Genomic DNA, 70,732 nt, shown 5'->3' on the forward strand with positions numbered 1-70,732 from the left:
GTATTTTTGAACGTGGTTTGTCACAAATACCATTCCCAATAGATAAGAATGATTATATGGTAAAGAGCGTAATTTATATATCTCAAGCATTCTGCTTTTGTCACCGCCATCGTTAAGGAATTTGACACGTTTGCAGGAGAACAATATATGTCAACTGAAATATATACCAATTAGCCCTAAATGGGACACTGAAATGAACGATGCTTGTGCATGCTATACTTACAAGTAATAACATGTGGTTCAAAGTCGTTCGCGTTTCCAAACAAGAATTCTTTTTATGTTGCCATTTAAAAAAATCTAATATTTCAAAAGGTCAGGAATAAATAGCGCCATTAGCATTAAAAGCTAGCTAAAGGGAAAGTAATTTGTTGTTCATTTAACATTGCATTTTATGTAATAGCTTTGTAAAGTGTTCGGGGGGGGGGGAGAGAGATTTTTCTCTGCTAAAACAGGATGACGGCAGCTCCAGTTCATTATTAAAAGGAGATTTTTTTATTATGCTATTGTCAACTTTAACGTCTTGATTCTGTTGGGTGTTTGTTAAAATTACATGGGCTGCTGAAGTGGCTATGGCAAAGGATAATGCTGAGAATATCATAACTGTCAAAACAATTGTGTAGGCAAGAATCTGCTTATTCCAAGGTAATGGAACAAAAGACAAAGGAGAAACTCTTCTGTAGTGTTAGGAAGTTAATAACCCTGTTGAGGTTTCCTCAGCAGGAGGCACTGAGATCAGGACACCAAATCCTGGGAGAGACAAACAGAGAAGGCAGAAGGAAGCAGGGGATGCCAAGGGGATGGGGGGTACCTGAAAAGCCAGCATCAGACTGCAGCTCCCCTGTCTCTGGCTGTTCATAAACCCACAACTATTTCTCTTCCTGGAGAGGGTTTGTGTGTTCCTCCCAGGACCGGATGAAGTGTGAAAGCCTCTGTTCCTGTGGCCGCATCCTCTTCCTCCTGCCCAACTGTGGCCATGCAGCAGAGGAAAGCCAAGGAAGGCTTTGCAGGAGCTAACTAGAGCTGGGCTTAGCAGAGCCTGATGCAGGACGAAGAACTCAAAATCCTTGCATTTATTAGGCTTGACTTTATTATTACACCACTGTACCACTGACCACATTTGGGAAAAACTGGAGACAAAATAAGTGGCAGCTTTTAAGTGTCCTTCTGGACAGCATGGGCTGGGAGGAAAACACACAAAGAGAACTCTGCTGTGCGCTTGCTGCACTTGCTGCTGTCTGAGGAGCTGCACAGGGAGAGGAGGAATGTAACAGGGGGAATACTCCAGGAATTCAGCAAATTCAATCAGCCTGATGTCGAACATTTCCAGGGATGGGGCACCTACCACCTCTCAGGGCAACCTACTGCTACAATACAGAACTACTTCCGTACATCTAATCTCAGTCAAATAGTACCTTTTAATCTGGGCAAGAAGCAGACGTGCAATTTAGAAGGGTTTTAAACATAAAAGCAAGCCTGCATGTCTCTGACTAAAATTGAAACTGCTGGAGGATATTCTCTTCAGTTGTGTTAAAGCAAGGAACACTTTGGCTTTTATATAAAAACTTACTTCAGCCCAGAGCATGCCTATAGGTTACTAATCTTCAGTGCTGATGTTTCTTTGTCTATTATTTGCATCCCCTATCTCCTTCCCATCACCCTGTGAGAGCTGGCAGAATGCATTGAATTAAAAAAAAAAATAAAAAGCAACAACAACTCCTCTGCTTCTTTTTTTTTTCTTTTCTTTTTTTTTTTTTTTCTATACTAGAAAAGTAGTTTTCCAACACAAAATAAAATGGTTTCCACCTCCACCACCACACAGAATCTAAAACCTTGCTGGGGGGTTGATGTCCTTCAGGACAGGGTGTTCTGGGAGAGGAAAGGTCACCCAGAGAGACAGAAGGAGCAGAGTGCCCAAGTCTGGGGAACCTCAGGAGAAAGAGAGAAGGTCCCCAGGAGCAGTAGATGTGTGTAGCAGTAGATCCCAGAGGTTCTGTGAGGTTTTATCAGTGAGAATGAGCTTCCTCTGGCAGCAGAGGAGACACAGCCCCCTTGCCCAGCGGAATGCTGAGGGACACCAGGCAGGATTACATGGGGACAGAAATTAATTTGTTTTTGTTACCTGCCCCCTTTCCTATTGCTTGAAATTTATTTTGAAACAGGCTGAAAGCAGGGGAATTCTTCAACAGGTTTTGGCACATTCATTCCTGAAGCTGCTCTAAAAATTCTGTCTACAGAGACGTACCCACAGAATTAACCTCTGCCTCCCAAACCAGCAAAACCCCACCCCAAACAACACACACCACCAGTATTGCAGATGCAGATCCCAGTGTTTTATTGGTAGCAAAGATTTGGGGATTGGAACAGGCTGTGCTTAGCAAGCAGTCAGAGTCTGCAGAACATCCTCCCTCACGGTCTCAGAACCACAGAAACGGTACCTGAGGATAAAGTAAATGAAAGCACCTTGAGCTGTCAGCAGTTGTTGAAATGATACGAGTGGATTCATTTTGATGTTAACACAACCTGATTTGTCATTTGAGACAACTGAACGGAATAAACCCTGAGCTTCTAAATTTGAAATATTACTGCTGGGGAAAGCATTGGTAGGCTGTATTCATTCTGCTTCATTGCCCACCTTGCTTTAATGTTTCAGTTTCGGGGTTCTTCTCCAGATTTAACGCTATAATCTCTCTCTCTATATATATATATTTGCACGCTACTTGTGCAAAGGCCACAAGTCAGAAGACGGGTGAGTCCTATCCACAGAAATACACTTTGTGTGTTCGGCAATGTGCTTTGGTGACTGGAAACTACAACCAGACTTAGGACCTCTGCTTTAAGGTGAGTCCAAGTGCTGCTTGGCTGTAATAATTTCACTTTGTTTGAAACTGTTTCCACCTCCCATGTTGTCTTTTAAGTGATAGAATTTAAACTGTGCATTTGAAAATAGATCTAAAATTTAAACTGCACCTTCTGTTCTAGATACCAACTCACAATGTGGATAAAAATAACTGATCAAGAAAACCAAGGAATTCATGTTTATAAGTCCAGGAAAATTAGTAAAACTGGATAAGTAAATCATGTTTTTATAATCTGAACATCCAAGCCATACTTCACAAAGTCTAGAGGAATCAATTTCAGCCTCTTTCCCTCAGCTTTATATAGAGCCTTCCAGTGCAGGCTCCAAGTGTTTGTGTTCTTTCTTGGAAGGGTGGGTTTATTATCACCATCCTCTTTAGTCAATCATGACCTTGGGGGCCATCAATACCAATGCAACACTTGGCTGGTTCCAGCTGACAGTGAATCAGACCCACAAATAATTTGTTTTTGTGAACAGTGGGGGCTTGGCAAGAATGACGCTGACAATCCAAGCCGGCATTAATTTTTTTCACCCAAAGGGTTATACAGAAAGTTTGCTCTTCTACAGCTTGGAGAGATTTTCAGTTGTACTTTGAGGTTATTTAAGGCAAAGGGTTGAAGTAGTGGGGAATGGATGAACAGTGTCTTGAAAGGAAGGAAATAAAAGGTTTCCTGGAGAACCTTTTCATTTTAATGCCTTAAATAGCTTTTCTTGTGAAAAGGCTTCCACTCCACTTATAATTTTGTCACCTATCTTCTCCAGTAACTTTCAAGATTTTCACAATGGATATACTCACTCTTTTCTATTTTCTCCAACTTCTACTGTGATAGTTGCAGCTCCCAGTTTAGGAAGAGTTGGGTTTATCCAGTTGTTGTTCCAAAGAAATTTGACCTTGGTAATGTCTCCTACATTAGCGTCTGCATCAATATAGGCGGTGTAAGTGTTGTCTGGCTTGAGGGTACCCCTGTGAAAACAGCATTTTATGGATGTGAGGCACGGAAACATTTGCTGTTAATTACCAGTCTTGTCAAAGGCTCTGCTGTGGTGGCAAGAGGGTAGAAATTTAGCAGAGGGACAATGTTTATCCTATTATACGGTAGCAACATTATTGACAGATTTCTGATGTAATTCATCCCAAATCACTGTTTTTCAGAGGCAGCAAAGGCAGGTGGGCCTGATATGCTGTCTTTTTGTTTCTCTCTTCATAAGATCAGTTTAAACGGAATTATTAATTACAAATACAAATAAAGGGTTATAGATGAAGTTTCTGTTCTATTGAATTTTTAACTTACTTGGTGATCTGGTACTGCTTTGTGTTCCCATCACTGCCATACAGGGCAACATTTACATATCCATTTACTTTGCTCTTTCCAGAGAGGGTCACAGTTATCTTGTACCTCCAAACTACACAGAAGAAATACAGTGATTTAGACTGTACCCAGGGAGAAACAGTCCCCAAAATATCAAATTCTAGGGTTTTTTTGTTGTTGTTTTCCTGTATGTACAGTATAGTTGAGACCAGAAGATACAAAACACCAGTGAGTCAAATCTGTCATTATGTCCTAGTGAGATTAACATGAGAAATGGAAGACATTTGCGTAACTTTCTGGGAGAGAAAAACAAGAAAACTAGTCCATATCATCATAAATATGATACAGATCTCAGCATTTTGAAGGTTTTCATAAAGAGTGAAGCTGGAAATAAAGGGGTGTTAGGGATAAGTACAGACACAGAATCTAAGCAGCATGAAAAAATTCTGAAGCTCCAGGAAAATCATTTTTGTGGGTGGGAACTTCCTTTTAGTGTGCAATTAGTAAAAGGAGCTCAAGAAGATTCTGATTTGTGCTTACAGGGGCAAACTAAGCAGTGTGTTGTGAGAGCTGGCATTTAGGATAACTGAGCTTGTAAAAGAGGTTATCTTGTCCATCCAATTCTGAAAACAGCTGTGATCAGCTTGTTCTTGGCCTTTGTCCAATGGAGTTTTTGGCATCTCCAATGATGGAGATTTCCCAGCTTCCCTGGGCCCCTCTTCCTGCATTTAACTGCTGCCATCGTGACTGCAATTTTCATACTCTTTAATAAGACATTGCCTTCCTGCAGCTTCTGTGCATTGTCTCTTCTCCTTTCTCCTTGAACCTTGCAACCCACCAAACATCTCAGTAACCTCCACTAGACTCCAGAGCTTGTCAGCAACTTTCTTGTACTGTAGAGCCTCAAACTGACGTTAGCGGTGGAGCAAAAGAGGAAAAAGCATGAAGAACAGAAGACGCTTTGCACTGTGATGAGACCTGTTCATCTGCAAAAGTTAAGTGTCAAACAGGAAAATAATTTTTTTACAAAGAGTATGTAGCAATAGAGGCATTCAAAACTCACGAGGAAAATCCTTGGCCTCTGCAGTATTCAGGTAAAGTTTCACTAAATCACTTTCAAATTTGTCCTTGAATCTGTCTGCATAGTGACCCATATTCGGGCATCCCCCTGCTGGGCACGGGAAACAGTTTCCCTAGTGAAAACAAATATATCTATTAATAACATTATCCAGCCAACTAAGGAAAAGAAAATAAAATTAGTCAAAGGATTTATTTTTAACGATGTTTTCAATGGGAGTCCATCCCGAAGCTCTGAGAAATACTTACTTCTTGAAAAAGATCATATGAAGCACAAGGATAGCCTAAAAATCCGTCAGGGTAGATGATACTGTCCGAGTAATACTTGTAACTCCGCAAGTGATTGCAAGCCACGAAGTCCCGAGTCCCTACGAGAAGATGCCCCCAAGTTATTCTCCTTTTCTCTTACCACTCAAGGAAAGAAACCCGTGTCATTGACGTGCACCATTCCTCCTCAAAAGCCTCGTCGCGGTTCTTGGAGCATCAAACATCAGGTCGGAACCTTACTGATGCACTCACGCCCTAAGGAACGTCACTGGCTCAACAGGTATAAAATGCAAACTTGAAATGCTTTATGGAGACCGACAGTGCAGCTCAGCCCAGCCCCTGCCCCTCAAGAAACACTTATTCAAGCAATCTGACCGAGTTTAACAATAGAAACGAGAGCTGCCTGAAGCAGGTCTTTTGTAGGCAACATTTTCATTACCATAACAAAAGAAAACCAAATGAAAAGTATTTAACAGTGAACTTCCCAGGGCAGGGCTGATTTGCTCCAGCTGAGGGCTTCAAAACAAAATTATTATTATTTGGGGGGTGCTTAAGAAAGGGAGACTCTTAAAATTAAAATAATGAATATATTATTTTCCTTTGTGTTGCCTGTATTTTCCTGACTTTAGGTTTAAAAGAAGACCATGTACTACGCAGTTATTTCTTTGTGCCTTAATTCCCCATTATTGATAACAAGTTTTCTCTATTAAAAAAAAAAAAAAAAAAAAAAGGGGAGAATGAAAAAGTAATACCTCCAGCTGCATTGAATAAAATCTGGAGTAAAAAGCTAGCTATCACAAACCAGTTAATGGATTCCCAGAGTTTAAGGTGTTTGCAGTAGTGTAAGAAAGAGCTCAGATAATGTACAGAAAAATCTCCACAGCAGAAATCTTCGGGCTTTTTACTTTATTTTTTAAATTTATGTGCAATTTAAATTTAGAAAGATACACAGGAATCCTCTGATACTTAGGGATTTTATTATAACCACGTGAAACAACAAAGAACAGTGTGTTTGAGCAACTACGTGCCAATCTTTTTTTAGCTGCCTAAAAATAGACACAATGACATCACTTCAGTGCAACTCAGATTGTAATCTGTAATCTGTATTTAACAAGAAATCGAATTAATTGCTCTGTCTCCGAAGATTTCAGCTGGAGACACTCTCCCAGGAGTAGCTGTGAACATCTTTGCCCAATTCAGGGCTGTTGCTGGGCAATTAGACACAAAATGCAATGTGCTGTTAAAGATCCTTCAAAATTTTTGGCACAGCTCCAGCTACTTTTGTTTCTGATATTAGATCCTTTAGAGGAAACACATTTTCCAGGGGCAAACCCTTTGTCTTGTTTATTTTTTAATAAACTCTGGAAGAGTGGTGTGTTTTGAGCATTTTAACAGTTTCACCGCAGTCTGCAGCTGCCATTGCTGGTGCATACACCAAAAGCTAATGTAAAACACATGAATTAGGGAAAGATAAGTGGCTACACTTTGAGGGGTGGCCTTCCCCTGAATCTGTAATGCAAACAACTCACTTACCTTCCCAGATGCCATCGATGTCTACGATCTGTGAGACAGGGTTCTTGTCACACCCGGGCATCTGCACTCCTCCATTTGGATAAAAGTCAAGGTGTCCTATAGCTGTGCTCATCCCAAAACCTGGAGCATTTGAAACGCGGGTAAGCATGTTTTAAGCTAATGTTGTCTCATACCTGTAGCTGCTGGCTTCAAGTTTGCCTGCGCACAGTGTTTTAGGACAAGGAGCTGTTAGTGACTGAAGTGGTAAATTTGTTCTGTTCTGCCACAGCACAAAACCTTGGTGAATTATCAGAACACTTAAGTGCCACAGGGCATAAATAATTCAGTTCAGTAAGTAATAAATAATCAGTACAGGAGAGCTGCATACTCACCTAAGTTGGGGATTGTGGGAGCTGAGTCTGTGTGGATAACGTCAACAAAGTCTGCATCAGATTTGTCCAGTCTCACTTCAATTGGAGTGCCTTGAAAATAAGGCTGTGCAGGGTCCAGTCCTGAGAGAAAAAGAGTTGTGTTACGTATCAGTAAAGAGATGCAGGTGTAGAATCTTCTTGCGTATCATTGATTGGTTGTATATAATGAATATCACAAATATAGTTGCCTATGGTTCCTTATAGCTAAGTAATATAGGCATTAATAAAATGAGGATGTGTGCTCTCTCTTACCAAGTGGCTTTTCTGCCTGGAAGTCACCACTGGGAAGCCTATTAAATTTCACTGCTTTAGATACTTAGGGCAATATTAAATGCCAACACTTGGAATTAGCTTTTTTTTTTTTTTTTTTTTTTTAATTAGACTTCTCTTTAATAGCATTGCTCAAACTGAGGTTACTGTGTCTGCACCCCAAGTAACTGATCCATTTGTGTGGTTTCTAGAGTCCCTTGCTTGAGAATACTCAGAGGAATTTGTTCTGATAGCATCCCACCTGCTTGGAGGTGTTGAAACCTGTCAGCCTACGTCACACTCCAGTCAGACTTTGGGAAAAAACATCTAGTTTTGAAGCAATGAGCTTTGAACTTAGCCGAAAATTGAATCAATTTGCTTCCCAAATTGCTGCAGCAATTTCAGGTGCTTGTAAAGTCTTGCAAATTGCACAGTTTTCGCTGCCTTATACTTGCATCTCTTCTTGTCCCTAGGCAGCATGTTTTGGGTTTGCTTTTAAACTGAATTTTGTAGACTATTAGTCCAGGTTTCACCAAGCCTGAAATCCCCGAGGAAAAATAACAATTGGAAAGGGTTTTGTTAATAATGTCCAAAATTGTCTTTTATGCATGAAAGGCCACTCTGCTTAATGCACAATGCCCTTGGCATTGCCTACCTGATGAATAAGGAGATCAAACCCACAGCTTTAAACTCTGGAAGTGCTGAACATGTTAAAAAAACCCCCAAAAAACAAAAAAAACCCCCACCAAAAAACCTTTGCTGTGTAACATGTGTGCAAGCAAAATAATTATCACCCTCTTTCCCCCCATTTACCACAGCCCTGCTCCTTGGGGTACAGGGTGAAAGGGCTGAGTTCCGTGACATTCCAACTAGCCCTGACTACACTGCAGCCCACAGATGCAGTCATGAGGGAAGGTGAGGAGGGAAGGAGCAGCAGGGTTTTGTTTGGTGCCTGTGGCGTGGCTGTGGCTGCAGTCACTGACCCGTGATCCTGCCGATGCCTGGGCGCCGCCGGCCGGCCTCGCCCGCAGCGTGTGCTCCCAGGCTGTGCCCGATGATATGAACGTCAGATGGAGAGTATCCATAGTCATCCTGACAAAACAGCAACAAATAGACTCTGCTGTGCAAATGGAAGACTTAAAAGGCGCTGGAAAACGACTTTTAATTTGCCCGCTGACTCAGGAACTCAGTGTCTCTTTTGCCAGTTACTTCTGTCCAACACACAGGTTTTCCAAACCTCCTTGTTCAGCTGCTTGGAGGTTTGGAGGTTGTTAAAACTGCAGACAGCTCTGTCAAGAGTCCTGAGAGGTTCTGTATCTTTCCAGAGGGCCCTTAATGTTCACAGAATGCTTGTCTGGCTTGCAGGAGTCGGCCAGGCAGGAACTCTTGGTCACACCTGGCAGCACCATGCACAGTGGGGGAAGGGCATGAGAGGAGAGATGCCTCCAGCATTTTTGGGCAGGAAATTTCAATAGCTGCACTGCAGATGTGGAGAGTGAGAGGCAGGTCAGAGCACTGCCAGACCCAACACACTCTCTGGTTGTAGTTATTTATAGTTCTTTTATGGGAAATTTGTGTTGAAAGCAATTAGATTAAGAGAAGGCTTCAGACCAAGCTTCACTTCCCATGTGAAGCTGGCTGCAAAAGGGGGCACCTCCTGCGGGTTTGGGAACTGTCCACCACAGCTTTCCCTGGGCCAGCTGGTGGGTGCTGCTTGTCCCCAGCCAGTGCTGCCAGCTGATTTTCTGGTGTTGTTGTGAGCTCTTTGGTTCTGTCTCCAAGAAAAAGAAGTTTGCCATATCCATTATTTCTGCATGCTTAAAAGTTTTACACTGCGTTTGTTAATATCTACAGAGTGACTCTTTGGCCGTAGTATGAGAATTTCTTGTAGAAGTTATTTCTAGACATGTATTTCCTCTCCTGAAGCTGGCAGGCCCTGCTGCTATCACACAGTACTCTCCTTTAAAAAAAAAAAGTTTGTTCTCAGCACAACTGATCGTGGAATAGAGAACAAAATTTTCTGCTGGTTACATCCACATTTGTGAAAGTTCCAGAGCTGTTCTTCTTTGAAAATCAGTATTCTAGCTATAGGTTTAGAAACAGCAGGCTCTTACCATGAGAACATTTACGAAATAAGCGATTTCCGCGCCCACGACACGGATGTTGTTCGATGCCTGGGTGTACTGACACAATGCACCTTTCCTCCAGCTCACACAGAAGCAGTTCACATCCTCCACAGTAAGCATCCTCTGTTTTGCAAAACAAAAGCAAAAGCCGTGGTAAATACAGTACGGGATCAGCTTATGTTGGTGGCTCAGCCACTAAACGTTGTGTGAAATTGTACGAGAATGTTTTGAAAACCAAAGCTGTAGCATGGATGTGTGCTCAGAGGGGTTTGTGTGATCACACAATGCTCAGAGAGGGTGACATGTAATGCAGTAATCATTTCAAATACCCAGGGCAGGGTTTTTTACAGAAAGGAAAACAATATCAATAATGAAACTTTCAAATTTTATTTTCAAACTTGGTATGTAACACTAAATAAGAGCTTATGCACCTATTCACTTCAGTGATTTAAAAGTACTATTTTAACTCAAATTCAATTAGAATATTTTTGATAGTAAAAGTCAAGAGCAGTTTTCTGATCCAGATTTGTAAGAAAGAGAATGTGTTTCATAAGATGGTGTATAAACTCTTGGTGTTCATTTTGGATTTATGGCTTTGTTTGCACATGCAGGCAGACACTTTGCCAGAGAATCAGAAGCTTTACTGTTTTCCACTGAGCTGGATTGTTTGCCTAAAAGTATTTTGTTTTAGCAGCTTAAGTATATGGAAACAACTGACAAAGGACAAAAAAGGCAATAAAAGTGTCTGTGACCATATTACAAGTGGTAAAAATCAATATGCAGAGAGGATTATTGCTCAATGGGAAGGAAAGCAAGTAACAGATACACATAGGAGGATTGATGCATTCGCAATCCCTTTTGCTCCACTCTTTATTGAAAAGATTCACTGAGACCAATTTGTTTCTAAATATAAACTAGAGTATTGTGAAAAAACACAGGCTACTGTAACAGATGAAGAATTTAAGGATTTATCTCATGCCTCTACATCCTGGAGAATTGATCAAATGGATTTAAGGACAAGCTGAAAAAAATTGTGAGCTATCTCATTGATTGTGAAGTTCCAGGAAACAAACCTCTATTTCAAGAGTGTAAAATGCAAGGCAATTATAAATTGCCTTTAAAAAATTATAAAAATATCAATCTACTTCTGATACTTCAAACAAATTATTAACTGCAAAATCCAACAATCACCCATCATTTTTCTTTTCTTTTGATCTGGCATCAAAAAGAAGCAGGCAAAGGGGATGCAATAAATGTGAAATACCTTGATTTTAGTTTCACATTGTTCCTCATAGCGTTCTCATACATAAAATAGGAATACATTATTTTAAAAATTGTAGTCGTGTTAATGGTTGAAAAACCTTCTCCTCAAAGTGACATCAACTGGTATTTTGCTCTGTGCTGCATGACTAGGGGCTTTCATTAGCTCCAGCTGCAATTAGAAGCGTGTTTGGAGGACTTGAGAAAACCACAAGCTGGAATTGCACTTTGCATACCGACAGGGTTAAGAAATAATTTGTGGAATGAGCACAAAAATCAATAAAGCAGAGTGCTTTACTACAGTCAGTGCTCATAGCCGAGTCCTAGACTGAAAGCTTTGTTTGAAATGCTCCCCTTGAGGTCCCCTTTGGATGTACATTTCTACATCTTTATTACTTTTGGTAATGGCCAGCCCAAGTGCTCAGCCTCCAGCACCCAATTGGCAGCCCAAACCTTCCTGATAGACCTTCCACATCTAGAAACCTTCTCTTGGCTGGAGAATTAGGATGCAGGACTAATCTGGAGGCTGTAGTTATTTCTGGAATCACCCTGATCCTAGCCAGTATCTTACTCCAGGCTTCGTGCTCTTTTTACCAAGGAAAAGTCTAATTTCTATCTCTCTCATGTCTCTAAAGAGAAAAGCTGAATGCATTTTACCTCATGCATGTCCTCAAGGTGCAAAGCTACATGTTCAATTTGGTAACAATCTGAGAAGGTGAACTATTTTTCGCTTTCTTATCACTACAAATACCATGAGAAAAATTAGTTAGAAATAGAGAAAAGAGACAATTTATATGAATGTGTTTGTAAATGCAAACTAAGGGTGTCCCTGTGGTACCTACCTGGCATATGTCTGACAGCCAGTCTTCTTCTCCCTTGTCTACAAATCCATGCACAATAAATTTGGTCTTCCTGCTTGCATTAAAATTTGAGGCCTCGATTGTTGACTTATCAACAGCAGACACCTCCTATATTAATACAGATTTTAAAAGAATAAAATTAGCATAAATAAGATCTTAATAAACCTTTAAATCTGCTTTCTGTAAATAAGTTTTCCGAATCGCAAAGACTTGAACTGTGCTTATCTCTACAGGCGTTTGAAAGTTTTGCAATGTTGAACTCATCTGCAAGAGTGCCCAGGAAGTTTTATGAGTACCTCTCCATTTGAAGCAAGCCTTGACACCCATCTTAGAGCAGGCAAGACTTCAGCGTGCTTTGATTTTATCTGTGGAAAATAATTACCCCAAAATGCCCAGTTTCCCATTAGTTCTCAATGGGGATCCTGCCAAGGAGCTGGAAGAGGTGGTCTTTTGAATAATAGTGGAGATCTGGCCATTTTTAACACTTTTCAGGGACACGGCTGGAGTCTGTGTTTATTAACAATTTCTTGAGTGATTCACTAAGGTTTAAACCACAGCAGTTCTTACTTGAAAGTCATCAGTGTTTTCTCTAGTGTACAGGAGGAAGTGGGTGTCTATGCTCTCTGGTTTCCAGGGTAATTTGCGGATTGGCCTCTCTGCGGTCCCAGACCATGGCCTATCATCTGTGAAGCACCCGAGCCTTTCATAGCAAACTTCGTCCCCTGTGGCATGAAGACCAAAACAATAATGTGTGAACGAACAGAGAAATGGAGCAGACAGAACTCATAACATGGCTTCTCTGGGGGTCTTATTTTCCCTTGAAAATCTCAGAGTTTACAGAAAGCCAGGAGCAGCAGTTGCCCTTTCCCAGATCTTGAGAGGCTGCAGTTTATCCCAAGGAGAGAAGCCACCCTATTGCTCATCAATGAAATCTTCGGAGAAGTTCCTCTGTGATATCCTGTGCAATACCTTGGGAATCCACCCCCAGCTGTTGCTTTGCCCAAGGCAGAGACAGCTGGTGAGTTTCTCCTAATGCCAAGCCAAAATATTGCAGATAATCAGCAATAAATTGAGACTGTGCTGAACAGCTTACATGAGAAGTCTTATACTGCACAAGCCAGTGTCTTCTGCTGAATACAAAGCTATACCCTCATTAGACTGCCTCCACCCCCTGGCCATGGCTTTTTTCCCTTTTCCATCACTAATAAGAGTACAAGAAATAATTTTCTATGTTCACTAGAGCAGTAGCTTTTTTTCTGAGATAGAAAACATCAGCTTTTCTTGCTCACTCCTACAGAATTCGCAGAGTGGAGAAGAAAACATGCATCCTCTCATCTCACAATTCCTGTATGGAAAAGTGAACAACATTAACCTCAATCAGTAAGTTTTAAGGCACCAGGGTGTAGAATAATACCTAGAAAATAGGTGTATTTTTACAGCAGCATAGAAAGGCAATACAAACACTAATGCCATATGCTTACCTTCTGCTGCGCTGAGCAGAAACAGGGCAAGAATCCAAATTCCAAGCATCTGGAACAGCAGAAAAAGAAGCAGCTAGGACTTGCTAGCCCACTCGTTTAGCAAGCACACTCAGCCCCCTGGTGCTGAATTTTCTCGAGGTGAACAGAGTGCCTGTTGTTTCTGCAGGATGTCTCCCTGACTGCTGTGTGTGCCAGACAGGTGTGAGTCAGCTTTGTGTTCTGCATGCTCCACGAGAGATTGGGGGGCCATAAACATGCAAAAGCATAGCTTAAAGCCAGGGTGATTTTTTTTTCTTTCTAATCATATGTATAGGAGCTACTTAGGAATTAGCATTAGGACTAACAGAACATGAGTTGCCATTCCCCTTCACGCTCCTGTGCTGTGAGAAGCCACAAATGTGACAAGGTACAAGGAAAAACCCCCAGACCTGAACTACTTACGATGCAGTCTTGAAGCTCCTGGCATTAATGTGTAAACTTTGCATGTATTTTTATAGTCTGCTTTATCCTTGGAACTGTTTCTAGAAAGATAAGAGTATTTGCTTCAGATTATAGCTTATAGATAAACTGGAACATAACCTTAATTGTTGGTTTCTCTGATAGCTCCAAAATCCATGGACATAGATTTCTTGAGCTGGATCTCCACAATATGATTGGAGCTCCAGCGGCTGGTAATTCCCAGGCAGCAACTCATCAGTGGCCCATGAAAGAGAATTATATGGATCTTTGTGTCTTGTCTTGGCTGGGAAGGCTTTTATGTTTGGTGTGGTGTTGTTGGGGTGCAGGAATTCTACAGGGAGAGTTAGTAGGGAACCACATCATTTTTAAGTCCCATTCCTTGCCCTGTATCAAGTGACTTCACATGTGAAATGCTCCTGTGTTTTCTGGGTCTTTTGATGAAGGCTTATCCATCTTGGAAAACTCTTAGTGGGCTTCCTATATTCTTTTCATAGTGAAAGAGTTTGACCTTCTCCTGGCATCCCTTTAATTTCCTTGCTGAAATAAGTAGATGTAAAAGGACAGTTGTTTAACCCCTGGGATCTTTTCTCTACTATCCATGTAAGCCAGGCTTAGAAAAAAGTTCTGAGCGATGAACTGAGAGCAAACACACTGGAAATATATACAAATAATATACAAAAATCCCCACTGAGATATGGCTGGAACACTACAATGCTCCGTAGATTGCTCTAGTAGAAACATCAACTAAAAGATGAAAAGCAGCCTGTGCAAATGCACAAGACCAGGTCTGGCAACCCCTTGGACTGTTTGTCTCTAGAAGGAGGCTCTAAGTGAACTCAAGAAGAAATGGGACCTGAGCTGACTCCCCTTAGAGAGCTTTTTCAGCTTGGCTATACTTCATGGCTATATGTTTGCAGAGTTGATGTTCCCTGATCTCCACCTCTGGGAATGACCAAATGGATACCAGGTGTTCCACTGCTATCAGCGGTGCTAATGGAGTTTATTTCTTTAAACAGCTAAATTTTACTTTTTGTTAAGACACCACCTTTGATACTGATTTAGTGCTGCTGTCTTACTTGAGGTGGGATTTTGGTTTGTAAATAGGTTTGTATCAGTGGAATCAGTTCATGCCCCAGTGCACTGACAAGATTTAACACTTGTTCAAAACAAAGGGGGAACAGTTTTCCCATTTAATTTAAGAGCTGGTGGAAAAGATTTGAGTTAGGATTTTATCTGTTAGTCTGCTGCTCTTATTCAGTACTGTAATAATACAGGTAAGACAGAATAAATGGACAATTCCTTAGGCCATGGTCAGCTGGATTTCAGCTGCTTGCTTCTCCTGTGGGAAGGGTGGGCAGGGCTGGGATGAAGGTCCCTCAGTACAATGCAGTGTGCCTGGAGGAGATGCTCTGGTCCTTGTGGCCTCACAGCTGGGGACTTTGGAAGAAGGATGGATTTTGAATTAAAAAAAAAAATAAAATTAAGGCACAGCTATGTTTCTCCAACCCTGAAGAAGGTGTAGTCTGGAGTAGGAAGCAGCAGAGGAGAGGACTGGATTTATGGTGCTGCAGGATGCTGTGGCTCTCTCTTGGGACTCTGTGGAGCTTCCCAGCATTGTTCACGTTTTCCTTGCCATGTGTCAATTCCCCAGGAGACTTGCAGGACTCAGAACTGCAGGTGTCTCTGGCTGAAGCTCAGACTTGTGTTTAGTTTTGCTTTTAATTTTTTACACACTTGTGTTTAGTCAAGGTTACAACTGGGTTGGGGGTTTTCCTAAAAAAAAAAAAAATTCATTCAGAAGTCAATACTCATAAATGTGTTCTCATGGTATTTCTACTCCTATTTCTTAGAAGTTAATCTGCCCAAATACTTGTACGTAATTTATCAAACATGGGGAAATGGGAGTAAATAAATTATTAACTCTTTCTTCCTATTCATTAGCTCAGAGCTTGGGTTTTATACTTGGAAAAATATCCACTGCCTTGGTCTCTTACAGCTGCAGGAGGCTCACTCATACCATGCTCTGCAGAGCAGTAATGGTCACTTTTAATGTGAAATGGTCAGTCCCAGGTTTTGCAAAGCCTGGTTACTCAGAGTTTCTCTTCAGGGTTGTCAGTGGCCACTGCAAATGTTTGTGTTTGAAATTAAACAGTGTCCAGGAGCTGGGATTCAGTGTTTAGCTCCTTCCAAAGTGGGGAGCACTTGAGGTTTGCCTTATCTGCGTTTTCCAAGCAGGTGCAGATACAGAGGGCTGCAGGTACAAAGGGCTCACCTGCTGCAGGAATAACCTGGCCTTGTGCTGCTGCTGTCTCATCCCAGAGTGTCTTCTGAGGGCAATGCTCTTGTGTGGGGCTGGAGAACTCAGAACAGCAGCACAGGCTGCAGAAAGGAGGAGTTTCAGACCTGCAGGGGTGTTCTGAGGACACGTGTTGCCTTGAGAGTGTTTGATAATATCCCAGATTTTCCATCTGTCAGTGTGGTGGGCCTCAGTCCTTGCCTTGAGGAATGGGTAGAGTGAGACTGTGCAGTGTTTTAAATGGATTTTAGCATGTGTGGTTTCTGGTTGCTCCATAGTTACAAGCACAATAAACGTGGCTCAAACACTGACACGTGTATTTGCAAAGAACTGAAAAAAACCCAAACAGAGCAACTTTTTTTTTTTTTTTTAATTTGCTTTAATTGTGTTTTTTGCCAAGATTTCCATGCACAAGAGTGAGGGTTTACTCAGCTGCCCTGTACAGACCTTGGGGACCTCTAACAAGGTGTAAGTAACTGAGGATCTCCATATGCCACAGTTCCACGGCCACAAAAAGTTGACCTGGGGAAGAAAAAAAAAAGCTTGGATCAAGATTTATCTCTTTTTGCCCAATGAAAAATGAAAGGGTGTCAGCTGTCACCTTGAGGGTTGTTAGTCCAACCCATAATCCCACTGAAGGCTTCCTAAAAGCCTGCTGCAAAGATTATTAGCATCTGCTATTAACAGTAACAAGGTGAAGTTCCTTCTTTTGGGGACCAGCTGTAAAATTTGAGGTTTAGTATGCTTTATCTTGGTTCGTGATTGTTTTGCTGTGGAAAAGCTAAACATTTCAAATTATTCATTGCAGGATTGTTTTCCAGACAGTTATTCCTTGGTGCACAGTCAAACATCTGATTTTTCTGAACTTTTTCTGTCCGAGGTGCAATGCCTTGTCCTATTCCTTATTGAAATTCACGTTGTTGATTACAAACCACGTGTCCAATTTAAGACCATGTCTCCATCTTTTCTCTCAGGGCTTTTTCCACTTGCCTTCTGATCTCTAAACGGGATACACTTACCTATGTCCATCTGCTCCATGTATTATATTGACTGTTTCTGCTCCCAGTCTTGCCCAGAGCAGAGAGAATATGGCTTTATTCCAGAGAAACTCAATTTTTGTAGTATTTTTGGGGTTGATTTCAACGTCAAGATACTCTGTGTAAATATCATCTTGAGAGAGGTCTCCACTGTGAATAGAAGGAAAAATGGCATCATTAATTTTAACAGTTCAGAGATCACTGAGACAAATCACATTCTCTACGTATTTTCAGGTTTACCCTGTTTTTACAACAGAAATTTGCATTTTTGCTATTCTTTGTAAGAGCACAAGGCACTGGACCAGGGCTCTGAATGAGGAGAAGATGAGAACCAGTACAGAACACTTTAAATGTGTTCTTTAAATCTGTTCTATGGCAAAAGGCTGTGGGGAGATGACAGGAGTGAGACTGGGGCTGTCCCCAGAGCCCTTGTGTGGTGAGCTGGCAGGAATCACTCACCTGGAGTTCAGAAACACAGAACTCATGGAAATGGAAATGCCTTCCATTTCCCTTTTACAACCATCCATCTGCCCTCACGGTTCTCACTTAAGTAATAACTTCTTTCCTATCTGATGGTAACCAGAATATCTGCAATGCAGGATGAGTGTTACCACTGCTTAAATATGTGGAAAGTATGTGGATTAACGTTAGCAGCATTGAATACTGCAGAAAAATATTAATTTAACTTACCTGGCAACTTCATATTCTTTTGAGTTCCCCTGTGTGTCATAGTAAACCAGGTTTATGTCTCCCCTCGTTTTCTTTACACCAGACAATTTGATAAACACTTTTTGTCTCCAAGCTGCATAAATAAAAACAAAAATAAATCCAGATTGTCGTTGGTGAGCTTGAATGCTACATAAGTACATTACGTAAGTAATGTAGCATTTTCTGTCAGAGCTATTAGCAGTTATTTATAGAAGCAGCACAGGTGCATGGCTGTAAATCACATCAAGGCACTCTTCAAACTTGTGAACAACTGTAACAAACCTTCTCCACTTACTAGCAAAAGGCTCATCTGCTGCTGTATTTAAAAAATACTTTTGGTCCACCCTCTTCAATTTTTCTGGGAATCTGTCAGCATAGTGGCCCATCATTGGACATCCCTCCTGTGGACACGGGAAACACATTCCCTAGGAAAAATAAGAGCATCAGTTAATGAGGAATCTTATTTTTCATGCTAGCCCTTATGAAATGAAGGCTCCAGATGCTATTCTGATCTTGCAAAGCAGTGGCAGTGCTGTCTGTTTTCATAACTTAACACCAAAACCTGATAAACTTGTTTTAGATAATGGCTCCTGTACCCAAGAGGGTGCAGAATGAGCAGGTTTGATGCCTGTGTATGGTAACAGCCTGAAACTTGTTAGTTCAAATATTTTTCAGTTAGATTCTAGTGCAAAATATGGGCCAGGCCCTCCTAGTCAAGGGGAACTTGCAGCCACAAACGGTGGAAGAGGAAAGGAGCATCATTCATAAGTGCACGTATTTAGGGGTTCTAATCAATGTCCAATGTAAATGAGAGAGCAGTCAAGGATTCTGGAGGCTCTAAATGTAGGAATTGGCAGGATACATCTACCTAACTTGTGTTCCCTTTGCATAAAGGTTTGGGGTGAGAATTCCACAAGCTTTCATTTTTTGTCCCCAATATTTTGGTGACATCATTTATGCTTCAGGATTCCCTTTCCAGAGTGGAACAGCTGAACTGCTGTGTGCTGTGCTTCCTCCTACCCAGCCAAACCATGGGACCCCAGCCCCCTGCATCCAAGTGGTATCTGCTCCAGAGACCTGGAATGTTTTATTTACACCTCACCCCTTCCTGGGCTGAAATACTTACTTTCTTAAAGTCTTCATATGACTTGCAGGGATATCCCAGGTATCCAGTGGGGTAGAGGATACTTGCAAAATAAAACTCGTGGCTGCGTGAGTGGTGGCACCCCCCAAAGAGTGTGGTGTCTGCTGGGAAAAACTTTGTGAGCTTTGGTGAAATAACCACCCCTCATCCTCTGCAAGAGTTGCACTTGTCTCACCATGGAAACAGCTCAGGCACAGAACAGAACAGCAGCATGGGCCTGAAATAATTTCTTTTTGGTCTGAATTTCTAGTTGCAGGAGAAATTGCTGGTTTTTTGTGTTTTATCTGGAGAATGGTGCGCCATTACCCTGAGATTTCAAGGGATGCATTGGTCTTCTGTGATGTAATAGTCCCTTCAAAGAAGACAGTCATATATACACATATATATATACACACACACGTGCATATATATACGTATCTATATGTGTGGGTATATGTATACACATACAGCTCTCTGTGTGTGTATATATATATATATATATATATATGAGATGTCACAGCAAGGTAACATTCATTACAGTTTTAAGGGCTTAACAGAGCACACAGAACCCACCAATCTGTCCAAAATCTCTGAAAAGAGAGGAGTCTCATGTTCAGAGGTGAGGCATGCACGGTCCCTGGAAACCCTCAGTGCTTTTACCTAATTCATGCCTCGGAAGTGTGGGATGCCCTTTACAGCATCTGCAAGAAACCAGAGGTGGTGCAGTCATGCTGCTGATTTGGCCTTCCTCAGCCTGGAAAGTCTCCTGCTGGGGTTGTTGGACCTGCAGACTCCCTGTTTCCTGCCTTTTTGGGGTTTGCATCCAATTTCAAATTACAGAAGCAAAGCTCAGGCATGTAAGACACCTCCTTTCCCTGCAGAGTTCTCTGTGGAGTACTGTTCTGTTCCGGCATTTGTTGTTTTTTTACTTCCTTTCTAACTTGGGAGTAAACAGGCAAAAAACAATTTTGTTTTCCTGTTTTCTCCCAAACAGTGGGCAATTTTCACAGTTCATGATTCAGAACAGAACAAAAACAAAACACGATGCACGTTGGAATTGTTTACCTGCAATGATGGCTTCAAAATCACTTTTTCTCATCTCTGGGATTAAATCCGTGCATCCAGGCATCACAGTTCCTCCGTTTGGGTAAAAGTCCAGGTGCCCGGTGGTGTTATACATCCCAAACCCTGAGACATGCATGGGAAGGTGTCAGGGTCAGGGTGTCGTGCTCATCCCTGCAGGTACCTGCTGGCACAGGAGCACTTACCTGCTGCAGGAAAGTGAGCAGCATTGCTGTGTATAACATCAACAAAGTTTGCATCTGTAGGATCCAGTCTCACCATGGGAGGAGTGCCCTCAAAATAGGGCCCAGCAGGGTCTAAACCTGAAAAAAACCCCACATTTATTGTTTGAGGAAGAGAAAGATGTGTTGCACATGTTAATATACCTTCTGCCAACTCGTGAAATCAGACATTTAGTTTTGCAAAAGGCAAGCCCACTAATGATGTGAATTCCAAGCAAAACTATAAAAAAAAAATGCAAATAACATGGTTTTGTGAACCTTTGTGAAAACTTATTCCAAGAGAAGTAAAATAATTTTTCAATAGATGATATAATGGCATACTATATTACTAGGAAGGAGGCATTTATTACCCATGGACTTATTACTGGACTCTAAAGCTGTAAATAGGGAAACCTAAGGGTTCTTCTTGTTTTGTGTGGGGCTTGATGTAACCCAGCGGATGATGATAATGTTACAAACATTTTAGCTATGCTTGTCCTTCCACTAAAGAGTACTTCACCTAAAGAGAAAAAAAAATGTAATGATTACCCTGTTTCTGAGAAGCATAAATTTTGTCTGCTCTCATGACAAGTATCTCCAGCATTGCCAATAATTTAATTCCAGTCTACAGACCAGTGTGTGGCAAGTTTTTTTTTTCCCTTAAACACACGCTGTTAGCCCTGCATCTGGGTGAGCAGCCTACCTGTTATCCGCCTGATGCCTCGGATCCTTCTTCCTGCTTCTCCTGCAGTGTGTGCTCCCAGGCTGTGGCCAATTAAATGGATTTCATAAGGGGAGTACCCGAACATTTTCTGATCATTACAGTGGTGGTGGTGGTGGTAGGAGATAAGAACACAGGCTTTGAATAACAAGCAAAGAGAAGGTCTGACATTATGGGCCTCTGGGAACATCTAGGCCGACTTTCTGCATAGCAAACAGAGGGGGAGTTCCTTGAGTTAATTGCTGTTTAAATTACACTAAGAATTGACACAAAAATGATCCCATCTGGAATTTTATGTGCATAGTGATGAGGGGTTCACTGTTGTGGTGTTGGCATAAGCTTGCTGTATTCCATTCTCCTGTGTGACAAAATATGGACCATCTTTCCCATTTGGATCAATGCCTAACATCATCTTCCATAAAAATGATCTTAATTCTTTAATTATTCTACTTTGCAGCTCTTTTCTTCGTCACATATCTATTCTCCATGTCTATTTATAATATGTGATCATATAATGAATAAGATTTTCACTGCCAGGCTCTGGTGGGGTGACGTCCATTCTCCTCTTTACCAGGTCTCACCTGTACAAGGCCTGCACTGCTCAGGTATTACTTGCATTGAAGGTAGAAAGGGAGACAGAGGGGACACATTCATTTGGGTTTGTAGCAACCAAAACTAGCCAGGTTGGTAATTGCTTGAGTTTCGTACATTGAGTTTTGTAATGTGTGTACCAAAGTTAAAGCATATCTGGAGAATGGGCCTGTCTGCCTATACTGTTAGACGGCAGATTCCTCTGAAAACATTTTACTGCAGTGCTTCCATTTACAAACCTTTCTAACAATGAAACTCCAGAAATTTTTCAATTAGGGAAAAGAAAAGGAAGTCTAAGCACCATTTATGCATTTTTGTAAGGGAACAAAGGGTGCCCTAGACTGCACATGATGTAGTAACAGAGACGGTAAACACGAAACTGAACACATCTTCAAATGACCTGATATTTATGCATAGAGGAGAAAGATCCAGAAGCCAAATGTGTGAGGCTACACATGATTTTCCTAAGAAGGAACAGTAGCTTGTACCCCAGCAGAATTTGGTGAAGTGTTCCTTGAGCCTCAGGTTCTTGCAAGGTTGGCACTTTGTCCCATGGGCTCTGAACTTCCTCTCGCTGCACCTCAAGATGAACAACTCCTGGCCAGGGTCAAGCCCAGTGCCTGGCAAGACTCCGATTTTCAGCTGCTCCAGGTACTCGTGAGCTTTTCTGAAATCAGTGGGAAAGGCTGCTGCACAAACCTTGCAGCTCTGCGCTCCGTGTGTAAATGTGAACGCCCACCTTTGGGAACACGGGGCTCACAGCCAGGAGGCAATGCACAGTTTATCGTGCCTGTAGACAGCAAAACACGGAATCATCAAGCCAGGCAGCTACTGCTCGTTTTGGTGGTGCTAAGCTGAGATATTAATGCACTTCTGGCACGTGAATATAATGCTGGGAAACTGGTGAGCGCTGAATTCGCCTCATTTCCATGGAATGCTGGCTTGCCTGTAACATCCTATGGAGACGTTGCCACCTGCTGGTCTCTAACTAACAGGCACATCTCCCCAGCCTCGGCTCCGTTTGTGTCCTTTGCGGCCGTGAGAAGCCCTCACTGGGCCGATAATTAGTATAATTAGCTGGATCTCAACCGTCCAGCCCTGCCTGACCGTACAGGACAGGTTCAAACCCAAAGCAGCAGTGTCACAACCCCACACTCCGTGCACGGGGGAATGGCAGGCGGTAGAGCAGGGTCTTTTACCTGCAGAGTTGTTATGAAATAAGCAACCTCAGCCCCCAGCACACGGATGTTGTTCACTGCACTGACGTAGGTGCCTTTTGCTCCCTCTTTCCAATCCACAGCGATGCAGTTGATGTTTTCCACTTCCAGTAACAGCTGACGTGGGAACACACAAAGCAAAGTATTTAAAGAAAGAAAATAACAATCAGAGATTCAACTTAAACTGGAATAAGGATTAAAACGTGGCATAATAATGAAGTTTCTCATTCTTTACTAAATGCTTCACTGTAATTCTTCACTGTAGCCTGTACCACACTGAAAAAAAATCTTCTTACAAGACAGCATATAACAAGCTATTCCTCAAAAAAATGTCAATTACGAAAACTGTAATAAAAATATTTTACTTTATACACCACTTCTGTATTCGAAATACTTCTGAAATATCATACAAGTGCACAGTAAATTCTGTGTACAATATTGTGACTTTCTTTGAGGGATGTTAGTAGTTTAACTGAATTAAACTACTAATTAAATTAGTCTTATTTACCAACTGGGTTTAAAATTGTGAAAGTCATGTTAGACTGAAAAAAATTTGGAGGAGAGAAGAAAGGTTCTATTTCAGCAAAGAAAACCTTGGTCACTGGTACTGGCCACAGTCCTGCAGAGATAGTGATTTTTCCAGTGGAAGGATCATGTGTCAGTCTGCAGTTACAGCTTTCTCTGAACAAGAAGGTTTACTTAAGGTTACTTAAGGTTTGAGATAGAACAAGGAGTGGTAACAAAAATGAATCCATCAAAAACAGCTAAAGGTGAATGACAAGAAAAACAGAAGTGAAACAATAATGCATCCTGGACTCACTCCTCTCCTGTGGGGATCATAAGTTTGCAGTGTAGAGAGCCAGAAAGAATTGCTGTTTCTTTTCAGTTGCAAAAAAAATAATTTCAGATTAAAAGTTTTCATAGATTTGTGAACAGAAGTAGTGCTGGTGATTTTTGCCTTAGTATCCAGTGGCGTCTTTTCCCAGCCTGGCCTTTTCCCTGCCAGCACAGAAGCAGCAGCAAGCAGAGCAGATCTTGCTCATCTGCCACAGCCAAGGTACACTCTGCTGGTTTTGTGGGAGCTTCCACATTTCATATTTGAAATGTTCTTTTTTCCCCACTGAACTCTAATCAAACAAAAAGCAAAAAGAAGTTTGGTCGTGTTCTTATGTTTGTTTGTTTGTTTGGGTTTTGTTGTTGTTCAGGTTGGTTTCTGTTTGTCTCTAAGAACTGAATAGTGAACCAGGGTAGTATTTATAGACTGAAACTTGAGGTTTACAAGTCAGGAGGGCCCTTGGACTGAAGAAAGGTTCAGCTGCTGCTGCTGGAAGCAGCTGTGAATTGGTGTCTATCCCCATGTCTGGACAGGGGTGCAGAGGCTGGGGGCAGCTCTCTTCAGTTATTGCTTTGATCTGATCTGCAGGGTTTGTGAATGGAAACTCCAGAGAAAAACACTGTCAGAGAGGCCAAGGGGCCTTGACTGTGCTGCATCTTCCCAAGTGAGAACGCTTTGGGTGTGTGTGAAATTTAATTCTTGGTTTGTATCTTCTACTACCTAATGAACAGTAAAATGCCTAAAGGATACCAACAGAGCTGACAGGAACCAGAGGATACTGTCTCATACCAAGCACATTTCTACCACCCAGCCTGTTTTTCCAGTGCTGCCAAATCCATGAATGATGAAGGAGGTTCTCCTATGTGAGGAAAAATGTGACTTCTGGATGGTCGAGGAGTTTATTGCTGAGATCACCTATAGGTTAAAAAAAAAAAAAAAAAAAAAAAAAGGTTTTATCTGTTCCTGCTTTTGAACATTTAAAAAAGAAGTCAGCTAAGCCATACCCTCAGGACTAAAGGGACTCTACTTTGACAGGACAAAATCTGTGGTTTTTGGAACTTGGGCACCAAAAATCTCATCTTTCTCAGTTCCACTATGGTTTTCACAAAAACTGTTCCCTCGTGGTTTTTGCTGCTCCCATCTATTCTGCGTGAAGAACCCCGTTTTGCAGAATATGGAGCAACCTAAAAGTGCCACATTGTCACAGGGTGTCTCTTGGCCTGAGGTGATGAGTTTCTCCAGGGAGCAGCCCACCAACTCCACAATTCCTGCTCCAGCTTGTCCTTTTCCTGACCTTTGGCTTCACTGTGCTGCTCTGCTTCTGAGCTGCAGCCTGTGTTTCTCATTAGCCACTCCAGAAAGGCTGGAAGAACTTCATGCAAGGACTGCATGCAGCAGGGGAGAAGCTGATCTTCACACATTGCTGCAAGCTACTTAATTATCTATTTTTCCTTGAGAATGTTATCTGTCTGTATTGTTCTCAGACAAATACGGGAGCTGTGATGAGAGCTCAGGGAGTTTGGGTGTGGAAGGGCTGTGTCCTAGATCATAGATATGCTGAAGTTTAATGGGAAGTAGTGGCAGCTGTATTTTGATTTATTTTATCAACAACAGAAGTGCTGGGCAACCTGCTGCTGAGTGTATCCTATGTGCTTCAACCTTCCTCAGAGATTTAAATACATGCAAAACGTAGTCTGCCAAAATCTGTATCCTAAACCTTCAGGAAAATACCAGGAAACTTCTTGTGCCCTTCAGTTCATTCATAACAATTTTTTTTTGTGTTTTACCCCAAAGTATACTCATTAGTGCACCTTCAAACTATCTTCTGATTCTGACTTGTTTGCCTATGGTGACTGACACAGACTAACAAACATTTTTAGGTTCAGTCGGCTTTTGACGTTAAAAATAAATGTCACCTGTGAGTTGTTTCCTGTTTCTCTGGTGTAGAGAGAGAAGCTGATGTTCATCTCTTCTGGAGAATCAGGCAAGCCTGTCAGAAGCCTGCCTGGTACCCCAGACCAGGGTGGGTCATCTGTAAAACAGCCAAGCCTGGGGTAGCAAACTTCTTTACCTAGAGTAGAAGAAACAACTTGTTTATATGCATGATTCTCTTGCTTGATGATGTATTTGAGACTAAAGCAGTTTGAAGAGCAAAAACCTAAGGGTTTAATTTTATGTTTGATTTTGAAATTAGTTTTTGAAGGTCATTTATGTGTATTGCCTGAAGTGGGAACACAAGTGGAGCTAAATAAACCAAGTAAAGGAGGATAAACCAGGTAAAGACCCACATAGTGTTTTGATACCACTTTCTAGGCTTCTAAAGGATTAGTTCATTTCCTTTTTAAAAAACAGTCTAGTAAGAAAGGCTTGTTAGAATTGCTGCTGCATACCTTCTACTCCAAAGCATCGTGTCTCTGTCATGGGAATGAAAGTAACCTTGTACAAAGAATGATATGAATATTTCCTTCAATCTAATGTTTTTTTCTAGATCAAATGGGTCTCGTGTTCACTTACACTCAACTTTTATGTTTTAGAATTGTTGTGCTGAGCACCCTGTTGCTGGCCAGTTCTTTGTATAGAGCAGCAATGTAAAGACAGATCTTGCATTGCCTTGATAGGAGTAGGACACTCAACTGAATTTCTCTGTGGATTTTCAGCACAGAGTTAAGTTTCTTGCAGTCTTAAAAATAAATTTTAAACACAGCAGAGCCTCTTAGCATTAGTTCCATGCGCTGTAATAGACATTGCCCTACAACGACCCAAAAATCATGCGACAATTTCAATGTAAAGGAAAATAACAGCCATCATCTGCTATGCACCACTTCATCCGAATTCATTTTCTAGTGGCAGTGTTTAAAGGTACAATTTCTCACCTGCTACTCTGCCAAGGAGATAAAATGCAACAATCCACATTCCAACCACCTAAAGCAAATTGAATACAAAGGTTAAGCGTTTTATTTTGAGTGTTTTGTCCTTTTAAAAAGAGTTTAATACAAAGAGAAATGCGAAGACCTGCACCTGAAGAGGAATAACCTCACACATTGGTCTGGGCACAGAGGGGACCCATCAGCCAGAAAGAGGCCTGGGGGTCCTGGCAGACACCAAGTGACCATAAAACAACATTCCCCACAGCCAGTAGCACCCTGGGCTGCTTGAGGGGGATTGTTCCCAGCAGGATGTGGGAAGGGATCCTTCCCCACCACTCAGATTTGCTACTCATTGCATTTCTTGCATCGGCAACACTGCACGCAGATTGCTGCTGGACTCAATCAGATCACAGGAACCTGTTTTTTTCCAGCTGTGGTGGGAGAGGTGGTACAACAGGAACAGTGGTACATGTGACTTGTTGAAGTCTGCACTCTTGGCAGCTTAGGCCCCTCACTGCAAGAAAAACTTTGATCAGATTCCTTTCCTCTACACTTTCCTTACTGCACTTTTCCATGGCAGAGCTCCCATTAATCTCACCTCCTCCCCCCTTGTTTGCCTCATTCAACTGTTCTCAACTTCTTCTTCTTCTTCTTTTAGGTGTTTCGTCTGGCACCCACCTCCCCTTTCCAACATACTGCTTTTCTTTGAAACCAAAAATTTGAGGTGTCACCCCTGGACACTGGGACAACTCATTAGAAATATTAAGAAAAAATGGTAAATTCAGTCGTTATAATCTCACTATGTGCATAGCACTCTCCAAGGGATATTTTTACAGATGTGAGAAAGCCAGAAACACAACACTCCAAAGGCCCTTGACACCACAAAATGCTTTCAGAAACAAAGAAACAATTGGGAATTTTACAGAATTTGTCCTTGAAGCTGGTGTGACACGTGTCAGACAGGAGGAATGTGTGACCCACCTCTGAGCTTGTTTTTGATGGAAGTGGGATTACTTGGCTGTAATGACATGGTTTCCTAACAAAGCCAAACGGGATAGGTCAGAGCACTCTCTAATAAACTCTGAAGTCCCTGTTTGGTAATAGCTTGTTTTGTTTGTGTGTTAGGGCAGAAGAGTGGGGATGAATATCTCAGCAGTGAGCAGGAACTGCAAAGTGCAGAGCTGAGAGGAATCGTGAAATTTCCTTAGAAATACAGTTCTGACCCTAAACCTAATTTATCCATTGATGTAGTTACCAGAGAGGAAAGCTATCTGCTCGAGGAGAGTGGAAAGCAGAGAGGAAGTCTGGCAGTAAAATAGGAGGGAAAAGGATCAGGAGTTACTCTAAGCAGCTGGTGAAGGGCAGGAACAGAGAGGTGCCAGCTGTTGGCCAAAAGGAGCAGCTCCATTCAGCTGGAATGTCTGTCAAGGTGCCCATCATCATGATGAGAACCTCATGTCAGTGCAGGAAAATCACAGCTGCTGTGGCTCATCAAGTGAATATTGGAGAGCTCCAGAGGATTTCTTAATATTAGTGGACGGCCCTGACACCCGGGAGATGTACAGTCCATGTCAGGAACACCACAGCAGGAAGGAGAGTAGAATTTCTTTGCAGACCCAAACCCTGAAAGGCAAGTACTGATTTAAGGGAATTGTTGCCAAATAAAAGTGCTCAGTAATTTCCTTCAAAGGATCTTCCTTCCAAGGCAGAAAATAGAAAAGAACATGTGGCCAGGGAAATAAAAGGAGTAGCAGAAATTTTATCATTTATGGAATCTTGATACATTCTGTAATTAAGAGAGTTGCAGAAGATAATTTTTAGTGGGAAACCTTTCTGTATCAGTCTATGTTAATGACAAAAAGATTGCAAAGAGGTAAAAAGCTGTGTAAAAAGAGTCCAGGCAGCATGCAATTTGAAAATTCTTCCACTGGGCATTTAGGAGGTGTAGTGCTGAACAAGAGGAACTGGAAGGACTTGTTTGTGAATGTGATCTCAGCCTCTACCCAGAGCTGCTGGCAGGAGGCTGCTCAATGCTGAGCTCAGGTGGCATCTCAATGCACAGAAATCAGGCAAAACCTGCACTAAATAGTCTTAAATTGATGTTCAACTCATTAAAAAAAAAATTGCAAATATTGCCAGACTGCCATCATAACATATAAAAGCTACACTGGAGCAGTGGTTGTTCCTCACAACAGGACACCAAGTCACCTTCAGGACACCGTTGCTCAACCAGTGACTCATGGGCACAGTGGAGGCTTGGGGAGATATGGGAAAGTCTGCATAATGAGTGTCTGCAGTGTATTTTTAAGTCCCACACATGTACCCACACACCTTCCTCAGGACAGGCACACAAGCAGGCACACAGAGCCTCAATGAGAAGCAAGGCCAAATCTCAGGAGTTCTCATTTACCAGCATTTTAATCCAATCATTTCACTGCCATAAAGAGATTTTTTAAACATTTTAAACAACGTTTGTTATGTACTGAATTGCTAGAAATTTACTCACCATTCTCGTATAACCCTTGTTATCTCTTCTTCTCGTGAGCAGTACCAGGATACAAAAATGGCTGCTGTTTTCTTTAATGAAAATTAGGGAGCTTTGTGCTGAAAGAAAGTAATAGAAAATAAATTAAAAACCTATGGGTGACTTGGCAAAGTGGAAGAAATTTGAAGAAAACAGGGGGGCAACAAAGGGCAATATTGGTAAATGGGAATTAATGGCTAAAAGTTGTGCAGATTTCCTAGGGAAAATAACAACGTCAACATGTGTAATCTATGGGCATCGGAATTAAGGAAAAATATTTGATGCATGAAAGAATTAGGAAGAAGCAGTGTTTTTTTGTCTACCAAAACCAGGTGAAATTCACAGCAGAGAAAAAAAAAAAAGAATACACAGTGATTCTCTGTTCAGACAATAATTTTAGATCTGATATGGAATAGCTGTTGGAACTGGATATTCAAAAATCACTGGGCTTCAGTAACTCATAGCTGAGATTCTTAAAAAAAGAGAAGAAACCATCAAAAAAAGTATTGAAATTTTTTTTTTTTTTTAAGTTACCAATTTGTAAGAAAAGTCCAGATAGATAATTTGAGGAAAATTAATGATATTAAGTACAAGAACTTGGAGGAATGACCTGAGGAATTTCAGACCTGTGGAATTTCAGTCCATTTTCAGCCTGAGGCAGAATAATGAAAATCTCCACAGGAGAGTTTCTCCACTCACTCATGAAAGAAAAATTGTGAAAAACGGTTAAAAGATTAAGTTGTGTAATTGAATTAAGTTACATGACATGACAAACTAACTGACAGTCTTATAAGATCAACATTTTCAGTCACATGATACTCGGATTTTAGGACGATCTCTGCCACTTGATATTTTGATTAAGAAAGTAAAATTACATACATGCAGTACTACAACAGTTAAGTGGATTAAAACTAAACGCATGGATTAAGTAGATTAAAAATTGAGTAATTATTGCATTTCAGGCTTTAGTTGGAAGAACTAGAAGGCAGCTCATGGATTTACAAGTGCAGTTCTTGCTACTGTGAACCATCATGTCATATAACATATAACATCTTATCATATGTCATACCATTATCATATCATATATCTTAGCATGATTAAGGTATGATTATGTTTTTTAGCTTTTTAGCTTCAGGGTTTTTGTTACTCACTGCTCATGCTGGATCATCATTGACTAAGGTTTTAGAAGAATCAGTTGCTGGCATCACACTGAATGTCAGCTTTCAACACATATTGCTGGACATGAGCTCAGACTGAAAAAAATATTGACATCTAGGCTAAAGTATAGTAAAAAAAAAAGTACAGTTTTTGAATGTAGGATTATTTTTTGGTGTTTGGGGAGTTAAATGCTGTCACACTGCATATCGTGTTTTTAGATCTGAGGTGAACATTTGAGGGAGCTGTAACTGAAAAACCTTTAAAGTCTTGCTAATGTATTAGTAGTGACTTTTGAAGTGCCAAGAAAATTTTTATTCTTTGTTTCCACACAATTTCACAGTTGGGAGAATACTACTTTCCAAGTTTCAGGTCTGCTTTATCCCCTTCAATACTGAAGTTTAAGTTCTTTACCTTCTTTCAGTTCTTTTTGATGTGTGATTTTTAATTTTTTTTTTCAATTGTTTTCTTGCCTTACCACTCCAACCATACTTCCTATATTCCCTGCACTGGCACTGTCCTTAAACTGAGAATATTTGTGCAGTTTTGTCTTTCCACTGTTTTATTCAAGTCTTTCTTATTTTTCAGCAGTTTGGCTCAGTGCTCAGTTGTGAATCAATACAAAGGAGGAGAACCCATCCAGAGTTTAATATATAAGCTTTGGATATAGGAGTTATAGATTGAATTTCTGTTTCTCCCAGCAAATTCTTGCGTGGCTTTGAGTGTGAGGCATTTAGAGAAGTAACTGCACACCCAAGTATTGGACATTTAACGGTAAAAGAAAGAAAATGAAAAAAATTACAATAGTATCTTTAGGCCTCATAACGGGGATCATGTACATATTAATCCTTTATTATGTACATGAATACATGAAAGTACAATATGATTTTTAGTTGTTCATTTGAATGCAATTTTGTTGTTCAGCCCGCTCTAGACAAGCACACAAAGATTACCATTTCTCCTAGGGACGGCCCACAGTCAGTGGCTCAGGTACACTACCTGAGCAGACTATCAAATAACTATCAAATACTCAAAACTGGTGTGCAGAGTACTGAGGAAAATGCTGCTGATACGGTGTGATAACTCAGGTAGCAGAGTGATTGGCAGAATTGTTAAAGACTTAATTTCATCTCCAGCTCCTCCCCTTGAGCAGCCCAAAGCAGGGTCCTGACTCTGGGTGAAGGTTCTTTGACACTGCTCCAGTACAAGTGAGCAATAACAAGTGAAGTTCTGCAGGAGGAAACTGGCCTTAGCTGAATAGCTCTGGAACCCACAGATTTAATATTAGAGAAATCAGTTTTACAGCAGAACCTTTTGCAAAAAGATGTGCAGAACCTTTTGCAAATATTCTTCCTCCAAACCGCCCAATACAAAGTAAAAACCGTGGCAAGGCAGGGCTCACACACATTGTCTGGTTTGGATAGTAGATTTTTCTGAGTGCCAATTGACCTCTTATACTGAATCTGAAACAGTGAACTATGACATTGACCTGAATGACTCAGAATAGTGATGCAAATTATTTTCTTGAGGTATTTAATGTGGGCAGAGCTCCAGTAAAAGGTTAGGAGGCATGTTGGAGGGTGCAGTAAGATGAAGGGTTTTAAGGAGTTTAGGTCAGTTGCTTAGAACTGGTGAACAACCTAAAGAAATTGTAGGATAACAGTGAAGAGAACATATTTAATAACAAGTCTTTGGCTTCCTAATGTGAAGTATTTGCTCCGATTTCCTAAATAATAGGGTTCTTACCTTGCATGATATTCATACATTCGGGTTTACAGAGACAATTATGATAATTTAATCTGACTACATGCATCATAAAAAACCCCAAAACAAACCAACAACAGAAGTGATTCAGTTTTGGGAAGTGGCTGTGCCAATTCTGAGTAACCGGGGAGCCTTCAGCTGACTTGCAGCCACCACCTGGCCACTTGTGTGTGCTCCCTGGGTGATCTCCACTGTTCATCTCCATGATCAGGCTGCTTTTAAACTTGGCCAACTCCAAGACCAACACTTCTGCTATTTCTGAAGTGCAGGATAGCCCTTGTTAATGACTAGCCCGTTTCCCCTGTGCACAGTAGTCTACCAAAAAAAAGTATCATTATTCACATTCTTCCACAAAACAGCTCTAGAATTCTTCCCCATTTCCATTCTCCCTTTAAATTCTCAGTGCTCCTAATAATGCTTAAATATGTAGTCTGTTTTATCCTCCCTTTTCACTTCTGCTGTTGTGTTTTAATACATTTTCCCTTAAAAATGAAAGAAGTTCAGATACCATCTGCAAATACTGTCATTTTGTTCTTCCTTTAAAAACAGGGATATATTCAATCTCAAATTACCTTAGCCCCACTGAATCCACCCTGTTTTCCTAGCTGCCTCGCATTGTCGCAGCCCAGAAATTCTCATCCCCTACTGGGATTTCCTGCAATTGAAAAGTTTAAAGCCTCGTAGCTGCTGCCCAGGGTCCCTGTCTGAGTGCTGCTGTTTGCTTTTTGCATCTTCACTCAGACCATAACATTCAGCCTGGCTATGTTTAAGCTGAGGAGCCCTTGGAGTCCCGACCTGCAGCTCATACAGACACTCGTCCCCAAAGCCCACCGATTTTTGTGCACTTACCACTCTGAATGCAGAAGGGGTTGGTGCTTTTCAGGCTCTGTTCAGCCAGCTCCCTCCCTGTCAAATCCTGGTCGCTGCTGGCCTTTTTCACTTGGAATCAGTCCCACAACAGTAGGTGCAGACCTGCCCACACTGTGTCTAATTATAGGCTTGGTGTGGGTGAGTGAGAACCTTTGTAAGAACGATCCCCTCCGTGCTGGATTTAACAGGTGTTGCCTTTTCTTGTCTCTCCTTGTACGTAATTCATCAATGTTTCCCCCTCCTGAAGTTTTGTTAGTTTGAAGAAAAGCAAGACGAGCCCCCCCAGAGGGGCTGTTGTTGTGTGTAACATTCATCCCAGCCATTCCATCATGGAATGCTCTCCGGAGTTAACTGGTTATTGTGAGCTCGTGTTACAGGCAGTGACTGACCCTGCACCGAGGGGGAGTTCAGAGCAGGAGCTTTATTTCCTTGCTCCATGTCCCCCACTAGCAGTCACCAGCTGTCTTTTTGTTAGCTGTGTGGTGAACGTGCCTTGTCAGAGCAAACCCTTGTACATTTTCATACAATCAAACCTCTTTATATATATATATATATATATATATATATATATATATATATATGTATGTATGTATGTATGTATATATATATCAGGGGAAGACTAGCTTCTTTTAAAAGAAAGGCATAGGAAAAATAGTCCTACAGCTTAGGGGAAATATAAGTATCTGAGTTTTTACTAGTGAGGTTACTCAGCGTCTGTCTACCCGCTACCATTTTGTCTAATCCATGTCCTCTTAGGCCGTGTGGGTTTACACATTAGATGTCTCTGTATCAAGCTCTCTTATCAGCTGGCATGCTCTGAATATAACTGGCGTAAACTGACATTATTGTGATCCACCTAGATTAGAGAAACCACAGGCACTTTCATTCAAAATTGTTTCAGGAGAAGGATAGGATGATGATAATCATGTCATTCATCCTTTCGCGACTCGTCCATCATGTAAATCCCAGATTCTCTTCTGTGCTCGGGAGACTGTGAGTCAGCCATGCCAGAATCCAGTTCTTTCAGTTCCTGAGCAAGGCCTCAAGTCCCTGCAGTGCTATCTGCAGGATGGGTGCTGCCACAATCACCTGCTCTGGCAACTCTGTAGGAGCCACTGTCACCCTTAATCAGAGAGTGGTGCAAGTGCCTGAGGGCAGGAAGTAACTTGGGCTGGATCTGTGGTTCACATAAGGAGCCAATTTGTGGTCCTGAGATATGTGCATTGCCTGAAAGAAGATATTTCAGAAATTACACCAAAAAAAAAAAAAAAGTTTCTCCATACACTGAATTGTATGTAAGGCAATCAGCCTGAAGGTTTTGTAAAAACTGAGTCAAGAGTGTCTGTCACTCCTTGTGGCACACGGCACCCACAGGAATGTTTGAGTCTGGGTCTGGTTCTTGGTGGAGTGGTGCAAGGCAGTTCCACATATGAAAATAATCATTAGAAAGAAGTCTGAGAGGAATGTGGAGGAAGCACTGGCCAGTAAGGGACTGCGTCTCATATTTAATTTCTGCTTACACTTAAAATGTGTGTGTAATTTCAGATAAGACAGAAGAGATCCAGCTAATTAGAAATTCTTGACACTCGAGTTTACCTTCATTGACTGGAAGATGGAGATTTGGCAGCAGTTTTGGGATCAAATCAAATCAAGCAGCTTATCTCCTCAGGACAATGGAGCTCATTAGATAGGTCTGGGGAGGAATGAGTTTGGGGAGCCAAGGAAAAGAGATAGGGAATGTCATGTGCCCTCGTGTGCCTCGTGTTGAAATTCCAGCATGTAAGTGAAATGCAAAGCAGCCACTGAAACTGGTGCCTCTGTGATGAGACACCTTCAGAATCTGATGGACCTCTGTGTGAGGCGATCAGACCCCTTTGAAATATTTTTTTTAGGAGACCAGGATTTCTGGATATGCTCAAATATTTTGCTGCTCTTTCCACAGAGTTATTCTTCGTGTGTGAGTGCTGAAACAGTGTCACTGAGTTTCACTGTCCGTGTATTTCAGAGCAAATACACAGTGGTGTGATTAAATTAAGGTAGGCCAGTACAACAAACCAGGATAATTGGCAAAAGTAATTTCAAACCCATGTTGTAGGCTTTTCAGGTGTAGCTCCTTTTAGGAATTGTCAAATTTTCTGGGCCTGTTTCTATGTCTTAAGAGGAAAACAGATTTTAGTGAGCAGGAAGAAAAGTCTAGGTTTTGCAGCTGCCTCTGACAATGTGCGAGTGAACATATCCAGTGGTTTTTTAAATGTCAGTCTGGGAATTATTGAGGACGTACAAAAAATCCTTTTTGGTAGCAGTGGCATTCACATAGGTAGGAAAAAGAGGATCAAAACACTCACTGCGATTCATGTTCTCCAAAGGAATCTCAAAAACTGTGTTTCAAGTGCAGCAACATATAAATTGCCGAGGCTTTCATAGAAGGATAAGTGTATCAAACTGTAAAGGCAACATTTTTCTTGCTCTCATTTCAATTTTAGACTGAAGATGGTTAATGAATTTCCTAGATTGAATGGAGGTCATCTGGAGTAGCTTTGTGTATTCCATCCTTTAGCGAATTGCTAATATGTATAGACAAAGACCACTCTGCTCATTGGAGAATCTTACCTGCAGTATCTGAGTGGCAGAGCCAAGAATAAGAGATTTACTTCATATTTCTATTGTTTAACTCCAGTGTTTTCTTTCTTGTCAAGTGAACAAATATTAAATTGAATAGGGACAAACCCAATTAACCTTAGTATATGCTTTCCAGTATCACACAGCAGCAATTAAAGGAATGTTTTGGAAGTTATAAATATTTATGATTTTCCATAATACATGCTGGCTGTTAATTAAGTCACTGAAAGCAAACAAAGCTAATATTAACTATTGGTTTTGTGAGCTGGAGATTTATGGAATATAGTATTTGAAGCAAATAGCACTAGAAAGGGGAGTTTTAGAGCAGATGATGAAAGTAACCCAAGGCAGAGGGGGTCCCTGGGGACAGACAGATTTTCTTTACAAGTAATGGGCAGAATTAAAGGGAAGAGAATGAAGTTCATTATTCTGAATGCTTTATCTCCTATTAATGCTAGAGTGTTGAACTTATTAGAATGAATCAGGTGAGATTAAAAGGGAATAACTATAAATTTGCCTTGGAAATTGAAAGGCAGATGCAAATCTTGAATATGTATTTCAATTAAAGCACGTGTCTGAGAAGCTCACCTCCAGCCCAGTGGCTCAGAACAAAGCTAATCCTCTAGAGCTCTGGACATCCTCACTTGGCCCCAAGCTTCCCCAGTGTCACAAAAAAAAGGAAACAAAACTCTGGGATGACACCACTGCCAGCCTGTATTTTCACATATTGCTTATGCTTCTGGTGTTGCAAGACCCTTGTGGCAGCTGGGAGAGGTTTGTGTTCCTCAGCACAGCAACATGGGCGTGCTCTGTTTGTGCAAGGGCTGGTGATGAGGCATGTTCTCTCTGGAAGTTTTTACATCCTTGATATTTTAGGTAGATAAAGATTATTGGCTCTGTTTTGTGCTGGAAATATGCCACCGAAATAAATTTGGGCATGCTATCGACTTCTGCTCCCTAATTACTGGAAACGGAGCCACTTAAAGCAGCCTGGAGACTACTTGAAATTGCAAAGTCCCTGATAATGTGTAATGACAAAAGGAGAATAAAAGAGCTCCAGGTTTTGTAGGGACTCCAGCCAGATAGATTTACTGATAGATCAGTGATAGGTCAGTTGTTTGGTGGCAACTCCCACTCCAGCCAGCTTTGGTTATGGAAGAATAACTCAAATAAATGTTGGGAATGTGCAAAGATTTTTGGTTTTGCTTCTGTCCCAGCAGCCTGTCAAACAACTGTCAGACCCAGGGGCTTCACAAAATACCCTGACTGCATTAAAGTCGCAGCAAAATTACTTTCCAAAGGTGTGGGTTTTTTTTTTTTTTTAAACCTTCTGTATAAGACAGATATTTGAGAATTGGAACCTGTTGAGGAAAAAAAAAACCAACAACAAAAACCAAAGATGAAAGACCAGAAGATCTTGGAAGGCTCGTTCCTGCAAATTTCTGGTTATTTTGCAAGGATTTTATCTATGTATTGTAGTGGATTAGAGTTGCATGAAAAAATCTTAAAAGCCACAGGTTACGATACCATCAAAAGTAGGAAAAGAGACAACTGCACAATCTGAACACTGAGGTCTCTGTCTACCAGTCCTATTTAATTAATTTTAATTATTGTTGTTTTTTAGTTTTGGGCTCACATTTATGGGGGACATTTTGAGCGGCTGTGATTCTGGGAAGAATAGAAACCGCTGTGCTATGCAGTGGAGTATTTTATTTTTGTTATCAGACAATTCTGACAAAAATGGCCCTTGTTTTCTCTTTAGAACACCTGCACATATGCCTTTATGAAAAATATGTTTCCTTCTAAAATTATTTTTCTATCACATATAAAGTACATAAAGAAAAGGTAAGTGGACCAGATAGTTCATATTTTGGATTGCTAATTAGTGCTGTCCCCTTTTCCATAAAAGGCTTAAGAGGTTTGTTTGTGTAGTTGTTTTACCTTGCCCCATTGTTCAAAGAGATAAGAGTTTGACTTTGCCATAAGACAGCAAAGTGACTGTGGCTGAAAGCTTCATAATGGCTTTTTTATCAATTTACCTTTGGCATAATTTTTGTTGTGAACATATGCTTAAGGAGTGTAAAATTAAATTTGTATTGTAATTCTGAAGCACTTATAATTTGCCACAATATTTAAATAATGTAAAAGACAGAATGCAAATCATAATATGTCCTTTAAATCCCTGGAGAAATGAGGCACATCTGCTTTTTAAAAGCACTACCTTTTCACAGGATAGCCAAACATATTGAGTGGTGTGTCTCACTTGACATTTTAAAGATTCAAATTAAATTGTTTTGAAAAGATGGCTTACCTTGTTTTAAAGATATGAAAGAATTGCCTGTCCAGAGCTTTGTTTCATACCAGATTGTCTCATGAAATATCAAACCCTTGCATTATTTGAACTAGCACCATTAATATGAAGTGATAGTATCCAAAGATTTTATACCAGAAAGAATTTTAAATGTTACATACAGAAAGAAACAAGGAGGAAGATTATCTGCCACCAGCAATGCACGGCTTCTGTCAGTGTGGAGTTTTTTTTCACCTTTGTCTTATAAAAATAAATCTCTCTTGTTCTGTCTAAAAATATATTAGCAAAAAAGGGCAGTGTTGATGTCTACTGTACCAAAGAATAAAAATTAACTCAAGAAATAGCATATGACAAGAATGAAAACAGAACAACACAAAGGGAAGAAATGAATGCAATGTTCTAGTTTTAGCTGAAAAAGTTGGGTGAGAAAATGCATTTTTTTAAGTGGTCTAATCAGCTGTACCACATTTGTAGCACCATTCAGCAGCCTAAATGAACTGTCACGTTCTGTCAGAATGCTGTTGAAATCTATAGCTTAAAAATAAACAAAATTAAACTTGTATTTTTGAGAGAACATGATTTATTATTCATAAAAACATCAAGTGAGTTTTTAGAATTGCAAAAGGGGCACAGTCAAGTATGGAGGCAGGAGAGGATGTGCTTTAAAAAACTCGTGAGTCCAAAAGACTTTGTTTCCTTCCTGTGAGGAGTGATGCCTTACATGGCACTGATCACACTCCTGTTCATGCCTTAAAACCCAGTTCCTGCACCTGCTGCACAGGTTTTTGTGATCCTAAAAAAAAAAATTTACATTTATTTTGCTTCAGTTCCTGACTGTAAGAAAGGCAAAATAGTAGAGTCTCCTTAATTTGTGCAACTCTGGGGCAGAGAGCCATGCGTGGTTTATGGAGGATGTTCAAGATGTAATTACCAGTTACAGATATTTCCAAACCATGTAGAAGTACCTGGGGTTTTTTTAATATCTCCAGGGGAGCACAGGAGAGGGGAGCCCCTTCTTGCTCAAGAAGGGCATCTTGCCAAGAAGTTTTCTTAAGGGGTAAAGAAGGATGCATTTCCTGCTCAAGGTGTTTTCTGGTCCCACCCTGCTCGTGGGGAGATGATAAATAAAGGGCACTGAAGAGTGACTCTGAGAAGGCACACACCTGATTTATCAAATATCCTGAGCAAGCTCTTTCAGCAAACTTCACAGGAGGTGACAGGGTTCTGACTTCTTGAAAGTATTGCTGCATGATTTGAAACACCCCTGTTGATCAGCCACGTTCAGCCTTGTGTAACACATCAACACCTTTTGGTGAACCTCACTGGAAGCATTCTGGAATAGCTGGTTGTCAGGATGGGACACAACAGAATTGCCCAATGTGATTGATACACATAATTTCTGCACCCAACGTCACATCAGATGCAAAAATCAGTCGCAGGCCTTAGACAACAGCTGGTAATTAAAAAAATGGAAGAATATTTGTGGGTAGCTTGTGTTGAAACAAAGGAACCTACGCTTATTTTGGCTGATGCTGATACCTCTTAGTGGTCTGGTTTTGCTAACCAGTACAATCAAAATGCTGACAAATTTGGAGGGGCAATGCTAATCCAAATGATGTAGCTCAAGTCTGACTTCAGCATTGTCACAAAGGCAAAGCAGAGGTGGAAAATTCAGTTTCACTGGCAAAGAGAAAATAGTCTCTTATTGAAGGCTGCCAGAAAATTCAAGTTCCTCTGTAGTACAATACAGTTTTGATAAAGAAGGTGCCTGTTTCAGGTACAGAAAAGAGTCCCAGCTGGTAATCTGTAGCATATGTGTTTTCTGTCATCATAACCGTAGTTCACAGGAGCGTAGCTGCCCTGCATGGAGAAAAGGTGACAGCACTAACTTGGAAATTGAGGTTTTAAATGGGGCTGGGTAAATTTCTCAAAGTCTGTTGATGGAGCCTCCTTAATCCTTCGCTGCTGACTGTCTTCTTCCAGCTGGTGAGGGTTTCCACAGTGTTCCAGGCATTCCTGGCCCTCAGCAAAGAGCCAGGGCTTGCCACATGCTGGACTGCACAGTCCCACACCCACAGAACACAGACCTGGGAAGGGGGGGAGAGTTTAAGGAAATATTTGTCAATAAAATGGGACCTTTTCATATCCTAGCCAACATAAGCAACATAAACCCTGTTTTTATTTCTTGTTAGGTCAAAGCATAGATTCCAGTAGACTGAGAACATAGTGTGTGTGGGTTTTTTGTGTTTTGTTGTTGTTGTTGTTGTTTTTTGTTTTGTTTTGTTTTGTTTTTAAAAAAACTTACTAGTTCCTGACTATTTATTAACGTTTAGGATGTGTTTGCCTTTTTGAACAGGCTCCCTTAGCATTTTCATTTTGGGACAGGAGCGGGCTTTTGGAGGGAATTGCTACCTCCATTTTCCCCATTTACCACACTTTGGTTTACATGATGGAGTGGGGTGGACGCATAAACTGCATTAATTTTGGTTGAAACTAAACAAGAGATATGTTCCAATAGTGTATCTAATGTCCTGCAGATGCCAGTGGCTGCCAGGCCCACTGTCTCAGGCTGGAGTCAGCATGAAGTACCCTGCCCAGGCAGGCACAGTGTGGAACTCTGCAGAGCTGCTCCTGCGTGCTGTGCCATGTTCTCATGGAGAGCCGGGCACATGAAGCTGCAACTTAGGAGAAAAACTTCTACCTTTACATCATCAGATTATGTACTTACATATTTCCACTTTCCCCAGATATTATTCTGACTTCTTCAGCTCCCATGCAGCCTCTGTCGACGTGACCTTGATGCTTTTTCCAGAGAAACTCAACTTTTGAAATGTTCCCAGAAATTTCTGTGTCAATGTAGTTCAAGTATGTGTTGCCTGGTTGGAAAGTTCCCCTGCCAAAGGAAAACCACAGAAGTGATGCTTGGTGTTCTACAGAAGTGAGGGGGAAAAGAAAACTTGACCATAGGCAGTAAGGGACATGCTCTGTGGGGTGCCATGAGAGTTGGGGCTTTGAATAGTACTGTTAGAATTTTATGAACTTTTAAAATAGATTTGCTGAAATTCCTGTGCCTTTCAGGATGAAAACACATATCAGTTAGCACAGCCTTTGTCAGTATTGCCATGATTTCTTCTGTACGTTACTTTTGAAAAATAAGATCTATCTTCAAATAAATCCAAGACAAAAAGTTCTCTCAGTGTTTCCGGTTGCTCTCAACCATGAAGGAAATTGAAAATTATAGTTTACATTTGTGCCTTCTGGGGTATCACTATTCACTCTAACAGAACACACATTGCAATTTGACATTAACATTGAAATTATCTGTGGGCTTATGGCTGCAGTGGTGCATTTCTAACCAAAGGCATTCCTGGTACAGACCAGTAATGGGGCTGTGTTCAAACACAGAGGAGGTCGGTTTTGTAATGGTGAAGCTGAGTTGCTGAGCAGCATCTGTTTTTTGAGATTTAAAGTCACATTTACAGGAAAAGTCCAGGCTGAGTGGACAGCAATCCCATATTCCAGCACAGTTCATGGGCAAGCTGCAACTTTCTTATTCACATATTCCCCAGAGGAAGGGATAATTAGATGACTGTACATGGCTGAGCTCTTTGTCTTCTCAGAGATCACCAAACCATGCCTGAGTCCAGCAGCAGCCATAGCGCTCTTGCCCACTTTGCTATGCTAACACCAGCCTCAGAAAACAAAGAAAAATACAGAGCAAGAAGGACCAGTATTGAGTTTCTCAAAGGGTCTGAGGGTGTCCAGAACCTCACAACGGCTTAAAGAAAATGGCTTAAATTAATAGTGAGAAGGCATGGTCGATATGCCTTGAAAAAGCAAAAAGATTTCAAGAAAATCTGAAGAAAATAATACAAAAAAAACCCCAAATAACAAAGCCAAGAACAGTGTAGGGACAAGACCCATACACCTGCTACAACACCTTGAGAATGCACTGGGAAGCCTCATGCTCTCCCTTAAGTAATGGATTATTTAGGTGGGTTTTTTTGCAAACAGCCCAATAGAGAGCAGCTACTATTTTGAGGAACAGGTAAACAGACCTTTCAGTGTTTTTGTCTTGGCACTGAGCCAATTAATGTTAGGAGAGCAAAGAAACTTCCAGTGTTCTTCCTTTAAAAGGTTTTGGGATGAATCTGAAACCCTTCCCTATATGGAGACACCTGCTTGGGTGTGGGGTGCATTCTGACAGACCAGCAAACACATTTTTGCCACAATCTGCAGCACAGAGAACTTCAATCACTTCTCAGCTACTTTTATTACCAGTGTAAATCACAGACCACACAGAGCAAGGTGACTCATGTAAAAATACCTGTGTATACGTTCCATGTGATAACAGTGATAGAGCCGCCTTTTCAACAGCCACATCAAACTTACTTGTCAATGGTGTATTTTTTTCTGAACCCATTAGTTCCAGTCAAGGCTACATCTATATCTCCCTTCATGGTTTCTGTTGCACAGACTTTGACGTGTATCTCTTTTCGCCAGCCTTGGGAAGCAAAATCAAATGGATTACAGTTGTAAGGAGATTTCATTCCTAAGGGTTAAATTTCTTACATGTTTCAGTGTCTCTAAGAGAGAGAAAAGGATGACACAAATGCACTTATAAAAACACCCCACCTGTGATAAATTGCAGTTCTTTTATTAATTTTCCTGTTTCCCAGTCCTGTGTCTGTTTCTACATTAATTACAACTAAAATTGTATTTCTTATTGCTCCCTGCCATTTTTACTTGATGAGCTTGGCAAAAACAAAAATATCCTGAAATGTTCCCAAGTTTATCAACTTTTGCCAATAAAAACAATGCAACATTTTAAAATTTGAAATTAGGCACTTACAGCATAAAAACCTCCCAATTTCAGCTTTATAGAATTTTTAAAGCTGTCATGTAATAACCAAGTCTAACTCAAACATGAGCATCATTTGTTCTGTTTTTACAATTATGCCAGCTTTCCCAAATAATGCTGGTACTGCATGTTCCTAACACCTAAAATTTTTAGATGTTTTATGGAGAGCAACTTACTAACTGCAACAGCTCTGCAGAAGTGTAAGGTCCTTTTTCACACATAATTCCTTGCCATTTTAGAATGCACCACAAAATGAGCACTTACGAGCATATGGAGGGGAGGGCCCTGTGTTTAAATAAACCTTTTGCTGTTCTTTTTCAGTTTTATGTAGAAACTTATCAGCATAATGACCCATCAGTGGGCATCCTTCCTCTGGACATGGAAAGCAGTCTCCCTGGGGAAAAGACAAAAATGTGTGTTATAAGACATCATCTATTTTAATCTCACTTCTCAAATTTTAGGAAATTAGGGTATTTCAGCCTTTTTCCCAAGTTTTTATTTGGTTGGTTAGTTTTTTTTAGGTTCTTGCTTCTCAGTTCAGACCATATCTTCAGTATTTATCATTGTGCTTAAAAAAGAAGTTGAGGTGGTCAGTCAGCTTATTTCATCTTGCTGAAAATCAGAGAGACACAGGTTGGAAATGTGGCCTAATTCCTTGTGGTCCTGCAGAGATCACAAGTAAATACCATAATGAATGTTGTGCCTTGCCACCTGTAAAATCCAGGTAATATATTCATCTTTCATAGGGTCCACTGAAAGGTTTTCTGCTGTTTATAGGATGGATAACCACATTTCCAAGGGGGTCTGGCTGGATATCTCACTCATATGGTAAAGATATTTATGTTTAGGAATACTGAAGGTTGGGCTTTCGATTTGGGATTTGTTCTGTCAGCTTTTTATCTATTCCCATGCAGAGCCTTAATGAGTTTAATCTACCTACATAGATCAGACAATCACATCAAGACCTTGACATCCATTAAAAAAAAGGTTAAAAAAGATAAGCATGAAAGCAGACTAATTGAAGTCAGAAAAAATAGCATTGCTATATTTAGGCAGTTCGGTTTTGATATGTGGGAGGTTCTGTCCAAACTGGTATTTGTGGACCCTTGGCTATTTGTGCATTTGTTGGAAAAAAGGTTAAATGATCATCATCACTTCTCTGTTGTGAAATTGCTTGGGTTTGGGTATGGTCTGAATGAAGGTAGTCTGAATGTAGTTCTGAATGTCCCCTGTGCCCATATCCCATGATCCCAAGTGTAGAAGTTGTCCCAGAAATTATTAACAGAAGGGCAGGGCTGTAGGCCCTCAGATAAATCCAGACCTGGTACTTACCAACACAAACTCTCGGTATGTGTCACACCGATACCCAACAAATCCATTTGGAGTGATGATGCTCTCAGCATAATACCTGAGACTTCTTTTATGTCCACAGCCGAAAGATCTGTAGGCTGGAGGGTAAAAAAACCCCAACCCAACAACAACAAAAACCCAACAGATAAAAAGTGATTAAAGCAATACATTAACATAGAGTCCATGCCAAAGAAACATTTTGAGGTTTCTTTTCCTCAGAAACACTTGCACATATAGTGGTGTCTCAAGTAAAAGAGATAGCAATGATTAAAAGACATTTAAAGTGTGAATTACCTGGTTTTGTAGAAACATAGTGTAGTTATGCCTACATATATTTTTTTCTGTTGGAAAGAGGTAGTTTTTAACAGAGGTGGGGATGCACCAAGGTGGAACAAGAAGCATTTGGGAGTATTCCCCTTTGATATTTCAAAGACTGGAATATTCCATAGCTACAGCTTTTGTAAAGCATACAGTAGTTACAATGAAGTAGTTTTCCTTTTCTTACAGTTATCCCAACATGGCATTCTGTAAAATCACAGTTTCGACTAATTTCTAGAATTAAAGGTAATTTTTGCAATTATTTTAAATTCAGTGGCTTTTGGTGTTTTTAAGAGCTAGAAAATCTGCAGTCATTTGATAGCAATTATGTGGAATCCTCTGAAAAGCAGGATATTTGGCAGTGTGTCCATGATTTTGTCAGAACTCTTTGAAACAAGCACTTTTTTTCCCATCAGACTGAAATTTATAAGCAGCCAGTAGGGAAAGAAGAAAGTGCTATTTGAGGTATATTTACACATCCCTTATAGCAAATGTTGTTTTCCTTGATTCCGAGGTCTCTCCTTTATCAAAGCACAATGTACTAAAGTTAGGTTGTTTGTATAAAAATGGGCTCTGTTCTGCTTCAGCCCGTGGTGGGGGCTCACCAAACCACAGGGAGAGGTCTGGGAGGCACTGAAGTAGTTGCAAGCTAACACAATTTTTAGTGAAATCAAAATTTCCCCTAATGGCAATATCTCTGCATCTTAAAGATAGACCAGTTGGTGTTGACCAGTTGACACATTGTTCCTTGCGTAAGGAAAGAAAAGAAACACCACGCTAAAATCTCTCTGAAAAGTACTTGTTGTCTGTTTTTCTCGAAAATAATCTGCATCATCAAAGCTTCCTGAGTATGTTTTCTTTGTAGCTCCTTCTTTAACTCAGAAGGGTTTGTGCTTTTAAACCCTCAGCTCTTACAGCTGGCTCAATTTATGTTAGTGGCAAATTCACTTAACACCTATAGCCTTTCTGCTGCATCAAAAACTGTAGGGAAAAAGTCACTGAATATTATTTCTAAAGCACTTCATGCATAAAAACACTACCTAAATGTAAACATTAGCAAACAAAAGAAAGGTTACCAAACAAAGTAAGGCTTAACCAAGAGGAGGGAGTTAAGGCTGTCTCTATTTTTAGGAGCTGCATAAACAACCAACTCCATCTGCTCGTGTTCAGTAGAGCTGAGTTTCTCCTTCATGACAAAACATTGCAAAGAGCCTTGTGAAATGTCTCTGGAAAATATTTAATTTCTTGATTTAAATGCGGACATTTTTATGCATTCCAGTGGGAAAGTGTTTTTGTTCCAAGTGACTTTGAGCACAGCCAGCTTTCAGTTCTCTTTGTTACTAAGTTCTTGACCAGTTCCAAGGGAGAGCATTTTTGAAAGCAAATTATTTAACTAGTGGTAGGGATTTCAAAACATTTAGCTGTGAATAACAGATTTTCTCATTTCTGTAGGTTAGGATCAGAAGACAGGATTTTGTGGATCTATTGTACTGGATCCCAGGATAATTCTGATTAGCTACCCAGCTTTCTTGGAAGAATTACTAATGGAGCAGTCATTTTATCATCTTTTATATTTCTAACCTTGAGCTGTTCCCTTTGAAGAGACTAAAGCTTGATGGCATGGCCAAATCCCAGTAATATTGGGAGTGATATCTTCCTAGGGAGAAGGAGAGCTCAGATTTTAAAATACTCATTTTTGGATTATCCATGAGTGAAATTTTACCAGTCCTTCATGTGAGGAATTCCCACTGAGGTCAACCTGTCAGCAAAGTGGGAGGCTCTTAGAAAGCTTGTAACGCACAATTCTGCATGCCTTAACTGAAGTTTTCATTTAGAATTTGCCTTGGTTAGTACAAAAGAATATTGGAGGGTATTTCAGAGGCAGTTTTAAATGTTCCATTTCTGAGCATTGTCTCCCTTTTCCAAATCTGAGCTATATAAAGGTCTTACGTTTGTTTCTAACTGTAACTTATAATGAGGTATTACTTCTTTAAATATATATTTACCTCTCATCAGGTCATTGATATCCCGGGTTGCAGGAGGTACACGAAGCTGGTTGCATCCTGGCATCTTCTTCCCACCATTTGGGTAAAAATCCAGGTGGCCACAAGTCTGAAGAATCCCTGGAGCTGAAATGCACAATGGATCCTGGCAGATCACTCTCAGGTGTTCTGTAAGCCAACCTGTGTGCCAATGGCACACTTTAAATGAAAACTTACCAAAGTCAAAGAAAAGATGACCAGCGTGAGTATGAATTACATCAACAAATGTTGCATCTGAAGGATCCAGCCTAACCATTGCGGGAGTGTACTGGAACAGGGGCCCAGCTGGATCCAAACCTAAATGAATGGAGATACATCTGACTGAGTAAATAGTTGAGTAAATGAGATGGGTATCATCACATACAGGTTATATATGCTATATGTGTGATTACACTTCTGTCTCTACTCCGCATATAAAAATCCATTTTGTGGTCCACAGCTTGGAAAAGCAGGCAGGGTATTAATAGAAAGCTGACTGAAGGCATTGCAGCACAATAAAATGCTGATGGCTGCTTGGCTGTCTTTTGGGAACCATGATAGTCGTTTGGTTTGTTGGGGTTTTTTTGTCATTTTATTGAAAAATATGAAATCTTCAAATGTTACACTGAGCATGTAGATTTATTTGCAAATTTTTCTTTGGCAAAAAGTCTATTTTTATTTCCAGAATATCTTGGTTGAAAATGGTATCCCATCACTTCAGTGTCAGTGAGGTCTCTTTGGAGATAAAGAAACACAGCTCTGATCCTGTTTTCCTTGAATTGCTTTGTGACTGCTCATTGTGTGCATGGCTTAGACAAAGCAATGTCTACGCAGAGAAAATCAGAAAACGGTGAGTTTTTAAAAGAAAGAGATGTGTGACTGTGTCACGACTTGTGTGCCACCATGCTGGCTGGACACAAATAACACATAAATTTGTTATTTATGACAAACCAGCACATTGCATTCTGTGTTGTATGTTTGTGAAAGCAGCAGTGATTCTTCAGTTCTCTTAAGTTGCGTGGAAATATAAAGTTTTATCAGCTGAAATAGCTGCAGTACCTGTTATTCTTCCTATGCCAGGTTTCCTCCTCCCTGCCTCCCCTGCAACGTGTGCTCCAAGGCTATGGCCGATGAAATGGATGTTGGCAGGAGAGTAGTCATACTCTTTCTGTGAAGGTTTGTGGAAAGGAAAAAAACCCAGTGTGGGTATACAAGCCAGTGACACTGCAGCATGTCCCCATGCAGTGCCAGGACATGGCCAGATCACTGGGAAATGGAGACGAGTGTCCTGAGGGAAAGTTACAGTTCTGGGTGATGGGATCTCAACCTAAAGAGAAGCAATTCTCCATTCATCCCTACCCCTCTTTATTTTTAGGGTGTTCATGGCTATTTACCATCTTATCCCAATACACTAAATCTAGGGCATTTAACTTTTCATTTCAGATTTTCAAACCTTTTGAACTGCTGAAAAGTCGTTAGTTAGTTTCTCAAAACCAATTACGACACTAAAGCAGGGATTTTCATTTGTGCGGGATTAGAGCCCTTTGGACCTGCTTTACTGGGTACTCTTTGCTTTTCCTGGCTCTATTGAATCAGACCTAAAGCTGCCACTCTGAGCACGGCCTTTACCATGTGGACTGTGCACATTCCAGGGATGTTTCCTTTACCTCGAGGAAGTTCACCAGGTACTCCAGCTCGGCCCCCACAACGCGGACGTTGTTGACAGCGTCCGTGTACAGACCACTGGAGCCACCCCTCCAGTCTGTCAAAATGCAGTTCACGTCTTCAGAGTAGAACATGAACTGGTGGAGAACAGGAAAACAGCAGAGAAGAAGGAAACAGGCATCAATTACAATTGTAGCAGGGCGTGAACTATATTTTGTTTTGTTTGTGTGACTGGTGATGTATCTTTAGTAATTCCTCCTGCTGCTGAAGATCAACACAAGGAGGCAGAGTGGAGCCAGTGATTAGAGGGCACTCAGAAGCTTCCTTCAGCACTTTTCTCCATTCCAGATGCCTTGGTTGGCTCTAAGCAACCAACTTTTCTTAGTAACAGTACCCCTGTTACCAAAATAGGTCCAAGCTTTATTCTTCAAATTTTTTATGCTTGGATCATCTAAAAGGATTCTTATATATGTGCTTGAATTGTTCAGCCCTGAAGCTCATACATTATAACCAAAATATTCTATTTAGACACTTCTGCCGACAGAACTTTCTGATTCTGATTTTTATTCTGAAACAATTTCATTTTTCAAATGTGCCAGAGTAGAAAGAAACCAGTCTGCTGAACAAAGCCTTTTGGTTTTATTAGATCAAATGTGTCAGTCAAACTGACACGTTTATTGTGACCTTTTGCTGAGGTGAGAAATCTCACTCTTTTTTCTCCCTTTATTATTGGCAAGGAATTGAAAAATCAATTTATTATAGCTTTCCCTGTGGAGGTAAATGCAGCAAAAGGGCATTCAGCAGAAGGCTGAAGTGCACTGTGCTCATAGCCAGGAACAAGACAGTGGCCATGTGGAACTGGGCTTCATTCTGACTTTTGTGTTCCTTATATATCCCCTGAACTAACAAGAGAGCAGAACTGTAAATTTTACATGGGAATTTTAAGCCAGATGTGAATATTTAAACTCTCAAATACAAGCCAAATGACTGTCAAGAAATAGTTGTACCTACCCTGCATATGCTTGTTATCCAGGGAAGATCTGCTCCAGCAAGGTGGCCGTGTATAATGAAACGAGTTTTTCTGTGTGCTCGGAAATTCGAAGCTTTTATAGTTGAAGGATTTGTAGCTGAAATTTTCTGTGCCAAAAAAGTCAAACAACCAACAAAGACAACAAGGATGTGACTGTTCCACTGTACATTTTAATTAAGGCCAGAGTACCCCAATGGTTAAGGCATAGTTCTAGACCTGGAAGAGATGGGTCTTATTTCTCATTCCTAAACTGCCTTTTGAAGGGAAATCAATTAATCACTTCAACAAATGCTTCACTTCCTCTGGTTAATTGAACTAAAGATACTGGCATCTTCTGCACAATGCTTTGTGATATACTGGTACAACATGCCATGGAAGTGCAAGATTTTATCAAACGTGGACATAGAAATGCAAAGATAGCATCTTCTGAAAGGTATTATGTGGTTGACTTTGAAACGATACCTTTTTTTCTTTCTTTTTTCGTTTGAAGATAAGACCTTCATTGCTTAATTTATATTTTATGGGAAAGCTCACCAGGCTTACAAATTTGGAGGCTGTAGGAATTTTGGTGTGTATTGTGAAAGAAGACATTATTTTCTTTTAAAGAAATTCTGAGACCTAGCTCTTACATATTTTTTGTTACAGTTTTGTTGACTTAAAAGGGAGATGTCATGCACTAATTAGCAGACATCTCACCTTCAGTGAAAGACTGATTTGTTAAAACATCATAGGCCCTCTCAGCTAGAGGAGCTGGACTTGTTCTGAAGTGACTTAATAAACGCCTCTGCTGATTGCGACTGCCATTTATACAAAACCCCTTAATTCTGGAGCCTTTTACCTGTAACAACTTGTGTTAGAGGGCTGTGATTAATGTGTTGTAAACATACCTGGCTCCTCAGAGAGCTGAAATGAGGAAAAAGGAAAAAAGATGGAAGAAAATTATCATGTGTCTAACATAGAATTGGAGGTTCTCCCAGGAGTCTTATGAGCAAAAATATGTAAGAAAAGAAATTGTCCTGACAATTGTATTGTACACTGTCAGTATTTAAAAACAAAGCCTCTCCTTACTTGGTATTTCACCCTGTTATCTCTGGTGTAAAGAAGGAAATTTGTGTTCACAGCATCTGGAGAGCTGGGCAAGCCTGCCAGTTGTCTCCCCGGGATCCCAGCCCATGGGGGGCTGTCCGAAAAGCATCCAAGCCTTTCGTAGCAAACTTCCCTTCCTGGGGTGCACAAAGAAAAAGATATTAATGTTCTGGAAATGTCACAGGTTCTGTACACGAAGCTGGCAGGAGATGGTTGACACCAGGACAGAAAAAGAAGCCTGATTTGGATTAGGATGGCACTTCTGAGCATTTGTCATTAAGGGTATCAGTGGTGCTCGGGTGATTGTAGCAAGGACTTCAACCTCAGGAATGCTTCCTGCTGCAAACAGAGCCTGGAGCTCAGCCTGGTGTACTCAGGATGTGTTTGGTCCAACATATTGTTAACACAGTCCTTGGAAAAAGACAATGAAATCTTGATCCAGGGAAGAAACCAGCTTTTACAGTTCAGCACTTAGTCCTTTAAATTAGTCCCAAGATCCAGGGATTATCTAAATTGGTAATTCTTGTGCAACAGTTCATGAAGGAGCAAAAAGAAACCAAAACATTAAAATAGATCTGGTTGCTCCACAATGGACATTACACATCTCCCTTATTTTTTTATCACCATAAGATTTTATTGGAAGCAATAAAGTGGAATTTGGGTGGAAGCTTAGAGCAAAGCACAGCCTCAGGAAGTGTGGACTGTGCCTGAAGGACTGGTTCCACAATTTCTATTGTGCCTACAGTGATGGTGCCAGTGTGACACACGGGTGTTGCCATTAATTGTCATCCTTCCACACTGTTATAGCACAACAGTTGTGAAATCCCAAGTAATTTTTACTGCTATTAAAAAGTCTAGTCTTTCCTGTCATTAAAGAGGTACTTTGGACCAAGACTATTTTCTTGTTCTCTGCATAGCACTGTGAAGAGTCGGTGCCCAGGCTCTCTTCCAGGGTTGCAGCTACCATGAGTGAGTTGAAGGTGGGTAGAGGGAAAACATTCTGGAAGAATTTCAGTATCAATTTGGATGTAAAAATATCTTTCTGATTCCCATTCCGTTTACTACCTGCAAAAACCTCTACAGAATTAAGTAGCAATGAGTTAAATGCAGGAAAGACACAACATGACTCAGTGGTCCTAATGAAGAACTATGTTAAACCATTCCCATGAACACGCTTTTTCTAGAATATAGATATCCTGGTGTAAGCTGCACATCATTTTTACTCTTTGTAGACTTTATTCATTATTTGTCTCACCTCTGGCTGCATTGAGAAGAAAAAGAGTAGTGATCCATACTGCAAGCATCTGAAGTGAATAAGAACACAATTCAAACATAGTTGAAATTAGAATCTGGAATTCACCTCAGGGTTCCCTTAACCCATTAAAACCCCTCAGAACTCAGAACTTCAGTCACTTACTGATTTATATTCAAAAAAAACCCCAACTCTCCCTCAAAAATAGTAAGGTTTTGAGAAGATAGCTTTGGGATTATTTCTGTTTGCCATGGAGATTTTGCATAATCAGGGTATCCTTTAGGAATCCTCAAAGATCATCTTCTTGTCCTTGACAAATAGAAACTTTTTTTCTCTGTAGAGCTGCAGTTTATGGGCATGCAATTTAAATTCTTACAGGATTTGCAACAACATATTACAGACTGAAGTTTGTCCTGGGACTTCATAGAAAAGTTACTTATAGAACTGCCGTCAATGATAGCATTTTAAAGAAACCCCAAGATCAAACTCATTTTGTGCTTATAAATCATACAGATGGTCTTGAGAACTCATTTTGATTATTGCTTATCAGCCATGCATGCTCATCAGCCCTCATCTGCCTGATCACTTAATCACCAGCTGATAGGTAAGCGTAGGGGTAAATGGAACCCATCATTTACTCCAAGGTGAAACAGGGAAAGTCTTTTAAGTGCTGTCTCACTACTACCACGAGCAACTTATCTTCAAAGGAAAATAGATAATTCTTTTAAAAATCTAATGTCATGCCCAGATCATCCAAACAGTGCTGCACAGGCAGAGCCCTGCGTTCCCTTCCTGATCAGTCCTCCCAGTCCCCTGAAGTCCATAATGCACTGTTAGGGGCAAAGAGTTCACCCCTGTGAAACCAAGTGCAGGTTCAAGCACGTCCTGCTTCCATCTCCTCTCCTCCAGCCCCTCACCAAATACCCTCCCCCTCATCATCATGATCCTTATTTCAGTTCCTTAGATGTTCTTGGCTCCAGTGCAACCCATTTTACCTCGGCGAGGCTCAGAGCGAGTTCTCGGGGTCAGCGTCTCAGCTGCTTGTGGCAAACCTTGCAGAAGCTCTTTGAGGAGCCTGGAGAGGAGCAGGACAGCTCTGTGCCTGCCCTCCAAGGGCACGTGGCAGAGGGATGCTCACCATCTGCCACTGCACAGTGCTTGGATTCCCAGCTCCATCTGGAGTTGCGTTGGGTAATGCCAAAAGAGATCTCCTTCTGTCAGCCTTCATCCGAGATAACACCAACCAGGTCTGACCAGTTGCTGCATGACTCCACCCACTTAATGCAAAGTCTCAAACAGCCTGTTGTTGTCCTCCATTGGTTATTATTTTTCAAGCTAAAAGTTGCTGGGAAGTGTGATGTAAACACTGAACAAACACAGGGCCTTTCAGGATCAGCAGGTGGGATGCTGAAATGAGATTGTGATTTAACATCCCGCCGATGGCAGTGGCAGAGCCCCCATCCTTTGCATTCCACTCCACAGTTTTAATACCAAAACTGTCCTTCCTGGAACTGATCCCTGCCTTAAATAACTTACAGTCTTAGGCAAAACTTTCAAATTCGTGTTTGATATCTAAGTCTACTCCTGCAACGTGAAGACACAAACAAGGTGTTTTGGGATGAGCTAGCATCTGTTTGCAAGGTTCACACTGTCACTTGAGAAAATGCAGAAAGAAGTATGAAAAACTATTTAAAAATTAAATGGCTTAGTCTGTCACTTGTTATTTGTTCCTCTTGTAGATCTCTTAACTCTAATTTTGCTACCAGATGAATTACCTGACTTTTCTTTGAAAAGGTGACAGAAATACCTTTAAAGAGAGGAGAATAGTTCCTGGGGCAGATTGTCACCACATTCAATCACCATGAATCTTCATAATTAAACTGTATTAATTGCAGTAATTTTATTTTTTAGTGTTTTGATAATGATGTCATTTCACATAGTACTATATTGTTGTTTTGCTATTATGTTCACGTTTCTGCTCAGACTTTCCTAGAAATCTTTGTTCCTGTAGGTGTATGTGGGGCTTCTCCAACCTAAATGACTCTGTAATTCTGTGTAGACACAAATGAGAAACTTGCATCTCCACATTTTAATGTTAAATCCTTTAAGTATAAGGGTGACTATTGACACCTCCTAAGACAAGGGTGTACGGGAAGGGGAGACTCCCTTTTTGGTATAATCCTTTCTGCTGGCTGATGAGTTATTCTATATCTAGCACACACAAATATGAACTGGGTTAAAGTGATTCTTACAAATGCTAGGTACAAAAGCATTTTCAAGGTTTTCCATTTTTTTTTTTTTTTACAAAGCTAGCCTTGATTTCTTCAACTGTATATTGTAGAAGCAAATATAGGTTCCAACTCTGTGTCCCTAACAGAAAATTGAGAATCAAGGTTAGTATGAAGTTCAGGGAGTTCCTATTCATCTCTTCAAGACTAAGTCCAGTAAAGTGTTGAACTAGTCACATTAAAATTGAGTTATCCTCTACTCACATAATTAAAGTCTGTTGGGTTGCAAATTGATCAGTTAACCAGTGACCCACAGAAGTTAAGTAAACAAAAATGAAGAAATGTTTAAAAGACACACACACACACACACAAAAATCTGCTTCCAAGTTATCTTAGGTCATCCTGGACAAAACTGGGTCCAGTGATAGTTAATATAACTCAGAATAATAATGTGTGATACACAGATCTCTGATAAAGCATCACATTTGAAAGTACTTAATGCTTGCTTTTTATATAATTTAGAATTCATAGACAAAGAAAGGTTGATTTATTAGAATTTAAGTGCCCCACAGAAAATTAGTATCTAATCTTACCTTCTGATTTAATTCTATTATATATAAAATATTACCATCATCAAATATAAAACCCTTATTTCATTTTATCCTCGCCACTTCTTCACACTTCAGAAGGAAAGTGTACTGTACAAACAGGTCACTCAAACTTTTAAATTAATCTAGTTGATTGAATAAATTATTCTTGTAAAATTTGAATTCATACATTTTACCTATGCAGCGTATTTTGGTGCCTGTGTTCTCAGGGGAGCTCAAGAAATGTGAATGACCCATTACATTAAAAAGCGTTTCTCAAACCTGGTATTATAGTCCCAAACCACACCTGAACCCTGTGCTGCAACATGGACTCAACTGCAATCTGGTGGTGCAGATTTCAGATCACTCACGAGATTCAGTGACTTTGCCAAGTTAAAATTAAAACAACAAAATACTAAAGGGTTTTTGATTTAAGGTAAGATGAGGACATTGCTGTCTCATATCCTAGGTATAAACGTCTGCTATGCAATTTTTACAGATCAATTCCAGCCAATACTGAGCAAATGAAGTTTAACTTACCCAGGCTTTTCTCAGAACACGTGAAGTGATTATTTAGTGACGTTCCTGCTGCCTTTCAGCAGCCAGGGAGACACCACAGCTCTCCTCCAGTGTTCACGACAAGGTTACTGGGAGAGCAAGGTATCCTCACATTTGTAACAAATTACTCAGAGGATTTACTCCAGCTGACAGGCATGAAATGGGTTTTCTATGCTAGTTTACTAATACCAGGAAAGCTCACAGCTCAGCAGCATTGTCAGACGTCAGCACTTCTGTGTTGGCTTCTAGAAATCTTTGCACTTTAATGGGGTTAACTGCTTCAGGATTATATGGGACCTGGGTAGGAAGCAGCGAGCAACAAAATGCTGCCTCTCCATCCCTTAGGGATGCCTGAGAATTTCTCATCCATGAGCTTGTCTAAGCTGTCCCTGAACTCATGCACAGCTCCAGCATCCCGTATCAAACACTTTGTTATTGTACAACTGTGAGGAGAATCATTCCTTTCCTTTCTCTTCAGGTATGCAGTGCCAGCTTCATTCATGCCCCCTATAACTAGGGTGGAAGGAAATGAACAAGGCATTTTGTGTTTGCCTTCTCCATGATCCTCTTCTTTTTATAGATGACATTCATACCTTCACCTCTGTTCTTGGCTGCCTTCTGTTTTTCTCTTATATGCCAACATGGAAAAATGATTGCTTATTCCATCAGGCAGGAAAATTAACATTAATTGCTTATTCCATTAGTATTTTGCTCTCCATTACCAAAACCAGCAAGGAAAATCCCTTCTGTCCTGAAGTTTTATCAATGAATGTGTTTTCGTGAGGGATGAAGTGGCCAAATGTGGAAGAAGGTTCTTTCTGCAGCTAAAACACAGTTTTGTGCACTCTCTTCTAAACTCTCTCGTCTTTAGCAGCATCTGTAAACATCTTACATGAAGAGGTACGGTGCATATAATATCCTACAATTAAAAAATGGCCTAATGGATATAATTCAGACAAGTTATTGTTCTGGGTTGTTTATTATATATTTTTTTCCCCTTTCTCCTAATTTAATTGCACCACTGTCAAGTCTTGATCTAGAGAATAAATTTTCTGGGCAGGGACCTGCCTGTCTATGCACATTGCAGGGTGTATAATTCAGTTTTGGGTGTATGAATAATGTGTGAATATTATAGATAGTAACAGTAACAGTAATGTAAAGATCACCTTTCCCAACATATCAGTTGTAACAGATTTGAATAAAAAAATCTTAAATACCGGCAAGTATTTTTTTATTAATCCCAGTCTGCTTGGCTGCTGAAAAAGATATTGTTATTTATATCTGAAGGGATTGTTATTCTTTCTATCTGCTGTGCCTTTATTATGATCCAGCTCCTAATACTTTTATTGATGCCAATCCCAATGGGATGACTCATAGAATACAATACTTCTTAGCTAAAGAAAGAGTACCAAATGTTAAGTTCCATTTACTTTGTATTTTAATGCCATCTAAACCAACAGTTGTTGCGTGACTTATGTGTAACTTTCATGTAAGCCCAAGTCTTTTTCTGATTTACATGGGGTGAGATCTGAAGTTTGTATCTTAATAAAGAAAATATATTTATTCCTGCAGTTATGCCTTAGTTTTCATCAAAGAGAATTCCAGGTGAAATAGCTGGTCATCATTTTATATGATAAAACACTCTGGTAGTCATTGCATATTCTGAGGACAATATTGAATTAAAAATTACAAAACAGGGACCTAAGGAATGTGATATAAACAGAAAATTTTATATCTCCTGCAGCAAGGTATTTTAAGGCTTATGTGCATTGCATTTAAGGGAACTATGTGCATTGATCAAATTTTTTGGGATGTAAATTAGTAAATTACAGTGCAAAAAATGAAAATAAGAAATTATATTAATTTATACAGGTTGTTAGTCACAATTAAATGGAAACACGTAACAAAACCCCCAGATGGTTCCATATCAGACCCTGGATGTGATATGGGACCTGGTGTTGGTGGGTTTAATTGTCATTTTGCAGGTGCTGGCTCTGTTCCATCACATTCCCTTTGACTTCAGTCTAACACAGCCAGTTTCCATCAGGGCACTGTTATGTTTGTGCCACTGTAAATATGTTCTTAACTACTTGTGGTGTGGCGACACCTGGAATGCTTTCATAAACTTTCTGTTGTTTTGCGGTATCCTCTCCACGTGTGACCACAGGTTTGTGTTTGCGCCTCATTCGTGTTGTGTTCAGCAAGGAGGTTTCAGTTTGGAGCTGTGATTTAGAGATTTCTTCCTCAGAACTCCTCCTGGAAATGCTGACAGAAGGAGAAGCAGCACATGGATGGTTCCCAAAGTCTGCTTGGTGCCTCTCACTGGCTTTGCCACTCCCTGAACAAAAGGATGGCTTGCACAGGGAATACTCTTTTATCATACTTGCTGATAAGAGCAACAAGGCTGACTGTAAACAGGAGGGCTTCTTTATTTTGCCTTAGAGTACTGTGGTTTCTTCAGGCAACGTGGGTATTTGGTGTACTTGGAGAATGCTATTAGAATTTTAAGCATTTGTTGCTCACTACTGGAATTAAATCCAGTAGGTTGGTTTCAATGACACTACCTTCACTGTCTGCTATTTTTGGAAGATCTTGCAAAACTCCTTTGAGAGAGGCCGGCTAATACAGGGTAGACTGATGACAGGTATCTAGTTTATAGCATCTTTCTGCAAATAAAGTAATGAAAAAGCTAGAGGACGACATCCACTTTTTTTTTTTTTTCTGCAGGCCAGTCAAATCAGTATCACATTCAAAACGACTTCAGAAAAATTGACCATCATCATTTTGATTTTAAGTCTTTTACCTTTGACATTAAAAAAACATAGCTTTAAAAAAAAATTGAAGAAAACAATCATGAGGAACAGGAAAATCTTTTTAAAGGGCTTCCCTAAATGAGAGTTATGAGGCAGGGCTGCAAAGCATGAAGTCATTTAAGCCTAAGGAATGTGGGAGTGAGATGTGGCAACCAGCACAGCACTCAACATTACCACACCAATTAGACTTAATAAGTTTAACTGGAGTGTTTCACAATGTAAGTCCAACCCAGCCTCTTTTTAAGTGATCTGAAGTGATTGTCATTGTTTTCACCAAGCAAGGGTACAAGCCTGTGCTGCAGTATTCATTTCAGGGTTATGTAGCTCTATCGAGGTGTATATAGCTGAATCTGAGTGCATGCAGATGTCTGAAAAAGCTGTCAGATTTCTGTGGTATTTCAGTGATCTGTAACTGGACAGCCACCAAATGCTAAGGGTGAACAACTGGAGAGTGAAAAGCTTTAGGGTTGGTTTCTGTGTGGATTTCCTGCTTCTGAAAACCAGTTGGGTGGTTTGTGAACACGTCACTTGTAGGTGATTGCAGCATGCAGGCCTTGATTTTTCAAGGAACTGTGCCTGTTTTGGGATTATTCAACACTTATATCTTATGAAAAGAAATGGCTATTTCATCATCCTCCTAGTGCATTATACCAACAATGTGATGTGCTATGGAGTTGCTAACCATGAAGTGATTTTAGCAATGCTGGTATGTGCAAAGGAGGAAGTACTGATTATTCTGGGAATTTGCCATACTAGTTATGCACAATGTATGTAAGTGTTTTAAGGAACTATCATCTGCTTTCTGTTACTACCAGCTAGACTCCAGTTTAATTTTGTTGAGATTAATGAAAAACACCTAATGATCAAAGCTAGAATTATTGACATTTACCAGAGGTGAGAGTCAAATGACACCTGGGCTATCAAATGGCAAGGGGAGCCTTGAACACAGATTTGGGATGAGAACATGCTGTTAGCCAGGTGTTGGGAGCCAGGGGTTGCCAAAATCCTGGAGACTAGTGGTTATACGAAAAGCAGTCAGAGCCTGCATCAGAGATAATAAAAAGTAAGGGGTCTGCAGACAGCTTGCTCCACTGCCTCCAGGTCTGAGCCTGGACATCAGAGCCTGACCTAAGCAGATGCAGTATTTAGACAAGAAATCAAAGTCCATCCTCATCGCTGGCTGTTTCATGGGTTCTGAGAAAACCAGCTCTTTTTTTTTCTCTGAAAGACTTCCTGCCAGCCTTGAAAACACACATCAAAGGGATTGTTCTTCATGTACCTGACATCTCTTCTTTAAGTAATAATACTCTATATGCTTTAAAACAGAAAATTTACCAGGTGGTGTAAGCCAATGCTTTTTCTTTATTTAATTTGCAATTTATAACACAGAATAAAGCCATATGGAAAATAAAGGCCTTTACAGTTTTTTAGTATAACACTCCTTTTAAAATAACTCGAAGTGCATTCACTGTCATGAAATCTTAAATACAGTAAAAATGTTACTTCAGGGTTCCTTTGTTTTGCCTTTAGAAATTTTCTCTGCTTTTCTCTGTTTACCCCAGAAAGATTTCCTATGGAAGCTTTTCTCTTATCCTGCAGCAATACTCTACAGACAGCATAAATTTAAAAATATAAATTATTACTTCTTATGCACTGTGTACATGGGTGCCTTTTAACTTGCTTGTTGCACTCTGTATGATACACGAGTAAGATATTTACTGGGCATGCTTTTTAATGCCATTGAAATTAAGTAATTCAAGTGATAGAGGAGAATCCTCTATTGCACAATCCTCCTCTGCCTTGTGAAATGCTGATTACAGGGAGCTCTGGGTCTCAAATCAAAGCAATTACAGCCCTCTACTTCTGCAGGGAGCGCTTGCAAGATTGTCATTCACAAAGGCCAAAAAGTCATGGCATGTTTGGTATCCCATTATAAGATAAACTTGTTTCTTCCATTAATGATTCATTCTCCCTACCCTATTCATAAAGAAAAGGTACAGCAATGAACAACTTCAGGACAGTGAGCAGCAGGGGAGTGGCTATCTCAGTTACTGAACTGGGAGAAAGAACAAGCCCTGAGTTCTGCCTTTCTGTGCCATAAATGTTCATATGTCTCCAATTCATGCAATACATTAATCTAGAGAACTGATAAGGAATGATAACATATCTCAAAAAATGATTACTTTGTAAGAAGAATCAGGGTCTCGTTTTATTAGAGGGCTCCCTGAATAGCCTTCCACAGTCAGCCAGGTGGATGTGTAAATACCAGAATCTCCGTCTACCCCAATTTTCAGTTGATTTGCAACGACACTCTAATTACGTCTGGTGATTCATCTACTCCATCAGCCCCAGGAAGGAACATTTTCTGGTTCTCAGGCTGGGGTCTGTGCCCTGACAATGCTCTCATTGTACAAGGGGTGAGACCCAACCTGCACCATCCCCCTCCACAGTGCAGTCAGCTGGGATAGGGAACTGTGTGGGGCACCAACCCTCCCCAGTCCTTAAACCTAAACTAAAAAACACCCAGCCTGCATTGCATTGCTGAGCAGTTCATTACTGCCTTAAAATAGCATAGCCTCTAAACAACGCATTAATTATCAGCTTGTCTCATTAGTTAATCCCATTAGACTGATATATGCAGGCATTTTATCAGTAGAATTGAAAGTAAATTCCTAGGAACATCACTTTTCTGGTTGCATTTCCTGTTGTGCCGCAGATCAAGAGATAACTTGAAAACACTCTTGCTTTGGTGTAGGGCAAACTTGGTCTCATTTCTCATGTTCAGATCAAAGGGCATCTGGTGATGTTTCAGGGTGTGAAACATCATACCCATACTTCATTACAAATGAAGTAAGATGGTAGCACAGAGAGTACGTTCTACTTTTATAATCAATTTGCATTACCGGTGTTCCTAGGAAGCCTTGCATGAACCAGGAGTGCAAAAATGCCAGGCACTGCACAAGAATCATGTCAGGATACTTGCAGCTAATCTTAAATTAGTGCAAGAACAACTAAGTAAGCAGTTCTTCCCTCTGGAGTTTGCATTACCTCAGAGATCCACACCTGAGGCACAATGGCGCTCCATGAGGCTCAGTCTGAGGTGCCGTGATGGCCACAGAAGTATCATTTTACTAGCCCTGGCATTCTCAGATCAATTCACCACCTGCCTAAAGGGCAAAGACAAAATATCTACTTAAAATAAATTCCAAGTAGTTTTTATTATCAGATATTAATCTCAAAACAGTATTTAAGGGTTTGAAGCACTGCAACACGCCATGACAGTTTAGAAATGATAAAAGATTTTAACATGCATGTATTAAATAGGGAAAGAAACTCTTGTGAAATGAGCTTTATTATCTGGGTCTCAAAATGTGCTTGGAGTTTCCTCTGAAGCTAATAAGTATGATTGTAGTTGTAGAAACACCTGAACAGAGCAAGCATTTTATTACTCAGGACAGGATCAACAACCATCTGTAGATATTTTATGCAGAAGAAAAAAGCTCAGAAGTTAATAGAGAGGGTCATGAAATTGAGGGCAGTTTTGCATTCACCTTTTAACTCCAGAGTAATTTCCATCATCCTTACTGCCTGTTGCATCACACCAATAACCTAAAGGGCAGAGGTGCACAGAGACAAAAGGGGATAATCCTGATCCTGACCAGGCAACAGCTGAAATGAGCAGGAGGGCTGGAGGAAGCAGAGCCTGACAGTGATGAACCAAGCAAAGACTGAGACAGCTAACAGCAGTCATTGCTGCCTCCCCATAGCTGTCAGGAGTTGATGGGATTCTCTAGGTAAAATCACGTTGCAGCATCCCTTAGAAGGATTTAAAGGAAGCAGAGGTGACAACTATTCTGCTATTTTTGTCCTTTCATATTTACTGCTTCATGACGTTCCTTCTGTGAAATTTATTCTAGTTTATACCTGTGTTCTATACATAAAATGTTAGAGCTGGTTGAATTTTCTTGTATTAGATGAATTGCATCTTCCTACTCTCTATGAGTGAATGAAAACATGATGACTTATTTCCTTGGAGAAATCAAAATGAGAAACCACTTTTCCAGTTGTGAATCAGATACTGCTTGAAAACATCTTGATGCTGTTCAGTGGAGTTCACATTCTACTGAAGCACCATGAATGAAATAAAATAAAATCTGTGAGTTTTGGCTAGTGAATGGCAGTATTTGCATGCAACCACGTATCTACAATATCAGCAGCATGTTGTTACTAGAGTTTAGGATATAAGGGTGTATCAGTGCATTTGAGATCTTCAAGTACATCCACACAGCTGGCATATTCCAGTATCTGCTGTCAGGTAGAGAGTTACAATTTATGTTATTTGAATCCTTGAAGGGTGTAAAAAATTCTGTTTACATACATTCAATTCCACAGGAATAAACCAGACAAGGAGTAATAAGATATTTGAATATGTCTGATGTCTTGGATCGTATTTGCTTGAGTATTTTCTGAGAAGCATAAAAGTGACTATTTAGTTCAACTTCAGCATTGAAGATAAAGATGGAGACAACTGTGTTAAAAGGATTTAACAGAAATTTAAATTTGTTACTTTTTAAAGTAGTCTAGTTGTTGAGGTAGTTTCTCTGGAGACTTGAGGATGATTATACACACAACACTTTGTTGTTATTATTATTATTTCTTTATTTGTGCTACTTTGTGTTATAAAATAGAAGGAATATACACTGATTAAATGAGTGTTTTCACTGGTCATGGCATAGTTAGAGCCAGGAACCAGAGTTACAAGTCACATTTCTGAGTGGTACAGAGAGATGGATAACAGCTGATACTCCTAAATATCCTTCAGTGAAAGTCAAGTAGTTTGGTTTTTTATTGATGCTTTTTTTTAAAAATTATTTTTTAATGGCTGGTTACCTCAGGGAAGTGAATTAACAGAACTCTTTATTTGATTTCACAACTTTGTTGTGCTCTTTGCACCACCCCAATCCCTGCTGAGCCAATAATGCCAGCCTTGGTTTGCTTGTTCACCTCTACTGTGGTGGATGTATATCCTCCTCCTGGAGATTTTTAGCACTTCTGTGATGCTTTGTAATTTGTTTGTGCCATAAGGCACCTGTTCACTTCCAAGTCCCATAAATAAATAGGAATGCTTCAGTGAGCTCTAATGGAGCTGTGAAGTCTCTGAGCCTCCAAGGGAAATGCTGCCAAGGGGGTGCTGGAACTGAGCCACCATCACAGAGGTAAATCTGAACCATTTTGGTGATCACGTAGATTTTCAAAATCTAGTGTGTTCTTCTGAACTTGGTGAGGCTCTCTAGTGGACAAGTTGGAAAAACCTACTAATATGAGCACCTGAAAGATGGTGCTGAGGAAACAGGTAGGTAAGGCAAAAAAATGGAAAAAAATCCCTAGAAGCAGTGATCAATATAAGTAACTCAGATTGAAAAAGTTTTTCTGAAGGAGTGAAAAATTGATTAAGGGTTTGAAAAAAAGAATAGAACCCATTGTTTTGGTCTCCTTTTTGAGTACTTGTAAGTATTGAGGAAGCAATAAGATACATGACGTGTTTGATTATAGAGGTACAGGCATGAATATGAGACAAGGTGAAGTTGTGGGGGTTTTTTGAAAGCTCATTCTGAAAAATCTCTCAATTTCTTGGTACTTGCTACCCTTTTCAGCTTAGTAACATCTCCTAGGTAAAGGATGTCTGGTTGTAGAAAGCAGCAGATTTTTTTAATGAGCATCACAACCATAATTGTTAAGCCTCAACCACTTTCTTGTGCGGAGCAAGTTCACACTACCACCTAGTGCAATTCCTGTTCCAATGCAAGAGCATTATTCTGTCTGCTGTCTTTCTTATTTATAAACTCCTTGGAATAATTAATCTATCTGAGGTATTTATTGAATGTATCATTAATCCTGTATTAATGAAAGAAACAGACACAGAACAAGATGGGATTTCTTCCTGTAAGTCCTCTGTAAAGAGTGCCCTGCCTTCCATGCTTTATCTGCCTATTTTCTCTCATGTGTATACCAATTTTAAGATAGCAATCATTCTGTAGCACAATAGTACACACCTACACCCCTGCTGAATTATGCAGCTGTGGGTTTATATGAATGCACAGTGGTTGCTTTGTACAAACACCTTGTTAATATTTGAAGTGTGATTTGGAAAAGGAGGGTAGATTGTCTTGATCTCATGTGCTGTGGTATGTAAATCTCCAGTAAATCTCTAAGTTCATAAGAATTAGCATTCTGGTTTTAACAAAGAACAATATGGATTGCCCAGCTAATGTTGCTAATTCCTAGTGTGTAGCTGTTACTTTAGTGCTATTCTACTTCTTCCATAAAAGAATATATATTTTTAAAAGGTATGTCCAATATACATACTCAAATGATATAGGAACTATTTAAATAAAATTCTTAAGGGCAGAATGTAAGAGTTGCTCTTTGCTATGGCTATATAATAATACATAAAATAATAAAAAGAATATACAAACCCATTGTCCATTTACAAGCGACTTTGGTGTTTGAGTTTTCTTTTTATTGGAATCCTTGTTTGTCTCAATGAAAAATTTTACAGTCACAACTAGATATTATAATTTTTTAAAAAGAAGCTACAAAAGTTGATCTTTTTTACTTTTATGTTTAATTCCCTGGCCTTACTTAAATGCTTTCTCAATAGGAAAAATAGATAGAAAATTAACTTTGTGTTCAGAACAACTTTCTGAAAAATGCTTTCTCTAAACTAGCTATATTTGTCCTTGCTCAAAAATATAAAATATATACTTATTTCATTTAAAGAAATAAAACAAATCTATTCATAGTAAGTTCTGGTTATGGATTAACTAAACTCTGAGGGAACTACATATACTTTAATTCAATAAGCCTGTATTTATTTTCAGACCTCCTTTTTTTTTTTTAAATTTTTTTATGTCCCTTTCATTTCTGGTCTCCTCTACAGAGACCAGAAGGATCAATCTCTCCATAAGCACATAAACAGCTGAGAGAAGTCAGTAATTTGGAATTCCAGTGTGATTTGGGCAAAGGGATCTTGCCCACATGTAAAGCTAAGTGTTCCAATCTTAGGCTACAGGCTTAAAGGAATAAATAGGTGCTTGATGGATAATTCCTTAGGTTTTAGCAAGACTAGAAGGGGCTCAAATATGAGCAGAATGTAAATCAGTTTATTTCATAATTACAAGCAGTAGTATTGCAAGTGTATCATCAGAAGCAGTGTTTACCTTTTTCTGACAGAGTGAATGTTTCTAAAGAAACAGCAGCTGTGGTGTCAGTTTGCCCACCACACCAGCAGTGGTTCTTTCTACAATGGGGTATCTCTGATTTTGCTTTCTCTGTCATGCTTCCATGGCAGGCAGGTGTGCCTATGGATTAACCGTGGGAGCTTTAAAGGAGTGAAAGTTTGTGACTGATGGTCACAGAGCTCCAGGTGAATTTTCTTTGAGATGTTGGGCCCTGCTCCCATAGACACATTTCAAGTGGACTCCTCAGAGAGATTCGTATTACAGCTATTTAGAAGGATGCAAAAAGGGCAAAGAGCTTCAGTATATTTTTCTTCTCTTGTGTTTGGAACAAAATGTGCTAATGCATAAATTCCACTGAATTCATTAATATGTAAGGAGGAAGTTTAGCTTCTGCTTGGAATGATTTTTTTTTTAAATTATCAAATCTGAAAGTCCATAAAGAAAACATATTTGGCTGAGGCACTTCATGTACAACAACAGCTTCTGAGATGAATTTTGGAGTGCTGAGGAAATTGCAGAGGCATGAAAGCTGTGAATAACTTATGAGCATTTAAAAAGGACTCATAGCTAACCTGATATGATCCAGCTAAAAAAGTGGAAAAGGACAGAGGATTTCAGTGACAAAGATTTAAATGATAGGAATACAATTAATAGGCTTGATTTAGGTCTTTGAGAGATTACAGATGTAATCATACTGTGCTGATACCATATGCTTCAACTGCTAGAGGACACTAAGCAAGCACGATGTGCTACTGCTCATTTAAAGTAGCTGCCACTGTAGCACCTACAGTCTGAAACGGATGGGTTAGAAAAATAATGCCAGTGAGAAATAATCCTCCAGTGAGGCTCTTTAAAACTGTCCAGACCCATCCAAAGATGAGTGCTCAATGGAAAGTGATGCTAGTTTTCTGTATAACCTGATTTAGATATAAAATCATCACAGATAAAATATGCAGATGACACAGAGGTTGACAGCATGACAGATATTGATGCTGAAGTTGCACAGAGTAATGTGGATACTTTGGTAAACAGAATGAATCCCATGAAATTAGCCTTGTTTTAATATATTCACATACTGAGTTGTATGTCTGCAAAAAAATCAAATTTATAACTATGGAGGGGAGGGTGGTATCCTTGAAAACAGAAACTTTGAAAACTGCTTAGAAATCGTCTTGAACAACTGAGTCAACACACACTTCTAACGTGATGTGTGAGGTAAACAGGATTAACGTGAATTTGTAAATCTATTCAGGAAGGCAGTGTGTAGGAGTAGGGAGGCAATTTTTGTTTATATAAGCACTGATGAAGCCAGTACTAGAATATTGCTTACAAGTCAGGTATCAAGTGTTTCTGACAGTGGAAGAAATGGAGAAGGTGTGAAAAGAAAGCCACAAAGATTATCTGAATGCTGGGGGAAAAGAGCCTTACTGTGAAGGACAGAATTAATGCAATTTGTTAAGCATATCGAAAAGGACTCTGAAAGGGAAGTCTTGATTTTAGCACAGAAATACTAACAAGTGGAAAATATATTAAAAGGCTTTTTTACCTCAAAGAAGAAAATATAAGGTAAAACAAGGGTGAGAAGCTGCAGCAAATACATTCAATCTCTCAGATGAAGATGCCAATTAGACAGCAGAACAGGTCTGATACATCCCCACTCTTGGAGTCTTCAAGCTGAAGCACTTTCCAAAGGATGGAGAGTTGCCTCACTAGGTTCTTGGTCTTGGACTCAGAGTCTAATGCCTCCCCCTTGTACACAGTATAGCCCAGTACACTCCCACCCTGCACAGGATTTATTTTTGCATAGAAACAGAATGGCCTTAGAAGTAATAAACACCAACATTTAAATGGCAATGTGTCCAACATCAATATGTACAAAATAGAAGGAAAAGGAAGCATAGAGCAGTAGCAAAAATTGTTTTCTGATTATGATGGTAAAATAAAAATTGTCATACAAGAGGGAACTTTTTTTATTAACATGGTAAACCCACTAGATGGCACTGAAACATCCCTTTACAATTCTTCTCACTTTGACCAATAGCTTCATTATCCAAATATTTTAATCAAGGCTAAAAGGAATTTATGAACCACAGTATGAAGAATCTAAGAGGCATAAAATTCTGATAATACACAAGAGGAGTTTTCTTTCTTTCTCTTTACTGTACATAATATACTATTCAGTGTTTATTTTATGATCTACATTATCTTTATGCACTTAAATGTTTGGAGACTTTGTTTAAGGGAACTTAGTACCAAATTGTATTAAATCCTCCTTAGAACATGGATTTCTGGCTAGGCATTGTTGTCTTCCAGCTAGAGTAAATTCAGTTGAATTACTAACAAGAATTCTCTATTTGAAAATGAAATGGAGGCTGTGGGTTCCTCTTGCACTAGGACATGGCATCAAAACTGCCTCAAATTCTATTAACACACAATAACAGGAATTACTGTTCCAGTAAGATGCAAGAAATATGCTGCATATTTATAAAGACTCTTTTCTGGGATTTCATCTATATAATCAATTATTTACAGGTAAAATTGATCACTTTGAAGCTGTTTCTTCCAAACAGATGTTGCCTTTAAATACTCAAGGCATTAAGTGGGAAGAAAGGAATCAGCTCCCATTGCACATTTTCCCAGAAATTTTTAAGATCCTCAGCTATTCACAGTGATCAGCTTGTGGGAATGATCACAGGAATGGTGATACTGATGAAATAAGGGAATTAATGTATGGGTCTTGTTGAAGAAATTTAGGGGGTATATACAAAGAGTGTAACACATCTGGTGTTTTAAAATTCAAAGTGATAGAGTATTATGTTATCTGATAAAATTTTAGTCAAAAATTAAAAGAAATACAAACCTTCTGCTGATGGTAGCCTCATACTGAAAATATATTCAAACCCTACACATATCAGCAGGATGACTCGAGGTGACTGTAAATGTCTGGATGTACCTTGAGTTTGGCCCTTGGGAGCTGGCATGTCCCCTCCTTGGGACTCAGAATCTGTATGTGCTTCTTACAGTTTGGGCTTTAGGAGCTTTACTTGTGAGCCAGGTGAAAACTGTCCTTCTGCAGAAGAAGGTATTAGTAAACATAATTGTTTTTGAGCTCAGAATACAGATGCTTTGCTACACAAAGTGCTACTAACAGCAGCCTGGTGTAGAATATTAAAAAAAAAAAAAGGCGTGTAGAAACTTGATAAACTCAGCCCCAAAAATTCACCAACTGAACAAGCAAATAATTGCAAAAGCCATTTGGATAAGGGGCTGACAAATCCTAAGCAGAAAAATAAGAATGATGGGAATTTGGAAGGTGGGGCTATTACTGCAAAATGTAAGCACTACACATCAGCAGCAATCAATAAAAGAAGCAGAGCTACTACTTGCTTAAATGCTCTATTGACAAGCAAGACTTAGGTCATTAGACATTGAGTCTGATCTGTTACCCAGCCACCACACTGTAGTGTCATATTTAACTTCAGAGAACTGGAACTGTTTAGCTGGTTCTCTTTGGCCAGTAACTGTTTATTGCATTACCATCCTTGAAAATGGGTCTGTAGCATAGCTGCTAAGAGTATTATCTTTCTCATGGAAATCACCTGTAGTTTTTTTATAAGACTTCTATCTCTTTCTTCAGCTCAGTCAGTGGTGAAATCCTTTCTTGTGTTACAAACCACTATCAAACTGAAGATGACTTGTGCTAAGCCAGGATGAGGTTAAACATGGACCAGCATGACAATATAGAGAGACACCCACAGTTTCATCCAAATTCACTCGGGCTGGATGCTGTGATATCAGAGCAGGAAGCACTTGAACAGGTCCACACAGATCTTGGTGTCTAATTTTTTTAGATTAGTCAACTGCCAAACTGTCAAGCTCAAAGCAGGCAACCAGCCCTGACTGTCAGTTCCCTCTGTCACTGACGACCTCAGAAGTTGCGTCATCTGAACAAGGATATGGGACCTCAGTTGATGTATTTTCCCTGTGTCATACAAAGGAAATTTTTCTCATTAACTCATTCTGTCATTCGGTTACAGATACTTTTTTTTAAATGAGTTTTTTTCTTGCTGTTCCTCATCTTATGACATTATTTTGGCACTATCAGCAGCTCAATCATATTAACGTCAACCAATTAGAAATAATTTGTGTGGGCACTGTTGCATTAGCTAACTGTAATTTCATTCTGTGGTCAGGTATTGTAGTGGTTCTCTTGTTAGTCTTTGAAATGTTCATAATAATCTGTTCATAATAATGAATAAAGTAACATGAAAATGTGGTAGCTTAAATCATTCTTATAAGATACAAAATAATTGCATTTTAATTCCTTTTATTTCCATGGGTTTTTTTTCCTCTCTTGTCGTAGCTGTTCCTTGCTTCGAGAATAGCTACAACTCTGGACAAAAACCGTTAGGTCATAGGGGCAGTTTTTACACAGTTAATCCATATGGTTTGTCTTCTGTGTCCTGGCCAGTTGGGAGTGCAGGTTCCTGGGTCTTCTGCTCCTCAGCGTGGCCTCTGACCATGACTTTGTCACTGTGGATCTAGGTTTCTGTGGCCCTTGACTTGTCCTTGTTATACTCCCATAGTCGTAAGTCTGTGAATTCAAGGTTCAACAATTGTAAATTCAGGGTTCAACTGATGTCTCTTTAGGGCCCTGTACTCGGTCCTTACTCATCCTGGCTGGAAAACTCTTTTGGAAAGTCCAATGATTTTTTTTCCCCAAGCCATCTTATGTCCATGGTCTGGGCTGATTATCATCCCGCTCTATTTTTTCAAATGGATCCTGGATTTTCCTTTGCAGTAACCTGTTTGCATTAGGTTGGGAAGGGCCTTTCACAAAGCATGGCTGGGAGCTGTGACTTGGTGACAAAATCAGGCTGCCCAGCTGTGTCTCAGGTACAGTCACAGCAGTAGAGAGGCACCCTGGTGCCACCTCAGGGTGAAACTGCACTTAACATTCCTTTTGTGAAGGAGGTAGGACTTGGTGCTTGTCAGAGCTCTTAATAGGTAAACGTAGTTATCTAAAGTATTTCTCTGTCTCTCTTCACAAATGAGAGACTTTTTAACTGTTAATCCTAAGAAGCAACTGTTCCCAGGTCCAAGATAGAAGCATAGCTAATTTTCTCAAAGCCTTTTTTTCCCCAAGTCTTTTTTTCCCCCTCTAGAATAATAAAATTTTGCTTGTACTATCTTCCTCTTTCTCATTAACTTTTCAAGTATTTCTTTGTCTGTAATTCATCTTTTTTTTGGTCATAATAAAGGACAACTACATTCATAGAATATGCAACCTGCAGTTAAAAATGCAGTTTTTATTATGTCATGTCTGAAAGAATTCACTTATTCTTAATGAGTCGGTGTGTTTTCATGGCAACCTGGCAATTCTTATTTTTTGCATTTATTAAGCATAGCAAAAGATTTGATTCTTTTGCATTCATTATTTAAAAGATTACTCATACTCAAGTTTGAGAATTAAAAAAATCCACAGAGCAAAAATTTTTGCTTAATTTTGAGTTTGAGTCTTAAAAACAGAAGTTCTGTATTTGTCCAAAATCACATTGCTCCTAAGACAGTGGTGACAAATGTATTTTATACTTGGAAAAATTAGTATGTCTTACATTCACCCTGCAATGGCTGGGTTAGTCTGGCATACTTTTTTCCAGAGCTGTTGAGGGATTTGTTTAGCCCAATAGGATTTGTATTGATTTCTGTTTCGCTGCTTTTTTGGTGATCTTTATTCTTGGGGTTTTTTCTTCTATTGATTCTGAAAGTTTCAGCCATTTGGGTTATTACAAATGTTGCTATATTTATGCTGTAATTCTACTACAATAATCAAGAAGTCAGACTTTCAAAGACTTCTGTGCACACACACCCAACATAAAACGATGCACACACACAAAACTGAACTTTTAACT

At 40.0% G+C, this 70,732-nt stretch overlaps 3 protein-coding genes across 5 annotated transcripts; all 3 read right to left on the bottom strand.

Moving 5' to 3' along the window:
• Positions 1-2,308: 2,308 nt before the first annotated feature.
• On the bottom strand, positions 2,309-13,884 carry LOC136293823 (pancreatic triacylglycerol lipase-like). Its single transcript, XM_066190858.1, has 13 exons — positions 13,872-13,884; positions 13,431-13,479; positions 12,517-12,671; positions 11,932-12,057; positions 9,818-9,952; positions 8,687-8,795; positions 7,416-7,535; positions 7,045-7,164; positions 5,494-5,612; positions 5,231-5,360; positions 4,150-4,261; positions 3,654-3,821; positions 2,309-2,435 (listed from the first exon to the last, which is right to left on the bottom strand). Exons 2-13 carry the CDS (start codon positions 13,477-13,479, stop codon positions 2,372-2,374), a joined length of 1,407 nt encoding a protein of 468 aa, XP_066046955.1. The 5' UTR covers positions 13,872-13,884; the 3' UTR covers positions 2,309-2,371.
• A 2,684-nt stretch (positions 13,885-16,568) lies between these two features.
• On the bottom strand, positions 16,569-32,938 carry LOC136293824 (pancreatic lipase-related protein 2-like). Of its 2 annotated transcripts, none has more exons than XM_066190860.1 (14): positions 32,860-32,938; positions 29,074-29,171; positions 26,574-26,622; positions 25,617-25,771; positions 24,490-24,615; positions 22,848-22,982; positions 21,040-21,148; positions 20,322-20,438; positions 20,119-20,241; positions 19,057-19,175; positions 18,226-18,355; positions 17,913-18,024; positions 17,205-17,372; positions 16,569-16,707 (listed from the first exon to the last, which is right to left on the bottom strand). In XM_066190860.1, exons 2-14 carry the CDS (start codon positions 29,074-29,076, stop codon positions 16,644-16,646), a joined length of 1,410 nt encoding a protein of 469 aa, XP_066046957.1. In that variant the 5' UTR covers positions 29,077-29,171; positions 32,860-32,938; the 3' UTR covers positions 16,569-16,643. The 2 variants fall into 2 exon arrangements, with proteins under 2 accessions (XP_066046957.1, XP_066046956.1); XM_066190859.1 differs by having other exon boundaries at positions 19,057-19,178.
• A 6,799-nt stretch (positions 32,939-39,737) lies between these two features.
• Positions 39,738-54,837, bottom strand: LOC136293631 (pancreatic lipase-related protein 2-like). Of its 2 annotated transcripts, XM_066190562.1 has the most exons (14): positions 54,749-54,837; positions 52,389-52,468; positions 51,397-51,445; positions 50,124-50,278; positions 49,037-49,162; positions 48,028-48,162; positions 47,420-47,528; positions 46,559-46,678; positions 46,346-46,468; positions 44,004-44,119; positions 42,936-43,065; positions 42,203-42,314; positions 40,539-40,703; positions 39,738-39,897 (listed from the first exon to the last, which is right to left on the bottom strand). In XM_066190562.1, the coding sequence occupies exons 3-14, from the start codon at positions 51,443-51,445 to the stop codon at positions 39,834-39,836; spliced, it is 1,404 nt and encodes a 467-aa protein (XP_066046659.1). In that variant the 5' UTR covers positions 52,389-52,468; positions 54,749-54,837; the 3' UTR covers positions 39,738-39,833. The 2 variants fall into 2 exon arrangements, with proteins under 2 accessions (XP_066046659.1, XP_066046660.1); XM_066190563.1 differs by lacking the exon at positions 52,389-52,468.
• Positions 54,838-70,732: the final 15,895 nt, after the last annotated feature.

This window comes from Chamaea fasciata, unplaced genomic scaffold, assembly GCF_029207755.1.
Source record: "Chamaea fasciata isolate MVZ Bird 193981 ecotype frontalis unplaced genomic scaffold, bChaFas1.0.hap1 SCAF_9, whole genome shotgun sequence".
Lineage (NCBI taxonomy): Eukaryota > Metazoa > Chordata > Aves > Passeriformes > Sylviidae > Chamaea > Chamaea fasciata.

What these genes read in the sequence shown, in the direction of transcription:
- LOC136293823 (XM_066190858.1), bottom strand. Translation starts at nt 13,479, where the DNA reads ATGCTTGGAATTTGGATTCTTGCCCTGTTTCTGCTCAGCGCAGCAGAA. An exon ending in CATATGATCTTTTTCAAGAA is followed by an intron (nt 5,361 to 5,493) that starts GTAAGTATTTCT and finishes TGTTTTCACTAG; the next exon opens with GGAAACTGTTTCCCGTGCCC. An exon ending in GTTGGAGAAAATAGAAAAGA is followed by an intron (nt 2,436 to 3,653) that starts GTGAGTATATCC and finishes CTTTATCCTCAG; the next exon opens with GTACCGTTTCTGTGGTTCTG.
- LOC136293824 (XM_066190859.1), bottom strand. An exon ending in CATATGAAGACTTTAAGAAA is followed by an intron (nt 18,356 to 19,056) that starts GTAAGTATTTCA and finishes TATTTTTCCTAG; the next exon opens with GGAATGTGTTTCCCGTGTCC. An exon ending in CATGGAGCAGATGGACATAG is followed by an intron (nt 16,708 to 17,204) that starts GTAAGTGTATCC and finishes TTTCTTCCCCAG; the next exon opens with GTCAACTTTTTGTGGCCGTG.
- LOC136293631 (XM_066190563.1), bottom strand. Translation starts at nt 51,445, where the DNA reads ATGCTTGCAGTATGGATCACTACTCTTTTTCTTCTCAATGCAGCCAGA. An exon ending in TCTTCTCAATGCAGCCAGAG is followed by an intron (nt 50,279 to 51,396) that starts GTGAGACAAATA and finishes TGTGCACCCCAG; the next exon opens with GAAGGGAAGTTTGCTACGAA. An exon ending in CATACCGAGAGTTTGTGTTG is followed by an intron (nt 43,066 to 44,003) that starts GTAAGTACCAGG and finishes TCTTTTCCCCAG; the next exon opens with GGAGACTGCTTTCCATGTCC.